The sequence below is a fragment of the Halichoerus grypus genome, chromosome 1, assembly GCF_964656455.1.
Source record: "Halichoerus grypus chromosome 1, mHalGry1.hap1.1, whole genome shotgun sequence".
Classification (NCBI taxonomy): Eukaryota; Metazoa; Chordata; class Mammalia; order Carnivora; family Phocidae; genus Halichoerus; species Halichoerus grypus.
The window spans coordinates 28007470-28079558 of record NC_135712.1 but is presented as its reverse complement, the minus strand read 5'-3'; the positions used below and the strand labels follow the sequence as shown (position 1 = coordinate 28079558).

At 38.4% G+C, this 72089-nt stretch overlaps 1 long non-coding RNA gene across 1 annotated transcript; it reads right to left on the bottom strand.

Annotated features, from left to right (window-relative positions):
• Nucleotides 1-15718: 15718 nt before the first annotated feature.
• Nucleotides 15719-51284, bottom strand: LOC144379717 (uncharacterized). The gene is made up of 3 exons (XR_013443063.1): nucleotides 51108-51284; nucleotides 21327-21599; nucleotides 15719-15976 (listed from the first exon to the last, which is right to left on the bottom strand). It is a non-coding gene; the product is annotated as an uncharacterized LOC144379717 (long non-coding RNA).
• Between the last annotated feature and the right edge of the window lie 20805 nt (nucleotides 51285-72089).

Sequence of the window (72089 nt, the reverse complement as noted above, 5' to 3'; positions counted from 1 at the left end):
CCAGGCTTTTACCTGTGTGTTACCTGCATGCACATGATAGTGTAACCACAAAGCAGAATAAAATCAACCAGTAGAAGCATGAGCTGCAAGCCAAAATCAAACTGAAAAGGAACCTCAGGAAACAGAGCCTTCAGAAGTTAAGAACCTGTTCTATGAGAATAACCCAAAGTTGAGAAGGGAATTCTCTGCAAGGCCAACCAGCACAAAGAAACTGAGTTAAAGAAGGACATACCAACTAGCTAAGAGAATTTCAAATACACGCATGCATGGGCACACACACACACACACACACACACACACAATCTCTTCTAAAAATATGCAACCCAAAAATGCATCTCTCAATTATAGGGACAGGAGAGGAAGGAGATACCGGTTTTGTGTATCCTTTTGTCATTTCAAGAAAATGTTGAGAAATGAAGTTGAGAAGTCCAGTTATTTTCTATTATGTAGATATATTCCTTTCTCAAAATCTATACTATGTCATGAAACTTAGGAGAAACCCAGAGCCAGAGGACCCAAGCCATAAGGAAGTGTATGAAAATTGCTAAAATGTCTCAAATAAATTAGTTCATAATTCTTCTGATAGATGTTAAGTCTGACAGATGTTAAGGTGAAGGGTAGCAATGTTAAGAAGGCTTTGATGGAATTCTGGTGAAGAAAACAAGAGTGATTTTACATACCTTCAACCCAGATGAAGTCTCACCTTGAAAAACTAAGAACAGTGAAGGAAATGATTGAGCAGACAGGCCTCCACAAGTGGGAGACTTTCCAAGCCAAATTTCAGTGACAGCCAAAAAGACTAGGCCATTTCCAAAAACCTAACTCACGAATTAATGGTGATTTATTACTCAGGGACCTGACATTAATTAAAGCAAATTTAGCAGTATCCTTATCACTTCAAGTTGATGTTACTGCAGTTGGCTGGTATGAGAATACGAATTACTCAGGCAAGGGCCGCCAGGCAATCGTGTCCTCTTAAAATGCCTTTCTACCCCAGTAGAGAGGTTTCTGGAACTCTAGAACCCCCAAATTAAATTATGTTGGAAGGACCCTAGCCTAACTGTCCTTTTAATCTTGGCCATCTACACTTCTCTCCAAATGCATGACTTAGCTTTTTAGAATATTCCATGAGAAAAATGCATGAGGAAAAGAAAAATAGCCAGAAAAAGGATTTCAGGGTAGAAGTGTATTTGGATTATATAGCTTGACTAACAAGAACACCACAGACTTGATTTAATGCTTACTGAATACTAATTACATGTACACATTTTTAATAGGTAATAATTGAATTAATGCATTAGAGGAAGATGATACTCTGGTAAGTACAATAAATTTATTTTATTTGTTTTTGTGACAAACAATCCTAATTCACAGCTCTTAGATATCCAAAGAGTCCAGAGGACAAAGCTAGCAATAGGGGAAAATACTGAGTTCCTTTTATACATTTTCTAATCATCAGCACTACTGATCCCCGACTTCTGCCTACCTTCAAAATGGGATGCCTATACCTTAAGAGCTTAATGCATCTGCCGGGTTTTACAGTGATACTTTAAGCATTCACGTGCTAAATAGGAACCCGAGCCCTGAATTGCAGCATGTTCTCTTTTTTTTTTCAAGTTTTCTGAATTAATCATCCAGATACTATCAGATTTAACTGGTAGTTACATCAGATGCCACCACCCGAGTGATTCATTCTCAGCTTAGAAAACCCCATTGCCAGTAGCTGTCACTTATATTTCTACACAGGTCCTAGACCAGTGTCAATGAAAGTTAACCTGCATTGAGCTCTTGCTATGTGGTCCTACTATGGATCCATTCACTGTATTGGTTCTCACAATAACCTTGTAAGGGAACCACTACTATTATCCCAGAATTCACAAATATCTAAAACAAGGCACAAAAAGCTGGCGTAACCTACAAACTGACAATCACACTGCTACAAAGGAGTGAAGCTGACATTTAAACCCAGATGTATTAATTATCTATTGCTGCATAAGAAATTATCCTAAAACATAGTGGCTTGCAATTTATTTCACAGTTTCTGTGAGTCAGACTTCCTTGTGGCTTAGCTGGGTCCTCTGGCTCTGTGTTTCTCATAAGGATGAAATGACTGTCGTCTCAACACTCAACTGAAGATGGATCTATTGTCACGCTCATATGGTGGTTTGTAGGCTTCTATTCCTCACTGGGTATTGGTCTGAAGGCCTCAGATCTTTGCAGGTTGTTGCCTGGAGGCTGCCCTTGTGGGCCTCTCTATAGGGCAGCTCCAAACATGGCGGCTGGCTTCCTGAGTGAGCAAAGAAGAAAACCCCAGAAAGAATTTGAGCAAAATGGAAGTCATTGTCTTTTACAACCTGATCTTGGAAGTGACATCCCTTAGAAGCCAGTCATTAGGTCTAGTATACACTCAGGGAAAGGAAATGGAACAAGGTGTGAATACGAGGAAGCAGAGATCATTGGGAACCATCTTAAGAACTGTCTAATATACCAGCTATGCCTTTTAAAAATTATTTTTGAAACTTTATCTTAAGCCTTTTGATGATCTAATTTATAAATCTACATTGCCTCTACCTTAATCCTTCTAAGAGACTGTAAAACCACCATTACCAATCATGTATATATAGCGTTCCAAATATTTTATGTATTTTTGAATAGTTTATAAAGAACAACTCTAAATTACAACTTAGTGTGTAATTCTATTTTTTTTTTAAGATTTTATTTTTATTTATTTGACAGAGAGAGAGAGACAGCGAGAGAGGGAACACAAGCAGGGGGAGAGGGAGAAGCAGGCTTCCCGCCGAGCAGGGAGCCCGATGTGGGGCTCGATCCCAGGACCCTGGGATCATGACCTGAGCCGAAGGCAGACGCTTAACGACTGAGCCACCCAGGCACCCTAGTGTGTAATTTTAATTTGCTACTATGTCTTATGACTTCAAAAGCATCTATCCTTATAGATCATCTATAAAATGTAATAAGTACTATGTCTCCTTTGTAATAAATAAGTAGTTGCTATTAGTTGTTAGTAGTATTTTTGAAATTAGCTATCAAGTCTGCCCTTCTCTCTTCTTATTCATGCCAGCCAAAAGGTTGAGGCATCTTCATGACCATCCTCACTTCTAGACCAACTGCAAGTTTGGGGGTCTCCATGACCATCCTCAGGTTTGATCATTTGCTAGAAGGACTCCCACAATTTAGAAAAGCCATGATATATGATTCTGGATTATTACAGCAAAAGGACACAGGTTAGAGTCAGCAGAGGGAAGAGTCACATAAAGCAGGGCTAGCAGACACCAGGTGCAGAGATCCAGTTGTCCCTGACAGGGGGAGTGGTGTAGATGGTGCCTATTTCTTCTAGCAGTGATGTGGGACAATACACATGGAGTATTGCCAACTGGGGAAGCTCACCCAAGCTGTAGTGTCCTGACTTTTATTGCAGCTTGGTGACATAGACATGATTGATCTTCCACATGGCTAACCTTAGTCTTCAGCCCCGTGTAAGAAAATCCAGGGCCTGACCTGTTTTCCACTCCAACAGACCATGAAGACTTGGCTCCATTTTACTCTTGCCTTTCTTTTCCATGGTGTGGCATTGGGCACACTTTTGAACAAAAACCCCCAGCCCTTCTTGACATCAGCCATTTTTAATTCACTCTCTGGCTGCATGACTATAAAGTTCTCACTTGGGGGGCGCCTGGGTGGCTCAGTCGGTTAAGCGTCTGCCTTCGGCTCGGGTCATGATCCCAGGGTCCTGGGATCGAGCCCTGCATCGGGCTCCCCGCTCGGCGGGAAGCCCGCTTCTCCCTCTCCCACTCCCCCTTGCTTGTGTTTCCTCTCTCGCTGTGTCTCTCTCTGTCAAATAAATAAATAAAATCATTAAAAAAAATAAAAATAAAAAAAATAAAGTTCCCACTTGGAAGCTGGCTGTGGGTCTCTTTCCTGGGCATGTTTTTAGCCATTACATTATCGCCGTGCCTTGAGCTGTTCCAAAAGTAGCACTTGAGCTAAGGACTTACATATGCAGGTGTTCACTTGGTAGATGATTCCAGGAAAACGGGAGTGAAGGACAGAGAAGGGAGAAAATCCAATATGAGTGTATGATTCCAAGATGGCTGCTGGGCAAAATGGCACATTATCCCGCTGGGACCTCCTGGGAAGTCCACAGAATGCCTCTCAGAATTGTCTACTGGAGATGGGCAAGGAATATTGATCCATTGGCCTATATCACCCCATCGGTCAAGCATTAGCCTCTGCTGAAACTCACTCTAACCACAGTCTTTGGTGTTGGAGGGGACCTGGGACGGAGGTGAAAGTCATTGCTGTTAGACAGCTGGAATGCACACTGGAACGCTAGTCTACCTCAGAAGGGCCTGGAGCCAGAAAGGAAACTCCAGTCATGTCTGCTGCAACTTCTTGACCTATACCCGTGGTTCACAAATGTTGAAGATTTTCTGAATCACCTGGAAAGCTAATAAAGAGCAGACAGGCCTAGATTCATAGAAGAGAGATGGAGTGTGGGCCTTTTTGTTACTAAGTTCCCGGGTGAATCTGATATTTACACCAATATTTGAGTCCCAGTTATGGTACTCTCTATGAACCCCAGAGGGGAAAGGCAGCCTGACTAGGAATTTGAAGTTAATTTTGCTACTATTAACCCGAACTCATGCCAGGTATGGAGTATGCTCCAGGCTCCCCCACAACCCCCTACCCCCAGTTGTGTTGTTCAGTCCATGTAATTGTTGCTCCTGCCTCTTCAGCAAATATCTTGACACTCTGTCTAGCTCTTGTCAACTCTCTCCTTCAAAGGAAAGGAAAATTACATTTAATGAACATTTGCTATGAACTTTGATAGATATTTCAGAGACTTCCTTTAATTCTGATGACAGCCTTGCAAAGTAGGTGGTATTCTTCCTGTTTCTCAGATGAAAAAAATTAAAGCTCAAAGAGATGCGAAGTTGTATATTTACTCTGGACAGAATGAGAATACAAGTCTCCTCAACTGTAAAGACCTCTCCAATCCATCATACTCCTTTCATTGTGGAGAACTAGTGACAACAATCTGCATTAGCTGCACCTAGAACCTATGCTCCCTTGAACTCTGAAGAGGAAGACACTAACCCAGTTAGGCAGACATTTGAAGTTGTAGAGGTCAGACCAATCATCCTATGTGAAAAGTGGTACCTAATCACACTTTGACTGGATACGTTTATTTAATAGGAAGGCATGTACTGAGCACCTCCTAAGCCCCAGGCACAGTGTTGAGTGCTTTGTATCCATCTCTTTCCTTTAGTGTCCATTGTAACAGGGCATTGCTGTCTCTTTCCTGATCTCACGTATCACGTATCTTCCCGCCAGAGTCCCAGTAGCTTTATTAATCAGGAACTAGATCTTCACAAAACATTAAAGGTGATTCAGTGTAGCAAAATTTCATTCGGATTTCTTGCTGGTTTTCTCAGATCTGTTTGCATTTCTTTTGGAGACTACAATAAGACAGCACTTATTTTCAAAGTTTGAAAATTAGCACTGAACTTTATTATACCCTTTGAAAGAATTTTTAATTACAAAGTGAAATGCATTTTAAAGTGTTTAATAGGAAGTTAAAATATATCTTACTATGCAATGGCAGTTTGGACCATATCTTCTAATGTTTATTTTCATTCTCTGTATTCTAATTGGTCCTTTCTCATTTCCCATTAGCTCCTATTAGCAGAGGACAGCATAATATAGCATGTCTACATTTAGGCTGTCTCAAAAACAGCAATTCCATTCACTCCAGCACTCACATGTCCATGGGAAATTGTTAACTCTTTTTCAGAGCTGCTCCAGACATTCTTCAAAGCAAATGTATTTGGTTTATTACTTTGTATTCCTTGAACAGACAGCAACATAGTTTTTGACAGCTTATTTTCAACAGCTAAGCATGAAGTCATTGTAAAACAGTCTAAAGGCATTTAGACTGGTGTTAATGATCTGTTTTGACTCTTTCTTGTCTAGAGTCTGATGTTTCTGTTTCAACTTCTGCTGCTAAAGATAAGATGACATTTGATAGTTGGGTTCATCCCATGAAAAGTTTAATTTAATTACAGAAGGGGCCGATTTGCTAGATTAAAAGGTCAAGTATTGTAAAATTCATTTTGGGGGACAGAGATTTGAGAGGCCTGCCCCGTGCAAAGTTCATTATAGTCAGAAGAGAGAGCAAGGCACTGAGGGGATGAGGCAAAGTGAAAGCCACTCAAAGGCTATTTTCATTCAAGGAGACACATTCAAATATATACAAAGGGTTGCACATAATAGTTACAATCCTTTACCATCAGTACTAATTTTTAGGTTTTGAAGAGTTTTGCATTAGGGTGATTGGCAAAAAAAAAAAAAAAAAAAAAAAGACTAAAATAAAAAATAAATAAAGGCAGATTTAGAGAGTGAGGCTAGAACCGTCTTTGTTTTAAAATAGCACAAGGCTGAAGAACTGTTGAAAGGAAAGGCTCCTAGCCCCGGCCAGAGCTGCGTGGTTTCTCCCGCTGCCCACCCCTCTCCCTCGAACACACACACACACACACACACACACACACACGCACACACACACACACACAATCCGCTGCATCTTTATTGCGATTACATGTCTTAAGGCTTAAAATACAGCAGTGACTTCCAGAGGGCTCTGTTTGCTCTCCACGCGCCGGAGCAGATGAGGGGACAACAAGAGCCAACCCTTCTAAACAACTTCGTTTAAGGACGTGACATGCCTGAGTAATGAGGCCCGTGTCCACCGCCCCAGGGGCGGCCTGACCAGCGGAGGTTAAACCAATCTGGAACAGCCCGGCGACTCCCTCATCCCAAAGAATCAAGGAGGTGCAGCCGGTGAGAAAGGAGTTCGGGGCTGCGGGGGCCTTAACCACGGAGGCCAGGAAGGCGAGAGAGTCGGGTGGACGCTTGCAATTTGGCTTCGTTCCCTCGATCAAATGTTGATCAAAGGATAAAAGAGGATCAGAAATGACTCAAAGACTCCTGGCTGGAGCTGCTGAAAGAGAGGCCGCTTCATTAGACAATATGGTGTGAGGCATGTGAGCAGCCGCTGGTATTTCAGGTCCATTAAAAAATCCTCCAGCTTACTGTGGGTATTAAACTTGCTCCCGCGTCAGTACACGCCCGCATGAATTCCCACCCTGCCCCCCCCCCCCCCCCCCCCCCCCCCCGCTCCCAACCCCGTGCTGGCAGGCAGCTCAGGGGCCTCTCGCCAGGCCTGGGGGGAAACTTAATCTCCTCCCCCCCACCCCCACCCCCACCCCTCCACCTCCTCCCCCACTTTTAAAATAATCTAATTACAAAATGACTGGATGAAGGGAACGTGTAGATGTAATATGCCTGGACCATTGTAATCCATTTGATGCGGTGCCTTGCAAAATCTGACTTGAAAAATGAATACTAATTGATTTGGACAGAAGTGTTGTCGAATGGGTTGGAAACTGGCTCAAAGACTGTAAACAAAGGATAATGACAAATGGCATTGCAATCAAGGAGGAGGAGGCGAGTTTTCCAGAAGAGGAGGGTGTCCAGGGGGCCTCCGGGAGTCAGGAGGAGGGTGTATTTTTGGTCGTGCAGATATTATCTGCAAAGAAAGGGAGAGCGTCTGAAGGAAATCGTGGCTGACTCTCAATAGGAAGGAGGGTAAACATTAATAAAAGGAGAATCACACTGGGTCAAAGGGAATGCTGGAACCATAGAAGGGAAAGATCAACGAAAAAAATCACTATAGATATGAAAAAATGACAGGGAGACATTCTTTCCAAACCCCAAAATTTGGAGCATACATTAGATAAATTCAAACGATCTAGTTTACCTGATGTTTTATCACCTCTCAAGTTTACTGTGGATGCTTTAGTATACTTATTTGAGCAAAATAATGTTAGATTTCAGGGCAACAAATATTCTGCAATTTAGAAAGCTTTATAAAACACTTATCTCCAGCCCCACTGCTTTCAGAACCTGGATCTTTGGGTGTAGGTTCATTTGCATGCTGACTGATCCTCTGAAAAGTCAGAAAGAGTAAAAACTTGAAAGCATTTGTAGTCAGTCAACCAAAATGAAACCGAAAGAGAAAAAAATGATAATGCAAATGCAGCTTGTATTATTTGCGCCTGGAGCTTGTAACAATTGGTTTACCTTTTAATGTGAAGAATACAATTTCCTGCCAATAAGAAATAAATTAATTGATTACCCATTGATTGAACTTCTATTATGCTTTCAGTCCTTTACTAAAAGGTTTTTGTTTTTATAAGAAAAGAGTTATTCCAAAGTAAAATTAGAAAAACAAGGAGAGCGCATTTCTTTATCTGAAGAAGTTTTACTCCTAAGTAGAGCCTTAGAATTTCAGTGCTGAAAAGAACCTAAATGTTCATAGGTTCTGATTCCCTTCATTTGGGGCAAGAACTGGGACTCACAGGGACCTCAGACTCCCCTGCTTGTGGTGATGTGGCCTGGTTGAGGACCTGTGGACGTGTCTACCCAGATGCTTCCACACAACTGTGCATCTATGAGACCCAGTGGAATCTTTCACTTCCCATACACATTCATCGTGTCTGAGATCTCACTTCCACACTGTCCTTCCAGCCGAGCTGAGCCAAGCTCAACAGAGGTACAACGTACTCTCCCCAGGCATTGGTTCTGGAACCCTGACCAAACCTGCTGACTGGGCCAGGCCACAGACCGTAGCACCCGTCAGTGCCTTTCTTTGTGCCAGGGTGGATAGCATGTAAGCCAGAATCTTTCCGAACCTTGGGACCACTTCATCCCACAGTGCTTTGCATTCTTGCCAACCTTGGCCTCCACCCAAAATGCAGGCTCCAGCAGTGGCCTGTCCTGCACATCCTAATCCTCACCCTTCTCTCTGTTTCCTCCCCTATGAGTCATCTACCATTCTCACTTCATTTTCCTGTCAATTTCCTGGCCTTTGCTCACATCGTTCCCTATGCCTGTCCTGCCTTTCCCTACATATTCTACCTAGGGAACACCCCCTCTCCTTTCCAGGCTAATCTCAATCATCATCCCCTTCTCTGCAAAGGAGAATCACCACCTGCCTCCTCTTAGCTGCTTTGGCCCATAGAATAACAACTTCCTGTTTTTCTTCCCTTATAGGGCTTAACAGAAGCAAAAATGGAAGAAATTGTCAGTTCTGTGGGGCAAGGCAGTTACCATAACTCTTTAAGTGGTTAAAGAATTTCTTTGTTTGCATGTCTGCCTACACTGGATATAATCTCTCTGAGGGCCTTGACCTTGTTTTGTACCTCCTAGTGTACCCTTAGTGCCCAGAACAGTGTCTCCCAGCACATAGTAGGCTCTGACTAAATATCTAACTAAATGAGTATCTCTGCTGGACCATTAGCTTCTTGGAGGCAGAAACAGTGTCTTCTTTTTCTACCGCCTCGCAGTTCCTAGCACATATGGCTAGATAATCATATTAAATTCTTTCCACAGTGCCATCTGGAAGCCTTCTTCTACTGTAAATAAATTCCCCTTTCACTCAAGCTCTTTACTCAGCTCTCCCTCAATTTACTTACTCTATCTTAAACCTGGTTCTCCTTTAAGGTGCGATTTCTCTCTTTGTCGTCTTGAAAAGAGGCTACTCATCCACACAGCCTCTTTTACCTAGGCCCTGAGGTCGGCCTACTCCCTAAATTCCCATTCCAACTCACTAACTATCCTCATAAACAAAATTATTGAAAGAGTAGTCAATACCCCTATGGCAATCCCCCTCCAGTCCCCATCTTCACTGAAATGGCTCTTAATAAAGTCATATTTTGTCATGGACGATTCTTAAGCCTATTTCTGGCTACTTCAATTCTCAGTTCATATGTTTTTCAACTTCTGTATAATATATGACACTTGCTACACCTGCTTCTTTTTCTCCTACCTCTCTGTTCTAACTTTTTCAGTGTTTTAAAGGCTCTTTGTCTTCTGTCTTATTCTTTATCTAGCATTTTGCCCTCTGGCCTCTCAGTCTTATTCTCTGGTTAAACTATCACCTTTGCAGTGATGACTCTCAAATGCATTCTTCTTCTTAAGGCACAGTCTCATTTATCCATCTGTCTCTGGAGAGCTCCTCTTGGGTAGCCTAAAACACTTCAAAATCAACCTTCAGAGAGCTGGATTTATTATGTATCCTTCAACTCTTCTCCTCCTGTGGCGTCCTCTTAACTAGTCAAAAGTACCCCCCAATTATCCAGTCTTCCCAGCTAGAAACATGGAGAGTATTTCTAGACAACCTCCACTCTCTCCCTTTCAGCAGCCAATTGCTTTCGTTCTATTTCCAGTATTATTTTCACATCCATCCTTTCCTCTCTATCCCTATGAGCACCATGTGAAAATAAACACATAGTGTCTCTAAACACAGTTCTCCTGTTTAACAAAGATAAACATGATTTATGTACGAGTATTTGCAGTGTATCCTCCTCCCCTTTGCAAGAAACACTTAAGAATCATTTGTGACGCCCATAGTGATAATGGGTCAAAAGAATTGAAAATTGAAAATAACCAGAAATAGGACGAAGGGAAAGACAGCTAGTGGGGAGAAAGAACACATTCAGGAAAGCAGGGAGAGGAGTGGGGAAAAAAATCCTGGAGCCCACATCTGAAATGAGAATGGATGAAATTTTTAGGTAGAGTTCTAGGGTTTGAAGGAGATAGAAAAATGGAAGGGGGGAGGGGAGATTTTTATAACACTATTCCTGAAATTCTAATAAAGTCTTATATTGCATTTATTCTTGGCTCTAAAATGTGTGTTTATTTGTGACATCACAAAGGGACTGGACGACCTGAATACCGAGGTTTAAATGATCTACACGTAGATTATTGTAGTAGCTCTATATAATGTCCTGAATGTTCCCTTCAAACCTCCATCTGGATGCAGGAGTGACATTTAAAAGATGAAAACTTGATTATGACAGTGCCTTGTTTAAAAATTTTCAGTGATTTGGGGCACCTAGCCAAGCTTCCTACTCTTGATTTCGACTCAGGTCATGATCTCAGGGTTGTGAGATCAAGCCCTGTGTTGGGATCTGTGCTAGTCTTGGAGCCTGCTTAAGATTCTCTCCCTCCCTCTCCCTCTCCCCTTCCCCCGCTACTAAAAAAAGGGGAAAATATTCAATGATTTATCCAAATGGTCACAAAAGTTCAAGCTACTGATTTAGGCATGATTGGCCCTCATACTGTGACTTTGGCCCAAACATTCAACCAAAGCTTCAGACATTCCCCGGTGCTAAAACCTTCCTGAATAGTTAGCACTCCCCTGAAGGTATCACCTTGCATGTGATTTGTTTCTTCTACTTCAAATGATCTCCTTTCCTTCTTCACATCACTAGTTTGTATATGTCTCCAAATTCGGTACAAATGACTGCTCCTAAAATGCCTTTCCTGGCATCTGAATCTGAGTCAGATGATTGCCCCCATCATCTCTGTAATCATGACCCATGCATTCTATATAACCCATCATCCCTTCCTTCTCCTTGAGATAGCCAACATTACCAGATTGATGTTTGCCTCCAAGATCTTTTTTTCAGAGCATTTATAAACACCACATGCAATGTGTACCTGAAATACATATGTATATTTTATAAAATTGGATTGTATGTGTTATAAAATTAATCAAGAATATAAATAGGACAATTGGGATTCTTTTGAGCAAAAAGATGAAGACCTGCTATAACAAATAGTGAAATACACTATCTCAAAATGTAAACTGAATCTTGTGGACATATATGAAGTTTCATACAGGCCAGCAAAGCTGTGTAGAGTCCATGAAGGATACAGGGAGTTAGACATACTCTAAACTCAGTATTTAAAATCAGTGGATAAGAATGAGGTCTTCAGGGTGCCTGGGTGGCTCAGTCAGTTAAGCATCTGCCTTCGGCCCAGGTCATGATCCCAGGGTCCTGGGATCGAGTCCCACATTGGGCTCCCTGCTCAGCAAGGGGTCTGCTTCTCCCTCTGCCCCTCCCCCTGCTTGTACACACTCACTCTCTCTCTCTCTCTCGCAAAAATAAATGAATAAAATCTTTAAAAAATTAAAAAAAAAGAATGAGGTATTCAATAAAGGGATAAGAAAAACTAGCTAAATACTTGAAAAAGAAGAGGTTCTACCTCAAATGAAATAAAATAAATCTCATATGGATTAAACACTAGAAAGCAAAAACAAGTCCATATAGAAGTACTTGAAAAAATATAGGAAATTACACTTATTATTATAGAGTAAAAAAGAAAAATCCCATCTTAGTATAACCTGAAGATTACATTCCTTAAAGGAAAAGACTAGTTTGTTTGTAAAACTATTTTTCCATGGTAGTTGTTTCTTTTAAATTTTGTGAAATACGGTTTTTCTGCTTTGCCTCTAGGCTTTTCTCAGTAAAAATGACACTAGAACTATTGTTTCAATCATACAATTCAAGGAAATCTCTATAGGTCATCAATATCATCCCCAGATTTTAAGCTCCAATATCTCCCCAAGTACCCCCAAGATATTGAGATCTATCTTGTTTATAGAATTTTTCCACCTTGAAATTTTGTGATTCTTAGTAAATTTTTTTCTTACTGTTTTATCCCACTCCTCATATTTACCAAGTTGTTTTTTTTTTTTTTCCCACATCTATCTCTCTGTGGATATGCAAAACTGATTGCCCTTCTCCAGATGGAGAAAAGTAATGGGATTTCAAAATTTAGCAGCCTTAATTTTCTATGCCCCCTCTCCCCTTCAGACTAAGTCATTCCAGCTCCAGTAATGTCCTCCAATGTCCTGTTAAATATATCAAAATGCTAGCTAAGTCCTTTCTTACTCACTGTCTCTTCTTTGATCAGGCCACAGAACAGGAAGGGCAGCCTGAGACCAGAATCTAAGAATGAGAAGTTGGAAACCATTCCTGAAGTTTAAGGACTGAGAATCAAGTCCAATGGCCAGAATCTTGGCACCCAGAAACAGAGGGCAAAGTAGCTAAGAGCATCATAGAATGCATCGAGGCCAAAGCAGTGAACTAGGATACCCAACCATAATCTAAAGAAAGATCAATTTAGGAAAGAAAGTAAAGTCAGAGGTCATGATGGAAAGGTAGACATTTCTGTTAACAGTAAGACCTCTAGAAAGACTTAGGTGTCTCAGGCACTTAGTGAAGAGGATGTCCAAGAGGATGGGGGTGGGGGAGGGGGACACAGGAACAGGAGTATGGTCAGCCTGAGCAGCTCATGGGGGCCAACAGTTCCTTCTATTTTTTTCCCAGCTCATGTGGGTCAATTCATACTAACTACTCCCACCCACAAAACTCTGAAATTTCTCCATGTTCTCTCTCCCTCTTAAATAATAGAAGTGAATGTGGAAGTCAACTTCAGTGTCATGAAATATAAGGAGCTGCCCCAATTTCTTATTTGTCTAGAAGTGGGGTCAGCAAATTTTTTTTTTCGGTAAAGGGTCCGAGAGCACATATTTTAAGTTTGCAGGCCATGCGGTTTCCATCACAGTTATTCAATTGCACGAAGGCAGCTACGGACAGTTCACAAAAGAATGGACACGGGTAGGTTCCAAAAAACTCTTATTTATAAGAAGAGGCAAGTAATTGGCTAGCTCCTAGTCTAGAATTTGGTTGTAGTAGATGTTGTTGCTCATAGTTGTTAAATCCTAAGCTAGGTTTGGGAAATATTTTTATTACATGCAAATTTTCATCATAAAGATATTTTACAAAGGACCTGATCTATGTTTTCATAATGTTTTACCTATAATACTAAGGGCAAAGAAATTTAGTTTTGATTTTCCTAATCCAGGCTCTCAATTAAAAATGAGATACCTAGTGTGCCTTTTCTATTTCAAATCTGTGGTTTGATATTAGTGATGATGTGAACAGCAACAGAAAGGATGAGTTGAAAAGCATTTTTCCCCTAAGACAATGAAGATCAGTGAAGTATATTTTTAAAAAGTGATGTTGGAAAGTGCCTTTTGCTGGTCATCTGTTTCATCTTGCACTGTAGCAAAAATAAGAAGCATTTACTCATGTTATTTATTTTTTATGGTTTTCAGTAAGAAATCATTCTCTAATTCCATCATCCCACTCAGGATGCTAAGTTAACCTGTAGAGACACAGTCCATGAAGGAGTTCACGAGGCCAGATGATCAATTATTTGCCAAAGAAGCAGAATATTGCTTACTTGCCTACAATCCTTTAAAGAAAACGAGAAAAATTAACAAGGGAAGAACAGTAAAGAAATTGAAAAGGTCTCAGAGTGTGTCAAGCATCCACAAAACAATTTAATTTTCTCAGTCAAGATGCTGTAAATGGTAATGAATAAATCATGTCGCTATTTGTTATTATGCGCCATCAGTTTACTTGTTCTGAGGGAACACAAGGACTCTCCGCTAGATAAGTGTTTTCATTTATTCAATAGCTACAAATTTTTAGCATTTCTACTTATTTATCATTAATACTTTGTTACCACTTTTCATATTTCAAGAGCTAGAAGGGCAACTCAATTCCAGTGAGTTCACGATTCAATTCAATAAATATTGAGTGCCTACTATGTGCCTGATAAAATCTAGGTGATTGAGTTTTCAAAAGTGAACAAAGCAGAGACCTCTTTCCTCATGGAGTTTATTCTCTAGTGGTGACAGATAAACCATAAATGTAACAAGTAACAAGTCAATTATTGAGTAGATTAGAAGATGATAAACAATGGTGAATTCTGAAGACTGGGGCGGGGTAGACAGTTACAATATATGGTAGAGGTCAAAGTAGGTCTCTTTGAGAAGGTGAAATTGTGAGCAAAGACTTCAAGGATGTAATATGTTAGCCAAGAGCATATCCGGGCGAAGAAGATTTAAAGCAGAGGAAAGAACTAGAGCAATAGCCCCAAGGTAGGAGTGTTCCTAGAAAATGGGAACAAAGCAAACATGGTGTGGCTAGAGTGAGGTGGAGGGGCTCATGGTATAGATAAGGAGCTCATGGATTACCAGGTTAAAGGTTGGGGCTAGGGCACACTTTGGGACATTCTAATGTCTTCTACTCTGAGTGAAATAAGGAGCGATTTAAGCATTTTGACATGAGCTGACCTGTGGTTTAACAGGATCATTCTGCCTTCTGTGTTGAGAACAGACTGAAGCAAAGTAAGGGTAGAAGGACGAAGATCAATTTGGAGGCTATTGGTCTAATCCTAGTGAGCAATGATAGTGATTCTGGTTGGTGATGAGAAATAGTCAGATTCTGAATAGGAACCAAAGGTTTAATCTTGCCCTGATTGATGCATTTGAAAACCCAGCCACCAAATGGAACTGTTCCTATTAACTACACCATGTACTCAAGCACACTCATAGCTCATAAATATGTACATTTTCTCCTGATATTCCTAAAAATTTGGAGGAAGATTGGGAAAAAAAATATGTTCTAATTCAGATTGAGAAGAAAAAAAGAACATTGAAAAGACAGTAGATAATGCTAGAATAATGTGTCAATCAGATCAGGCTGGACATGTGTGATCCAAACATTAGAAGTTAGATCAACCTAATAGTATAGGATTTGGGACAAGAGAGAACAGAAACCATGGCAAAAAAATCCTAGTATGTAGCTTTACATACAAATGAATGAAAATTATATGTAAAATATTACCTTTAAAAGTTTATTATATTTGATACATTTGGTTATGTATTATCTATCACTGCGTAACAAATTATAGCAAAACTTAACAGCTTTAAACAAGAGACATTTATTATAGCTTATGTGAATCAGGAATCCAAGCACAGCTTAGCTGGGTGTCTCTGAGTCTGGTGTCTCACAAGGTTGCAATCAAGGTATTGGCTGAAGCTACAGTCATCTCAGCTCTGGGAAGATTTACTTTTGAACTCATTCATGTGGCTTTTGGCAGCCTCGGATCTTCATTTGTTCTTATCTTCAGATATCTCTTCCTTTTTGTGTGGTATTTACCATAGCGCTATTCACAACACTATAGCTTGTTTCCCCTGAGAAAGGGCAGAGAGAGTCAGAGAGAAGGAAAGAGAAACAGAGACAAAGAGACAGAAAAAGAAAGCACCCAAAATGGAAACCACAGTCTTCTTATAACCAAATCTAACAAGCAATATCCCATTACAACTGCTGTATTCTGCTCATTAGAAGCTCACACTTAAGGGAAGGAGGTTATACATGGACATGAGTATCAGGAGGCCAAGAACACTGTGGCCATCTTGGAGGTTGCTGACCACAGGGAATTCTATTGCACAAGAAGTAAGATGACAGGCTCCTAAGTAGTTACAGTAGACTAATGCAAATCTTAGATAATTGGTGTTCTGTGACAACTAAGTGAATCTTAAGTTTCACTTTACTTGTATGGCTGACTAATCGGTTCCCATTCATTGTTCTGAGTGCACTCATCCATTCATTGCTAAAGTTTGATTATAATAAAATTGCATAATTCCTAGAACAAAAAGTTGAAGTAAATATGGTTATAATTCTGAGAAATATTATACACAATGCATCTCAAATAATAGTCTATATTTATTTTCTGAATATTCTAATAGAATAGTATCACAGTATTTTCTATCACTTTTAATAGGTACATAGAAGTTTTAATTTTTGTGGTTTTAACTCACATTTCCCTAATGATTAATAATGTTGTGCATCTTTTCAAATACTTGTTGGCCATTTGTATATCTTATTTAGAGAAATGTCTATTCAAGTCCTTTCCCATGTAGAAATCAGGTTGTATTGATAGTGTTGAATTATAGCAGTTATTTATATGTTCTGGATAATCCTCTACTGGATATATGGTTTGCAAATATTTTTTCCCATCCCATAGATTGTCTTTTCACCCTTGTTGCATGTGTCCTTTGATGAACAGAAATTCTTAATTTTGATGTTTTGGAAATATTTTTATTTGTTCTGCCAATTACAAAGCTACAACGTAGAACTTAGTGGTGTAGTAGCATATAAGTTTGAATCTAAATGGTTTTTAAAATCCCTGTGTAAATTTTGATGACCTGGGTGACAGGGTTCCCACAAGTTGGTTTATATCAGAGATTTTGACTTGCTTTATCCTGTGTAGGGTATTATAAGTGGTAGGGGGGGAGGAAGGTAGCATATGGGAAAAATTTATGAGACATCTAGTGGATTCATATAGTCATGTGACACTTTTGAGGATAGCCATGTATGTATCACTTTGAGGGGTGGTGGGTTAAATCATGCACCATCTGTCACCCCTTCGCTCTTGCCACTTGACACAATCCAATTGCCCTGTATACATTTATTAAATAAGTGTTATTTAGTCTTCATTTTATATTTTCTCAATGAAATATTTGTGCTTTGCGTTTGACTGAGTATGGACTTCTAGAGGATAGGGGCCATGCCTAAGTAACCAGCCAAAGCAAACCAGTGGTTCATAAGGAATGCTTAGTGGTAACAACAAAGGTAAAATTTCAAAGAACTATGCACCTGGACACTGAGAGGAGACTCCTTGGAGAAGCAGGCAGACAGATCATGGAGGGACTAAACCAAGTGGAACCAACATGGCCAAGTGCAGACAAGACATATAAAGATGCCAAGGAATCTGCCTTTTTGTCTTGATCTTGTTAAACCTGAGGGCCTGAAGAGGCACCTCTTCTAACTTTTTTTACTCTGATTTCTTAAGTTCCTGAACTTGATTTATGTATTTAGTTTTGATCTCCTAAGTTCCTTGCCTCCGTTGGCTTTATTCTGCCTGCATCTTCCTATTCTTTTCTTCCTACATTCATACACTGAATAATTATTACAGCTTCCAATGTACCAGAGCATTAGAGTCAAAACAAACAATTCTTGCCCTAATGGAGCTGACAGGCTAATGGGGAATAAAAAGTCAAAAATAGAAAAGTACAATTTAAAAAACTACAATAGAATGTGACAAGTATTATGAAAAGTAAAATGAATTGCAGTGGAAGCAAAAAGGAGAATCCCCACACCAGTTCTGGGAGGAAAAAAAGCTTCCCGAAGGAAGTTATGTCTAAGTGAGACTTGAATTGTATGTATAATTTAGCCAGAGGAATCAGGTAGTGAGGTGGGGCAGGGCGGGGGGTGGTGGGTAGTGGAAAACTCAAGACAGAAGAAGAGGCTGTGCAAAGACCTGGAGTCAGGAGAGCAAGAGAGAGAAGTGGGGAGTGGGGTGTGGGGAGGGAGAGAGAGGAGATAGTTAAAAATCTAAATGATTGAAGCATTAAAAGGCAAACAGAAGAATGGTAAGAGCTCAGAAGGAGAAGGATCATGTGAGGCATGTTAATAAATTTGGATTTTCCATGTAATGAAGAACCATCGGACACTTTTAAACACAGTAGTAGCATATGCGTAAGATTTGCATTTTAGAAAAATCCTGGTCCGTGGTGTGGAGAATAAGTTGAAGGGAGATCTGACTAGAGAAACAGAGACTCCTGTTGAGGTGAATGAAAATAAGATGATGGACTGAATTAGGTAAGTAATAGAGGAAATAAAGAAAAAAGCGATGAATTGATCCATAGCTAGGAATTCTAAAGTAAAGGAAAGGGAACAGTCAAGGATGATACTCAGATTTCTAGTTTTAAGTAGGGGGTGGAAGGTGACATAGAGCAGGTTAATAGAAAAGGTGAGCTCAGTTTTGCAACCGTGGGCTCTGATGGGTCCACTGTATCTCCAAGAGACATCTTGTAGGAAGAGGGATTTCCACATCTAAAATTTAGGAGAGAGATTGCCCCTGGAAAGATGAACTTCGGAGTCACCTGCATATAGAAAGAGGGTTGTTAAAGCCACAACAAGAAATGAGGGAGATATTGAAAAATTGAAAGTGTGCAAATTGAAAAGAGAAGAAAACCTAAGACAGAACCCCGAGAAATACAAACATTTCAGGATACCACAAAGGAATCTGAGATTTCAATGTCAGTGAGATGGAATGGAAAGAGTGTGATTTAAGGATCAAAAGGGATGGTCAATAGTGGGAAGAGGATTAGAGAGGTCAAACAAGGAAAGATTTCAGTGATTTAGCAGCAAGAAAGTCAGTCATTGCTGGCTTTGCCAAGAAAGTTTCTACAGGTCGCAAGAGCAGAAGCCAGATTGAAAAGGTGTGAAGAATGTGTGGAGCTGAAAACTAGAGTCAGTGAATGTAGACAACTGTTTCAAAAGATTTAGTTGTGAAGCAGTGGTGATAAAGGACAGTGCCTGGTGGGAGGTGGGAGGCTGAGGGACAAATTTTTAGTATGTGAGAACATGGGATATGTTTATGGACTGATGAATAAAAGAAGGAAAGTAAGACTTAAAGATAAAGAAGAGGGTTATCATCATAGTCAGCTCAGGCTGCTGTAAGAAAATGCCATTGATTGGGTGGCTTAAACAACAGACATTTAATTCTTACAGTTTTGGAGGCTGGGAAGTCAAGATCCAGGTGCCAGCATATTTGGTTCTAGGTGCGGACCTACTTCCTAGCTCACAGACAGCTACCTTCTCTCTGTCTCCTCACGTGGTGGTGATGAAGAAGCTCTAGTGTCTATCCTCTTCTGCTAAGGGCACTAATCTCACCAGGGAGGCTCTCTTCTCTTGACATCATCTAAACTTAATTGCCTTCCAAAGACCCCCACCGCCTAATTCCATCGCATTGGGGGTCAGGATTTCAATGTATGAATCTGAGGAGACACAAATATTCAGCCCATCACAGGTATCCTAGAAAGGCAGGAGATAGGATCATGAATCCAGATGCAGGAATTAATCTTCAACCAGGGAAATAACTTTTCTTTCCTGGGACTTCTGTTTGTAGGCTTGGTGGCAGGAAGTTGGAGCTATATTTTTCCTCTGAACAAGCAGGCAAATTTATTGGTTGAGAGTGAAGAAAACAAATGAAAGATTTAAAGAGAGTGGAGAAAATTCAGTAGGGAAATATACAAAGTATTGAAAACCTAGTTGAGTTTGGGCACCAGGAATTTATAGTGTCATGAACATGTACAGTTGTGTGATCATCTTCAATAACTCAGCTGTCTGGGTTAGATCTACAGAAATAGGGCACCTAGACTGAATATTTGCCATGAGGATGGATAGAAAGGCAATATGACTAGAGTTTCAAAAAACTGGCAAAAAAATGCTTGAAATGAGGGCCCATGACATCAAAGCAAGACAGAGAAGGTAAAGAAGACAAAATAGAACAGAGGAAGGTAGAGGGATCCCAGGCTGCCAGCCGTATGGAGCCAGGGACAGGGTTGGTAAGAGTACTGAGTGGGAAGACTTATGGGAGGGGAGCTGTGGTAAGAATGGGGCATTCAGATTTAATGTGTTGGAAGTGGGACAGTTCCAAGTGATGATAAGATCTGGGTGTGGCCACAGTCTTGAATTATGAAAGAGAGGTGTAGATGAACATGGCTGGAGATGAAATCATCAAGGAATAGAGCAGCTAATAGTGAAGCATCATGTGAAGTAGAGTGTAAAAAATTTAGATGCTAAACCATTGAAGGCATAAGCATGAAACTTAATAGTGGGTGGAAGGCGAGATCGAGCAGGTTGATGAAGGGATGAGCTCAGTTTTGTAACTGTGGGCTCTGATGGGCCCATGTATCTCCAAGAGACATCTTGAAGGAAGAGGGATTTCCAAATCCCAGAAAATAAGTACATGACAATAGCAATCAAGGCCGGGGATGATACAACCTGATGGCATAATCTCAAAGTGGTGGAGATCTTTACCAAAGGCTAATGTGGTAATGCTCTGGAAGCAGCACTGAGGATAGAGGAGGATGATCGACATTCCATATATGTGGAATGTAGGAAGAAGTAACCCCTGAATGCAAGGTCATGTCCTTTCTTATGAAAAAGTTGGGTTTCTGTGAAAGAAAGGGAAAGAGGTTTAATGAAAAGTTTGAGAGTGAAAAGAGGGATTTTTTTTTGTTTGCCTTAGATAGGCACTATAAAAGTGAGCATACACATGGGTAGTTTGGGTCAGGGGAAAAAAAGAGCCAACAATACCAAGAGGGGAAATTAGACTGGAAGGGAAATGACAAAGGCTAACTAACCAAGATGGCAGGCAGGATGCAAGGCTTCCAAAAACATATCCTAGCAGTTCCTGGTGGTCTGCTGCCTGGTCTCTGGAGACTGAGGGTGGTGGCTGGGACAGAAGTGCTGGGGCTTGGGAGTGGATCTGTGGATAGTGAAGGTATCTCAGATTTGATGATAAAATGTATCCATTCCCCCACCTCCTATCACATGACTACGGACTATTGAAATATTCTTTCAGTTCAAATGCCCATATGTCCAACTTCAACTTGATAAAATGGCCTTAGTTCCCAATTATTTGCAGTTGTGTTCTCTTCTTTTGACATGATATTTACTCTCATGACTTACCATACTGAGCGTGTTCCTGCCGTACTCAGTTGATGTTTGTCAGTAACCTAATGTATAACTAACTACTTCACAAAGAGTAAGTACAAAAGGCCTCTGTTTTTTTTATTACCATCTTCATCAACAATCGCTTGTAAATGTTTGATGTTACAGAAGTAAAATGTTCCCCACAGGCTTGGTTTCAATTCTGAACTTTGTAAGGCTGAATTTTTAAAAATTCTTCCAAAATATATGAAGGCATTCCAGACATAAGATATATTTATTTTTTGCTGTACCCTGAAACAAATAATACATTGTATGTTAATAAAAAAAGAATACAATTTAAAATAGCAGAGAAAACATAAACAGATTTTTTTCAGAGATTCTGATTTTATTTTCTTTCTACGTTTATTGAGATATAATTTCATATAAAATTATGTAGGCTCAAGGTATACAATGTGTTCATTTGATACACTTCTATATTATGAAATGATTACCACCCTAGAGTTAATTACCACATCCATCACCACATGTTTACCATTTCTTCTTTGTGGTAAGAAATGTATATAATACAAATAAAATGTATAAAATACAGTATACTTATATAAAATGTATATAATACAGTATTTACTATAATCACCATGCTATACATTAGGTTCCTCAAAACTCCTTCATCCCATAACTGAAAGTTTGCACAATTTGACCAACATTGCCCTATTTTCCCCACCCCTCAGGCCCTAGTAACCACCATTCTACTTTCTGAAGAACCAGCAATTTATGACACTCAAAGTCCTAGATATGCAGGAGTATTCCAAAGAAGTTTGGAAGGATGATGTAAGCACCTGTTTTCAAAGTAGTTCAGTTGAGTAACTATGAAATTATCCATAACAAAAGGTTTACTTCTAATTTCTTATCCATAAGAGACCAGTACTTATGCAAAAAAAAAAAAATCACTTGAAAAAATGCTCAATTCTTTACTTTTAAATTCAATAGACAAAATATTTACTCTGTCAGATTGCTGCAAGAAAATCTAAATGTTTATTCTCAATGCCTGTACTTAGGTTATTGTGATTCAGTAATAGGTCAGGGACAGGCACGGGTTGTGAAGAAAACTTTGAGCAGCACTGTGGCTTCATGGTCTTCAACCAACATATTTTTGAAGTTTGCTCCTAACTCCTATAGAGACTTCTGTTTGGCAGAAGGAAAAAAAAACTAAGATGCTGATGAAAATCAATGCCTCCCTTTTAAAGTAGAAATCTGTTTATATATTAATCTTACCTTTGTATTGTATTATCTATTATAAGGCAATAATTTTTCTGGGTGTCTAGGAAAAGAAAGCACGAGTAATGACAGAATGAAAAAGAAAGGTATCCTAGAGTTACGCCGTGTCATTGATTTATAGTCATGTGTAATATTTTATATATCTCATTTTCTACCTATGTAATCTAAGCGAGCACAATTCTCACTAGTAATCAGCGTGCTGGTAGTCAAATGGCATGATTTTCTGTGGAGCAGGAGTGTTCTTTTTCTACTATTTCAAATGACAGACCATTGATTCTCTAAGGAACATCAAAAACTATTACAGATTTTAAGACTAAACCAATAGTGTGGACAACAAATGTAAGAATATTTTAGTGACTTATTCCAAAATTTGAGATAATCTAATTTTCTTTTGGCAATTAATAGAGGCTGAATTGGCTTAATGTTTTGTCTCACAGCAGAAACCCATGAGATTTTAATACCTTAGGATGGAGTGCCTCTTCGCTGAGGACACCATCACCTCCTTCACTCCTAGTTACTGCAGTCATGCAGCTTACCTGCTCTCTTCCCGGTCCCCAAAGCCTCTCACTTGGGCAGCTGTCCCTCCATGTGTATAGATGTGATGGTCTGGAATCCTTCCCTTTTGTCTCTGAATCACTTATTATCTTCCTAATTAAAGCAGCTCTTTCATTAGCTTATGATGAACTATGTAGCATAATGTAGGGCACTTTGTATTAAAAGGCACATTAATGGCAATCGTATTAACATAAGCAAGACTCTCTCCCACTCTCAGTCTGTATCTTCTGTTCCTCTCTCTCTCTGTCCTATTTCTCCTTTTTTTCTATTCAGGGTCCATTCTTACATGGGGCTGGGGAGTGGCTGCAGTTCTCGGCTTTTCCATATTTGTAGTCAACCTGAACTAGGGAAATGAGGTACAGGAAATAATGAAACCATTAAATTGTTAGTACTTTTCTACACTAGGCTTCATGCAACTGGGACAAAATGAGTTAATCAAGCAAAAATTTTTTCAATCTTATGCTTTTTATCCTATGCTGCATAGCTTTTATTCTCCAACAACAAAGAAAAAAAACAAAGTTAAAAAAAGATGTACAATGTGTGATGAAAATATTCTAATAGAAATATGGGTCATAGATAGATGTTATTGGTTTAAAAATATGTATTGAACACTTCTATGTTCTAAGCTGGAAATACAGCAGTGAATAAAACAGATAAACTTATATTCTAGAGAATTGGTGCGGAAGGTATTATTAAATAATTCAGCAAAATATGCATTGTGTAATAATATAATTTCAGTCACAACATATAAAAGCAAATTGATTTTGTAAAATAACATTAACCTTAGTTGGATACCCAGTTAATTGGAGTGCTTTTGCTTGAAATATAAGAAAATTATGACATTCTGGAGTATGTTAGCTAGCTTCTTATTAGAGAGAAAGTATAATTTGACAATTTTGTGCTTAACATTTTTAGGAATTTATATTCTCTTTAATTCTCTCAATGTGATTCAGAGCATTTAGGACTGCAAATTATATTAAGAAAAAGCCAGAATTTGAACATGGCATGATCGTAATAATTATTTCTAGTCTAAAGGTTTCTGTATTTACAGGACTTATTCCTTGAGTAAGGATTTATTAAAGAAGACTGTAGAGGCCACTTTTAGACAAACAGGTTTGAGGAATGGAAAATAGAGAGGTCCACAGGAACCCCCATCTGGGGACCCACCTCAAAGTATCCATAGACTCTAACTGACCAATGGGTTACTTACAACCAGGCACAGTTACCAGAAAAAAGGGAAAATTCCGTATGTGGCCATACCTCCTCGCCTTCCCTCTTTAAAAACAGCCCCCACCTGCTGCCTCGTGGCAGACAGCCTCTCTTCTGTTGATCTGGCCTCCACTCCCTTGCGGTGTCTTCAAGAAACTTCTATCTCCTTTGTTCTGCCTCTGCTGAATTCTTTCACCTCTCCCGCTACTGTCTTCCACCCTATCGACACCCACATTTGGGGGCCCCCATCCAATCAGGAGAGACACCACAATGACTTCCTCGTAAGGAAAATGCTACCACAGATTCAAATATAATGGTTTTAATTGTGTATGAAGTCATTATACTATGCCTATCAGATAACCACTGTACCATCTTTCACCCACAGAAGTACAAGAACACTATCGGAGGGAGAGTGTTCCTGCTGATCAGTTATGCATGTGAAGCTGCCAACTTTTTCTATCAGGGATTGTATTCTTCTGGCCACCTGAGGAAATAAGCAGCCAGGAAAATCTGGCTTGGGCTGGAAGAAGACGAATGTATTAATATGTATTTATGAAAGCATCATATATTCTGCTCTTCCAGGAATTACTGCAGTCAGGGATTCACTGCAGTGTACCCACGGTGAAAGTAGAAGCTGGAATGTTTACTACATGGAAATGCCACAACCTGCCCCTGAAGAAAGGCTAAAGGTTTTTTTCTTTGATTTAAAAAGGAAAAATGAAAGCCAATTAATTACAATCTCACTACTCTGACAGTTAAGATAGAGGCCTTTTAGTGGGGTAATATGTTGTTCCATAAGCAAATTTCTTAATAGGTTGGAAGACTGTTTGCTGAGGTTTTCTGAAGGTTAATCAAGACTCCAGATAGACATTACAGTAGCAGTCATATCCACTAGAAAGGGAAAGTTTCCAATAGTTTAATTTAACCCTTTTCATCCTCCAAAAGAAGATGATTCATGCAAGTATCGTTGGTGAGCCCATTGTTGTCTGCAAAAGAACTCCAACATTTTCTTTTAGAGCTATGTAATCAAATGGCCCATCGAGTTAATTAATAAGATTTTAATATAGTGCAGAGAGCATGCTAATTAACTTGTCAAGTATGTACACAGAGTCTTCACACAAGTTATTTTTAAAAGTCTTTGCAAGTATGTGTGTATGGTCATAAGCGCATGACATTATCGCTGAAGCAATTACACAAGAGCCTTGGAAGGAACCATGGCTGGCTCCTTGGAGGAAAGAGAAGTTGAAAAGTAGCTAGAGAGCAAGGGATGCAGAAAGAAGACTTTTTTTTTTTTTTTTTTTCAGTTACATACATTTTGTATTTTGAGTTCTGTTCCAGGAGCATACATTAACTATACAAAACAAATTTTTTAAAAATGAAATCTTTGCACAAGCCTTGACAATGGAAAGATAGAAAGAAGGTAAAAGGATGACAAGAAAAGAAGGGGGGTGGAAGAGTTGAGAAGGAAGAATGAGAGAAGGGACGTAGGGAAAGGAAAGCATTCATACTGTCCTATTCCTACAATACTGGGCTGAAACTCCCCCTTTCTTACTATCCTCCCCCCCACCAAAGTCTGGATCCAGTTCAGGTTTTCCTGGTCTCTCGCCTGGTGGACGACCACAGACGCCTTCTGTCTTCCCTGATTCCAATGTTGTCTGCTCAAACCTACCCTCCACCAGCTTGTCTCACCTCAGAACTCTTCAGGGCTCTCTACCACCTTCAGGATGAAGTTCACTGCCTGCCTCTGACTCTCTCTCATTTCCTACCTTGAATTCACAACTCTGGCAACGCTCAGCCATTTGCTTTTTCCTTCAGCAGTATATGCTATTTTTATTCATCATGCTATTTCTCATGTTGTTCACAGCACATAAAAGAAAATGCTATGGCCTCCCCTCCTATTTATGACATTGTTTTATGATTATCTGTTTATGTGACTGGTTTCCTCCCTGGGCTGCACTATGCCTTGTTCATACTAGTATGATCAGGGCCCATTCTTTGACCTGGTGTGTTGAAGATGTTCACTACATACTGACTAACACTGAAAAGGAGAGCACCCTCATCTTAAAAAAAAAAAGTGTGTGTGTGGGAGGGGGGCGCCTGGGTGGCTCAGTCAGTTAAGCGTCTGCCTTTGGCTCAGGTCATGATCCCAGAGTCCTAGGATCGAGCCCACATCAGCCTCCCTGCTCAGGGGGGAGCCTGCTTCTCCCTCTGCCCCTCACCCTTCTCATGCTCTCTTTCTCTCTCTTAAATAAATAAAATCTAAAAAAAAAAGGAAGAAAAGAAAAGGAAAGCACCCTCAACCTAACTCTGTGATCCTAAGAAAGGAATTTTTACCTGCTACCTCTCTATTTACTCAATGTAAGAGCATAATATACCTAAAGAATTTCTCTCTCCTAAGATTTTCCATTAGTGAATGTTTATATTGTACCTAAAACCTACAGGTTCCATACCATAATACCATAATCATCGGTTGCCTCACATTTTTATTATGAAAACTTTAAAACATAATCAAAAGTAGGGAGAATAATTCATTGAATCCCAGGCATCAATACCTTAAAAATTTAATTTCATCTCTCCTCCCTATCACACATGTTGAAGGCAAATTTCAATTACCGTAATGTTTTCCCTGTAAACACTTTATCATGCTCCTCCAACACATTCAGACTTTTTAACATAACATCCATCACAATGATTGGCATTTACTCATGGCATTATAATCTATCTTAGAATTTTTAATAATTATGTGAGAAAATCTATATTCAAAAATCATTTTGGATATGTTTAAATAACCAGGACACCATTCTGCTTTGTGGACATTTCTCTTGATAGTAACTGGCCAGGATGTGGTGAAAGTTAGTCTACATTCTTGCAGAGAGCCAAGGACTGGGTGTTCAGGTCGGGCCCGAAGGGTATTAAAACAACTCAGAGGACGAACTTTCAAACATCCTAGCTACGCCACTCAAACTAATGCTTCTAATTCCCCCACTCTCATATGCACTAAATTCCCATATACATTTTTTTTGGGGGGGAATAATAGTCTTTTTACTTGAATTATCAAAGATAGTGCCAGAGCAATAAAAACTGTTCTGTTTCAAAACTATCATGCTTACTGTGATTGCCACAACAGTGATCCTTTTCAAATATGTAAGTTATTTTAAATGGCTTAGGACACTCAGAGCCAATTTAGTTCAATTCAGGAACTTTTTAAAAAATTTCGGTAAAATCGGTATATAACATTATATCAGTTTCAGGTGTACAATATAATAACTCGATATTTGCATACCCTACAAAGTGATGGCCACAGTAAGTCTAGTTACCATCCCTTACCATACAATTGACACCTTTCACCTTTTTTTGGCCTCCCCTCAACTGCCTTCCTCTCTGGTATCTACCATTCTGTTCTTTATACTTAGGAATTTCGTTGTTTTGTTTTTTAGTTTCCACACATATGTGAAATCATACAGTATTTGTCTTTCTTGGTCTGGCTTATTTCACTTAGCGTAATACCCTCAAGGTTTACCTATGTTGTCACAAATGGCAAGATTTTCTTCTTTTTTATGGTTTAGTGTTCCATTGTGTATCTATGCCACATTTCCTTTATCTATTCATCTATCAGTGAGCACTCAGGTGGTTTCCACGTCTTGGCTTTCATAAGTAATGCTGCAGTAAACATAGGGGTGCATAAATTGTGTTTTCATTTTCTTCAGATAAAGATCCGGAGGTGGGATTGCTGGATCGTAGGGTAGTTCTATTTTTAATTTTTTTGAGGAACCTCCATACTGTTTTCCACAGTGGCTGCACCAGTTTGCATTCCCACCAACAGTGCAAGAGGGTTCCCCTTTCTCCACATCCTCACTGTGAACACCTGTTGTTTCTTGTGTTGTTGATTTTAGCCATTCTGACAGGTGTGAGGTGATATCTCATTGGAGTTTTGATTTGCATTTCCCTGATAATTAGTGCTGCTGAGCATCTTTTCATGTGCCTGTCGGCCATTTGTATATCTTCTTTAGAAAAATATGTCTTCAGATCCTCTGCCCGTTTCTAAATTGGATTGTTTGCCCATTTGTTATTGATATACATCAGTTCTTCATATATTTTGGGTATTAGCCCCTTATTGAATATGTGGTTTGAAAAAATCATCTCACATTTTGAAGATTGCCTTTTTTATTTTGTTAATGGCTCCCTCCACTGTGCAGAAGGTTTTTAGTTTGATGTAGTCTCATTTGTTTATTTTTGCTTTTGTTGCCATTGCTTTTGGAGTCAGAGCCAAAAAAATATTGCCAAGAGCTATGTCAAGGAGCTAACTGCCTATGTTTTCTTCTAGGAGTTTTATGGTTTTGGGTTTTACTCTCAAGTCTTTAATCCATTTTGAGTTGATTTGTGTATATGCTGTAAGATAGTGGTCCAGTTTCATTCCTTTGCATGTGGCTGTCAGTTTTCCCAGCACTTTTTATTGAAGAAACTGTCCTTTCCCCCATTGTATATTCTTGACTCCTTTGTAGTAAATAATTGTCCATACGTGCATTGGTTTATTTCTGGGCTCTCTATTTTGTTCTATTGATCTCTATGTCTGTTGTGTGCCAATACCATATTGTTTGATTACTATAACTTTGTAGTATAGTTTGAAATCATGGAGGGTGATACTTCCAACTTTGTTCTTCTTTCTCAAAATTGTTTTGGCTATTCGGGGTCTTTCGTTGTTCAATACAAATTTTAGAATTATTTGCTCTAGTTCTGTGTAAAATGTCATTGGAATTTTGATGGGGATTGCACTGAATTTGTAGATTGCTTTGGGTAGTATGGACATTTTAAGAAAATTAATTCTTAGAATCCATGGGCAGAAAATATCTTTCCATTTATTTGTGTCTTCTTCAATTACTTTCACCAATGTCTTACAGTTTTCAGTGTACAGATATTTTACCTCCTTGGTTAAGTTTATTCCTAGGTATTTTACTCTTGTTCATGACATTGTAAATGGGATTTTTTTCTTAATTTCTCTTTCTGATGGTTCATTATTAGTATATAGAAATGCAATCAATTTCTGTTTATTAATTGTGTATCCTACAACTTTACTGAATTCATTTATTAATTCTAAGAGTTTTTTGGTAGGGTCTTTAGGGTTTTCTATATTATCATGCCATTTGCAAATAGTGACAGTTTTACTTCTTTCTTTCCTATCTGGATGTCTTTTATTTCTTTTTCTTGCCTATTTACCATGGCTAGGACTTCCAGTACTATATTCAATAAAAGTGGTGAGACTGGGCATCCTTATATTGCTCCTGATCTTAAAGGAAAAGGTTTCAGCTTTTCACCATTGAATGTGATGTTTTCTGTGGGTTTGATCATGGTGTATAATTCTTTTCATGTATTATTGAATTCAGTTTTCTAATATTTTTGAGGATTTACCCATCTCTGTTCATCGGGGACATTGGCTTATAATTTTTTTGTATTGTTCTTGTCTGGTTTTAATATCAGGATAGTGCTGGCCTCATAAAATGAGTTTGGAAGCATTCGTATTTCTTCAAATTTTTGGAAGAGTTTGAGAAGGATCAGGAACTTAAAAAAAAAAAAAAAAAAGGGAAGTTGAAGTCAATAAATCTAATTGTGGACAACCTGCTTCCCAGGATGAGCTGTAGACACAGCAGTTTCACTTTTGGAGTTAGCAGCAACTCCCTGGAGGAATATTTACGACTATCCGAGGAATATCAGCTGAAGCCACCAAATAGGTGTGAAAGCTCTGTTGAGGTTGAAGGGACCATTTTTCTTCAGAGAGATATAATAATAGATCGCAGTAAAGGAAATAAACTCATTTATTAAAAAAATAGCAAGTTTGTATATTGATATATATGAAAGACTGAGTACATGTAAGAAGAAAATGGATGCCAATAATCCAAGTAAATATTTAATCATCAAAAAACTTGTACTTTTTCCTAATGCTTCAAACCCACTGATTTCTTCCAGTTACTCAGATTCTCTTTGGAGAATTTTTTTTAAAAATGTTAATGCTGATAATTAGCCCTGGTTAAAAAAAAACAGAAGCTAAAAAATAAGCATTGTTATAATGCGTAAGTTGCCCCTAAAGAAAAGAGCAACAATTAGTTTGTCTTGCTTTGTTTTGTTTTTACCTTCATTGAGTATGTCAGTATCATTAAACACAGAAATCTACTGCTTGGTTTGTGACCAGTGGATGCTAATCATTTTACATAAGTTAACAATGATGTTTTATCTACACATACAAATGTACATGCAATTTGGCTTGAGAAGAGGAGAGGCAGTAATTAAATATTTTGAACTTCTTACACTCAAGTATAAATGAAACATTAATAAACTATGCCTATGGTAATAATTTTGGCCGCTTTTACATCATTTTCAGTTTTTTTAAAAACAGCTTTGAAAGATTTAATCTGCTGAGGGCTAAGGCATCAGGCTTTGCAGGTTTACATATAATAAGAAAGACAAAGTGTAAGGGAATGATCTCTCGGTTAGGGGAAACCTTTTATAACTATTACTACTACCCAAGGTTTTCTCTTTTCATAGGATTTTATAGTTTTCTAATGACATTTTAACTTTCTTCATTTGATTTCACAATTACCTATTGAGTTAGGAAAAAAAACATTATTGCCCATTATTCTCCAATGTTCAGAGGAATTATAAAATAGGTGATTTTTCTGGGTTGCTGGAAATGTTATACACCTTAATCAGAATTGTAGTTATAGGAATGTATACATATGTAAAGTTCCATCAAGCTATATATACTTACAATTTATGCAAATTATACCTTAAAAACAATATTAGAAAGCAATATGCTCAAAGTGACAAGTTGGGTGAACTAGAGAGGTTTTCAAATACCATGTAATGATGTTTAAGTCCTATTAAGGAGATGGTCAGTAGAAGCTTCTTGCTGAAATAATATGGCTATTCAGTTAGATAAATAAACAAACTTTCACTGAACTGGTAAGAAATTTTTCTTCCTAAACAAAATGCAAAATAATTTCCTACTCTAATAGTCAATGTCCACATCCTTTTTAGGAATAAGATGATGCACAAAGTGATTTCATTGACTTTTTAATGAAATACCCAATTATATAAGTAGCTGCTCAATTAATAAATAGAACCAAGTTAGTCTTTCCTTTTCTTTCTTTGTGATTTGGCCATTCTAATTCTTGCCCCAGTGGACTACAAAGTTGGTCATGAAGCAACACTTAATTGTTTTGCCTACGTAAATTACATGAATTTACAACTCAGTTCTTTAGAATTAACCTGGAGAAATTTGGAGAACATGTTAGCCTCAGTATAATGAGACATCTGCAGGTTTATGGTAGTGGGGGTAGAGAGAAGAGGGTTGACAGACACTTCAACATTTACTTCTCTGTGGCTTTGTAAGGCAGAGGTTATTGAAAACTCAAATCCATTTTCTGGTGCCCGCGTTAACATATTGGCTACAGCTCTATTTTGCAAAACATGACATAAGTAACTTGAGCACACAGACGTATTTTGGAGAGATTACAGAGTTACTGGCTACAGCTGACATAGGTTATCATGTCCAAGTGTAGTCCAACCACACCTAAGATACAGAAGAGTCACATAAAAACATGCCTCATACATTACTAACGCCACTCATACAGATCTGGTAGGACTTTAGCACTGGAACTAATGTATTTTGACCAGGGTTAGCAATCCTCTACACCAAAAAAGTACAACTCTTTATAAATTGCCTCTCTTTATGCATACCATTACTTAGAGAGTATTAGTGCTATATTCAGGCACAATATGGGCTATCTCAAAGAAAATAAAGGAAGAAGGAGCTCACCTTGGGATTCTAAAGGCCAACTTAATTCAGATGACTTCTAGCCCTCTTGAGTAGATAGTAAAAAAATTCATCTCAAGATAGCATGCGTATGGAATTACCTATTGCGTCTTCATTGATATTTCATTAGGAATTTCTCCTAGACGGAAGTGTAATGTCTAGAAGTTATTGAGCTTCCTTGATTTTTTTAATTAATAATTACAAATCCCAACAATCAAAGGACAGAGTAAAATTATGAACTTTTTTATGGTTCACACATACTGTCATTTTGGTGTGTTGGTGTGATTTGAAATAATTTTAGTGAAATGAATCAGGCCTTCCTGCAGTTCTTTTGCTTCTCATAACAACAAAAATAAATGAAAGACACTTAGATTAATTATTCCTTTCTATAACTGATGAGATATTCGTGTACACAGAAGCAGTGTTGTGTAGAGAGAGCAAGCAGGGCAGGATGGCACAGAGCCACAGTCACTGACAGAATCACAGTCACTTGACCAATTTTATTTCAGTTTACTATGTGTGTGTGTATGTGTGTGTGTGTGTTGTGTGTGCATGTACACACAACATGATTTTTGTCTCACGCTGACCCTATCAGGCATCTTCTTTTGAGTCTTCCTCAAAATGTTGACATGTTGAAACATCCATACATTTCAAGGGGATATCAGCTAAATGAGGATTAAATGGCAATCTTAAGTTGAATAAGATAAGGCTTGTATATAGTGCTGGCATCTGAATTAACTCCCTTGGGCATTTTTTGGTTTTTTTTTTTTATGCAATATTGGGACTGTGGCCTCTCTGCTTAGTTTTTCACTTCACATATGCTTATGTAAAGTTTAGCAAGAACAGACAATTATTTCTAACTTAGAACATCAGAATGATAAAAACTGTAATATACAGTTAGAGATATTATTTTCTCCAAGGCAGAAAAACTTACTGGTGTAAACTAAAAAACCACATTTCCTCGGCTTTTGTCTTGAAGTAGAACTGACAGCCATGAGTTAAGGAAATAAGTATGGGAAAGGATGCAGGGGAATATAAACCAAGAGAGAAGAGACATGTAGTACCTATGAATTACAACTTGGTGTGGTCAGCATTTTTATTTGTAGAGATAGTCTGACTATGTATTTTCTGTACATAAATAAATACGGTCACAGTACAGGTAAAATATTTATAAATTACTTGTCAGATGCAAGTACTTATTTATATTTGATTTTTACTGCCTCTAGCAGCACCCCAAGGCACTTGAAGGAAATTAAAAACACAAGTTAGTTCTAGCTGTATCTGTAATAAATTCAACTTCATAAAAATAATTAATCCTGCATCTGAAATGTAATTTTGGTAGGTTGACTTGCTTTTCTAAATAATAAATATAAGTAACCAGTGAAATACTGTTTAGAAACATCCAGGTTAAGGTGGTAGATTACAACTGTATCATTTAATTTCCCTCCCATAGAATCTAACAAAATGAGAAAAGCAAAACAAAACAAAAGCCAATCAAAAATGTTCACCCACAGCCACAAAACAAGAACAAGAGAATAACATCATGCAATCTAATAAACTAGTACAAAGAAAGAAATGTTTCCAGAGGGGAAGGAAAAATGTACAAAAACAAATCAGCTCCCAACCATGCCCTCATCCTTAGAAAGAGCTTGTAAATACTCCTTAATACCATGTAAATGGCATAAAGAAAATTCAATTTTTTCTTTTGATTGAACACTGGTGGAAAGTGCTCCAGAGGAAAAGTGGATGAAGTTGGGAAAAATGAACTACAGGGGACCTCTGATAGAAGTAAAGGCTCCAGGGTTACACAGTGAATGGATCCTACCCTATAGTATCTTCCACTAGGTAGCATGACTCTAGAATAGAGCCGAGGGCAGAAGGCAGAGGAGTTAGAGCCCTGGGTTCTAATAAAGATTACATGCCACTTCATCTGAGCTGTCCCCTGTGCATGACCACCTCCCCTCCTCCCAACCATCTGGCTGCAGAATATTAACCAGAACATGAAATATTCAGCTTTTAGACTCTAGCTTGGAGGAACAAAAGGATGGGTCCAGAAAATACAAGATAGTGTTAGGCACTTGAATTTTTAAGGGAAATTAGGTATTCGAACCCAGCCATTCACATGTAAGCAAGATGAAAAGATAAGATTCCATCTTAAAATAAAATATGAATACATCGCTTAAAAGTGGAAGAAAATTCCTCACAGTTGCTGCGCTCTGTAAAATGACTCATTAAGAACACAAATTCAGTAAATCGGGCACTTAAAGACAAGTTTTTCTTTCAGCTCCAAGACCCACCATTATTCTGAAGGAGGTCAGTGCACCTGCAGATCAGCTCATCTCCAGTCCTCTCCACATTTCTATGCTGAATCAGCACCCACCTTCACAATCTTAAATTCCAATATTCTATTCACATCGCAATAACCCTATCCATCTGGGTTCCCATTATTCTTAGTCTTCCATTTCCTGCCTCTGTCTTTTCTCTAACCTATCATCCCCTTGCTCTAACTTCCTTCCCTAACCGGTACAGATCCTATGGGAACCATGATCTTAATCACCAACGCTATTCTCCTAGAAATACTGTCTCTCTTGGTTTCTGTGAGTCTACCTTTTCTTGGTTTTGCTCTCTAGTGTCTCCTGTACTGGAACATTTTTCCACCATTACTCCTAGAGGTGAGTCTTCCCTGGGATTTCAACTCTGCACGCTTCTTCCCTCTCCATATGTATCAGTTTGCTTTTGTTGCTGTAATAAAATGATTACAAACTTAAGACACAGATTTATTGTTTTATAGTTATGGAGGTCAGAAGTCCAAAACCAGTTTCATTGGGCTACAGTCAAGGTGTTAGCAAGGCTGGTTTCTTCTGTATTTTCTGAGGGAAGAATCCGTATCCTTTCCTTCTCCAGTTTCTAATGGCCACCTGTGTTTCTCAGCTTGTGGCTCCTTCCTCCGTCTTCAAAGAGCAAAACTTCAATCTCTGTTTCCATCATCACACTGCCTTCTCTGACTTTGATTCCTCCTGAGTCTCTTTTATAAGGAGCGTTATGTCAGGCCCACCAGATATCCCAGGATAATCTTAGTTTTATCTTAATCTTAAATCCTAATTTAATCACGTCTGCAAAGTCCCTTTTGCATTTAAGCTAATAGTCACAGATCTCGGGGATTAGGAAGTAGATATATTTGGAGAGGGTACATTATTCAGACTATCATATGATCCATTGTTCCTGAGATTTTAATTCCAAAGTCTTTTAACTATAACTCCTATACTAAAGATTCTCTAAATTAGTTTCTGCTATTGAGCAGAATAGAGCTACGCAAAGTAGCTAAGCAATAGACCAACCTCTCCAATTCCTCCATGTGAGTATTCCAGACACCTCAAATTCAAAGTATCCAAATAGTTACCAGTCTGTCTTTTTTACATCTTATCTTAATACAATTGTCCTTTCCTTTCTCATATATTTAAACTTGTCCTTCAACCTGCACCAGTTTCATTAGGATGTAACCATAATTAAGGGGCCCCATTGTTCCGTTTTCATCTGCTTCCTCAAAAAAGCCTCTCCAATGTCCTCTGACTAGGTGAAACTTCTCTATTTTATGCTATCTATAAACATTATAAGCATTATTAACCAGCCCATCTATAGTACTTAACACATTAGAATTTTACACAGAAATATAATTTTATTTCAATTTCTTAGTCTATTTTACTCATCTGTTTCCTCCACTAAACTATAAGCTCCCTGAAGGAATAAAGCATGACTATTCTTACATAATAGCGTATTTCACTAACTTTACAGAGGTCCTGGGGCTTAGAAGACACTCAGAAAATACTTGTTAAGTGAATGGATGATAAAGTAAATCTGTACTCTGCCAGGAACTGTGGCGGGTGTTTGAGAGAAAATAATAAGCCATCTAAACAGAAGCAGGTCCCACTATTTTTTGAAACCCTTCTTTAGTAGTTTTGGGTTAATTTTGATGAGCATGGAAGTTATTGAAGTTTATTTTTATAGTACCTTTCCCTAAAAAATAAGTGCATAAGCAAGACTGGTTTCTTTTTACTGACATGCAGAAATGGCTTTAGATCGAGTAAGGCAATTTTTGCTCCTGGGCCAACATTTCCATCTTTTGAAAGGGACATGAAAGACAATGCCACTATAGTAAATATTACTTTTTCATAATTTATGGAATCCCTTGTCTCAGTGGTTAAAGTTTCCTAAGAGCTGGAGTTGTGATTAGCAATAAACAGTCTTGCCATTTTTTGATGGTCACCTGACTTTGTGGTAGGGAACTGGGAAGAGAAAGGTGACTTTCATTTTTACCCTACTTTCCAGTAACCCCAAAATTGTGACACAAGGTCTTCTAATTTGATTGTGTGGATAGCATGAGTACAAAGAAAAACAACTGCCCCTAACTTATGTAGCTTTAACTTAAATAATGCTCAAGATCACCACAAAAGAATGCAATCATAGCCTTTTCCTGATAATTAAACTTGCTAAAAATTTTAATTTCCTATCTCCATTCATCCTTCTGAATAATTGGAAAATACAAGCTGAAAATTTCATTTATCATGTTTTTTTATTGAAAATTAGTTAGCAACAGATAAATTAGAGTAGATAGGAAAGAGAACTGCAGACATCAAAGACCTCAAAAAGTCAGAAAGAACTCCTTTCTGGAATCAGATTTCATGATATAGGAAATATCCTACATGGCAAATATGGTTACTTCTAATAATAAATCTGTCAATGGCAGTCAGAAATACCATTTCCACAATATTTGCACAATGTTTATTTGCCTATTTTATACATATGAACTCCTTGAGGTAAGGGTATCCAATTTCCTAAGCGGGAAATTGATCTACTGATTTATAATATGTTTTCTGTTTATGAGTACAATTCAACCTCCACTCCTGTAATGTTTCAAGTACAATTCACAATCTTGAGCAGCTAGTGGCAAGGAACAAATAAGAATCACATCTGAAGGGACGCCTGGGTGGCTCAGTTGGTTAAGCGTCTGCCTTTGGCTCAGGTCATAGTCCCAGGGTCTTGGGATCGAGCCCTGCATCGGGGTCCCTGCTCAGCAGGAAGCCTGCTTCTTCCTCTCCCGTTCCCCCTGCTTGTGTTCCCTCTCTTGCTGTCTCTCTCTCTCTGTCAAATAAATAAATAAAAATCTTAAAAAAAAAAAAAAAAAAGAATTACACCTGAAAATCTCTATGTCCTCTGAATGGGGTCTTGATAGAACTTCTAGCACCCAGCCAACAATGGGGCTTTACAATCTCTAAAGCCTCCTACTCTCCTTCATCATTCAAGATGGTATACTTAAGGGCCTCTACATCATTTCACTACTGCTTGGTATTTGAAGAACACAATCAAGATTTATTTATTGATAATGTGGAACTGCTTGAACTTGACATTAATCTAGTGTTTACTTCCCTCTTCCTACCTACCAGACTAAGAATTCAGCAAATGGCATTCTGTCTTTGTTTCAAAACTAGTAAAACCCTTATTATTCCCTAGTTAGGCAGTAAGATTTTACTGTAAGACCTGCTGCAGCTTCCCATTGATAAATCCTGTTCTTTAAAATGGTGAAACTCACAAGGCTCAGGGGCACCTTTCGTTTTCAGCATCTAACCCATATGAACATTTGAAGAGGTTTGACTAAAGATAATAAGGTGATATTTCTTTTTTTCCTGGCTTTTCAAATTGGAATTAATAAATGATGTCTTTAGTTGATTAAATCTTAAAGCCAATTAATACCAAAGAGTCCTTGTGAAATTAGTCAGATTCCATAATTTGAAAGAAATTTGTACATGTGATAGCACAATTCAATATTTATAAAGGTTTTTCTCTATGACTGAAGAGATACCTGTTAATGGGTTTCTAAATAAGGAGATTCAGTAATTATCACTTAAACAACTCATTATCTATTTCAGAATTATAATAGTCAAGCTCTTTATCATTTTGAATTCAGATTTAGAAGAGAGTGAAGAGAAACTGTGGTCACTCTTCTTTTCATAAAGGTGGCCCACTACTTTATGTCACTCTTCCAAAGGTATGATGGAGTAATCAGGGAGGTTGTTTTTGCTTTTGCAAAAAGGCCTTCATTTAAATTCCCTAAGCCAGTACCGAGTTTTTTTCAACTCTATTTTCATCCTTTTCCCCCTGCTGCCACCTCATTGTTTTACAAGTAATGATAAACGTGATAATGAGTAATGACATCTATTCATGGAAAATGTGAAAGGTCTGAAGTTACAGTACTTTTCATTAGGAAAATGTGTCTCTCGCAGAGTCAGGCACTTTGACTTAATCAGCCCAGCTCCAATTCTGTAAAAGAAATGAATTTTCCTTAAATTTCATAGAGTCCCTGTTTCTTCCTTCCCTCCTACCACCACTTCAGTCCTATTAACTACACAAGATTTTTCATGGTGTTTAAGTGTAAAGAAATATTTCAACTCTTATTTTTATCCATTAAAATGCAAATGATGTAGGGCTTTCTGATTGTTTAATCCCCTGGGAGCTTTTGGATATGCAACATCGAGTACATGTTTTCAAAGTGAATTCTTCTATATCCTTCATCTTCTCCCTTCCAATATGCAGGACACAGTGAATGATTAGTGTTAAGCCAGGAAAGCGAGATGTACGTAGAGATTAAAAATGACCTTGCTTTCTTTGTCTCTTTCTTTGGGACTAGCTGTATGATGCACAGAAGCCATTTTAGAAACTTGAGGTTGCACTCGTTATTTCTATAGCTCTTGCATATCAGAATTTCAAACTATTGATCTCTAAGTTGCTGTATGTTACTTGAACTCCGACTAAAAAACTACCTGTGTAATTAATGTAAGAAAAAAGATCTACCACAAAAGTCTGCGGGTTTAGAAATAGAGAAATAGGGATTTTTGTCAGTTTGACTTGCAAAGAGAAGAAGAGTTGTTAAATATTCAAATAACAAGTATTTACTCCTACAGATATAGCTTATCTATATAATAACAAATATATGTATAATGAAATACATAATACTACCAAAATAAAATGTAAATTTCTACAAAAAGAATGAAATCAATGTATCTGTAGCACAGAGTGGGTAAGAATTTTTAAAAAGATAATATATATCTTTTTTATATTTACCAATCTGTATATCTGATATGTATATTATATATGTACATCCCCGTAGCAAATTTTAGGTGTTTTTTAATATTGCGAAGAAATAGATTAGCCGGTATTACAAAGCCTGTGTGTGCTGGAGTCTACGCTTCTGAGATATGTGATGTGTAGTTTGCTGTATTTATAGCCCCTCCCTTTCCAACCATTGTGTTCTCAACCCATTTCTGTACATGCCCTTTATTTCCAGGTGACATTTTTAGTCATTCAAAATAGAAAATAGGGGCACCTGGGTGGCTCAGTCGGTTAAGCATCTGACTCTTGATTTTGGCTCAGGTCATGATCTCAGGGTCCTGGGATGGAGCCCCATGTCGGGCTCCATGCTCAGCGGGGAATCTGCTTGAGGATTCTCTCTCCCTTTCCCTCTGCCCCCCCAAAATAAATACATACATCTTTAAAAAATAATAAAAAATAAAAATATATCATATATATGTGATATATCATATATAAGTACATATGTATGATTTATTATTATTTAGATGATATAGGTACATATATTATTTTTACTTATGTAAGTATACATATATGTAATAAATAATATATGGACACACACAAAGATATATATATATATATATATATATCTCAGTCAGCTTCTTAACTTTCACTGAGTGATATCAACGTGCCTTTTTAAAATGACCTACCTGTATCCAAATAGCCCCTTCTACAAACTCAAGACCATTCATCTTTAGTACCTTCCCTTTCTCCTCTCTCTTCCAGGAATACTTCCCTCCCAGGCCACACATGTCTTCTAGACTTGGCTTTCCTTGGCTCATTTCATGCTTCATCAAAATGTACCTATTTTGTGTCTCAGATCTTCAGGTTCTCAGTCAGTATTATAAACTAATCTACTTCCCACATTCATATTTGCATATATCTACATATTATTCCATGTACATTATAGAGGGAAGATCTTTAAAACTACAAATCCACTGTCATAGTAAGAAAGTCAGGCAGGCTAGCATATAAGATATTGGTATTTAGTACCTTGATGAGCCCTTTTCTGGCTTCTTGAATTGCCTAATATAATTAGCTTTCAGCACTTTCAGGAAGTAAGATCTACTTTGAATTGCAGATATTCAAGAAACATATTCCCACACCCATGGTGGCCACAGCCAAGCCAACAGGCATATCAATTGTGGCTCTTTGGGGGAAGAATGTATCAAATGTAGGTTCTTGGATCTGACTAAAATATTTCCTTTTCCCTCATCTTGTTTTCATTATAACTATTAGCTGTCAAAAACAAAATAAATTTTCACCTAAATTACTTTTGAGCATAATACTCGTTTTTTGCTCTTAACAAGTAATGCCTGAGTATAACCATTATCAACAAACTCCTCTTTTCTATCTCTGGACCAGATTACAGGAAAGCTTTTCTACTTCAGAACCATGTGACTATCTTGTAGTCACTTTACTTCCCAGACAATAAATAGTAATCTCAGTAAGTGTTTACCTAAATAAGTTTGTGACCATTTGAAGACCCACTATGTAAAGATCTCCACAAATTCTCTGCCTGTCTAAAAATGACACTTCAAAGGAGGCTTTTGGTTCAATTAGCCTCTCAGACCCCAAACATTACTTCTTCTAGCTTTAAAATGCTTCCCTTCTTTTTGGATGGAGAAGATGGTAAGGTAGTTTCATTTATCTTAGTCAAAAGATTTTTGGGGACCACTTGACAAAGGGAACAATGCTGCCTGCTTACCTTCTATCTGAGGAATTTTACAAAAGTATTGGAAAATTAAGTTCTTAATCTATAAAGATTCTTATTCAAATAACTACTTGATTCAATAACGCAAATTTAATTGCTCCTAGAGTTTGAAAAGCATTGTTTTTATAATACGGTAATTACTTTAAACTGGTTCATATTATAAGCCATTCAAAGGCTTTAAGCAAAAACGAAATGGATTATATCTGTAAAAGTAGCAACTGGCCTTGAATGTAAATTTAGTCTTAAATAAATTATATGCTTCAATTTAACAAATATTAAACATTTACATAAAATTACATAGTATATTGTTTTACTTATTCTCTTCCTTATTTAATTTATCAATTCAGATTTTTTTTTAGTACAACAGTTTAACTCTGTGCCTATGTCATTTCAGCATGAAAAGTAGGCTCCATGGAACAAATAAGTAGAACAAATTTCTATTCTTCATAAACAAGTAAGAGCTTTCATAATACATTAGAATCTTCTAGAAACAAATTATGCCTTTCCTATTAATAGGTCCAAAGATGCAAGGATGAAGAGGAAATTAAAGTTTCCTAAAAATTAGCTCTTATACCTCATAAGCCTAGAAATGTGATCCAATGTTCTACAGCAAGAGATTTGTAGAGGATTCATAATAGAGAAAGCCATAGAAAGCAAAGCACTTAAAAAAAAAAATTAACTTGCCAAAATTTCAAAAGCCCTTCTGACACTTACCAGTGCCATAGGAGTGATGCATTTACTGGAACTATGCATTCATAGTCTGAAGAAATATAGTAATACTACATGGATTTCTGATGTATTAAAATCTTCCCCTTTGCTAGAGTTTTGAGGCCAATTAATGCAGATTAGGTTTGCCTGAGCTTGTCACCCTAAAAATCTCCTGTCTACATTTAGTTAGTATTATATTTTTTTAAACTAAAAGCTAAGTTCTTTTGTAATTGTTCACAATTCACTTTACCTCTCAAAAAAAAAAAATATATATATATATATGGGTGTCCCTCGGCTGGAATGGTATCGTTCATGTCTTTGGCACTAGCCGACTGCATTAGAACCATACCGTGAGTGCTCCTGGTGCGGGCAGCGCAGTGGTCATCATGACTAAATCAGGAAACCAAGCCATTAACTGGCTCTGCGACCCTGGGTCACTCATCTCACCTTTTGAGGCTTCTGGTGCTTCTCACATAAAATGAGGTAATTATACTCTTTCTAAGATACATTCCAGGTATAAAATCCCATGGTACTTCATTAAGGAAGCAAGTAGAGGAAGGGAGTACTGTGAACATGAAGGAAGGAGGAGTATCCAATTCAGAGCACAAACTGCCAGATCTTTGGCAACACTATTGATGTGTTTGAAAACCAGAGGGCTGTTCGTGACAAAGCCTGCAGAAACAGAAAGAAAGAAAGATCTCTGAAGATAGGATGGTGTGGATCCAGATTTGTGAGTCTGATGCTTTCCTTTACTGAATGCATCATCCAACCATGGGCAGCCTGGGTGACAAAAAGCCTCGAGTGTCAAAATTAAGTGAAGACACACCTGTCAAAACAGGTGAAAATTAGGAAAATCCCTAGAAATAAGAAGACAACAGAGAGGTGATTCGAATCTCTGAGCAACAAGGGGATAGGCTGAAAAAGCAGCAATGGAAAGATGTAAGAACAGGGTAGATAGATAAGCAGCTGTATGTCTTGGGGGTGGGGAGTGGGACAAATCTGTAGATTGATTCCAGGCAACTAAGCACCATAAATAAAAGAAAACTCCAATCTTTAGAAGCATATGATGAAACTAGAGTTGCTACAATATGTTATCTATAATATGCACATTTTAACCCCAAATTAATCTATATACAAAAAAAAAAACCAGGAATATATGAATTTATACTCAGGAAAAGGAGTCAGTCAATAAAACAGACTGAATGGTCTCAGATATTGGATTAACAGGCAAAGTTTTCAAGGTAGCTATTATAGGTATGTTCAGAATAAATGAATATGGTTAAAGCATTGAAGGAAAATATTGATGAATAAACAGATAATCTAAACAGAAATTATAGAAAATTATAGTTATTAAAATAAAAACTTCCCTGGATGGGCTTGATAACAAAATTGGACATGGCAGAAGAAAGAATTAGTGAACCTGAAAATAAATCAGTATAAACTACCCATTTTGAAGAGTAGAAAGAAAAAAGATTAAAGAAAAATGAACAGTACCTCAGGATATGATCTATCTTGAAGGATGTTCTGTGTGCACCTGAGAAGAACGTGTATTCTGCTGCTGCTGAATGGAATGTTTTGTATATGTTTGTTAGGTCCATTTAGTCTAACATGTGGTTCAAGGGCACTATCTACTTATTTTTCTTGTCTGAATGATCTACCCGTTGTTGAAAGTAGGGTATTGAAGTCCTCACTATTATTTTATTGTTGTATATTTCTCCCTTCATAGCTACTGGTGTTTGTTGAATATATGTAGGTACTCCAGTGTTCATATAGATTTATGATTATTATCCTCTTAATAAATTGATCCCTTTATGATGACCCTCTTCAAGACTTGTTATCATTTTTGGCTTAAAGTCTATTTAGTCTGCTAGGAGTATAGCTGTCCCTGCTCTCCTTGAGTTTCCATTTGCATGGAATATCCTTGGCCATTCTTCACTTTGAGCTTATGTGTGTCCTTAAAGCTTAAGTGAGTTTCTTGTAGGTAGCATAAGGTCAGGTCTTTTTTTAAGTGCATCCAGCCACTCTATGTCTTTTGATTGACTAATTCAATCCATTTACATTTAGCAAATTATTGATAGGTAAGGACTTACTAATGACATCTTATTAATTGCTTTCTGGATGTTTTATAGTTCCCTGTTCCTTTCTTCCTCTCTTGCGGCCTTCCTTTGTGGATTTTCTGCAGGTGTATGCTTTGATTCCCTTCCCTTTATCTTTTGTAAATCTATCATTGGTTTTCCGCTTTGTGGTTTCCATGAGGCTTACATAAAACACCTTATAAATATAGCAGTCTATTTTATGCTGGTAACAACTTGTATTGCATACAAAAACTTTATACTTTTACTCTCCCCTTTTATGTTTTTGATGTCACAATTTACCTTTTATCATATTGTGTATTTATTAACAAATTATTGTAGCTATAGTTCTTTTAATACTCTTGTTCTTTAACCTTTATACTAGAGTTAAGTGTTTAACATTCCACCATATTATAGTATTAGAATATTCTGAATTTGACTCTATACTTACCATTACCAGTGTGTTGTATATCTTCATATTTTTTCATGTTACTAATTTCAGGGGATCCATGGGTGAGGTGTTCCCAGTGGCTCATGGGCGGGCTTCTTGTTGGAGTCCATGATGCAATTAGTAGGATCCATATCCTTTTATGCCCTCCAAGAGTCCTATCCACTGCGCTTCCAGGTTTTTTCCACAACACCCCCCGCATCATGTAGCTCATGATTCAGAATCTAGATGGGGTAAGAGAGAAATCATCCCCTTTGGCAAAATCTAGCACAGCTGGGGAAGCTGAAAGCTCTCTCACATGTTCTCCCTTTTCCCTGTGGGACAAACCATGGGCCAAGAAAATCTCTCTTGGCCCTGAGATGTGTCACCCTGGAGGAAGGGAGGTGTGGGTAAAGTAGAATTATTCTTCTTAACCCACTCCTATGAATATATATATATATATATATTTTGCTCCAACAATGTGCTGGAACTTCTCTGGAAACCTGGACTTCCACAAAGGCCTTCTTGTCCATGGGTGATTGTCTAAGACAGTGTTCTCCAGGGGTTCCTGGACCGCAGCTGAAGGGCAAGAACTAGTTCATAAATCACTACACATTCCGCAGCTAGGAACAATGTCTGTCTGCCTATTGCCCAATGCACAGTTGGGCATGACTCCTGCCCATGTCCCTTGGCATATGGTGCTGAATTCCATAGCTCCCACCAAGGCACTTTGATTATGGATGGATGCTGAATTTTTGTTGTTGAGGTGGGGAACAAAAACAAGGTATGTCTTCTGCTACCATGATGGTGATGCCACTCTGAGTCCAGGGATTTCATTGAGGGCTGGTCACATTGGCACTTTCTCCCTACACAACCAGCCATGATTTCCAAAGTTCCAGACTCCCAGAAGAAAAGCAGGTATTTACTATGAATCACATTGTTTGCACAAATAATTTAGGTAAGCTGGTACAGCGGGGCTTAGTGCCTAAGGCATGCAAAACAGTCTTATTATTTAGTAACAGGGAAAATTCCAAAGTCAAGTTTCCATGTGCCAGCCTCACAAACAAATTCTTCAAAGAGCAACACCAGACCTGCTATCTTAACTCCTTCCTACACAGGCACCCTGGCACCATTTCTACACCCAGCTGAGCTATTTCCTTTCCTCAGCTACAGTTGAATCTGGTTTGGATTTTATTCCCAAAATTTGCAGAAATAGCCTCATTACATCCTCTGCAGAGAAACCAGGCACCAGCCAACTAGGTCCATCTCTTCAGATGTCTGAGTTTCACTTCCACAAATCTCTTCCTTAAAGCTTTTAAATGTTAGTAATTTCAACCTTTTCTTTGTTCATCTAGACCTAGGAGTGATCACTGCTTCCTGCAATTACTATTTCTCTATTTTATGTTTTTAGTGTTTCTTTTTCTTTTTGAGTTACACTGTTAACAATTTGATACTTAGCTTTAAAATATTTATATTCATATTAAGTTATATCTGTTCTGATAACGACTGTGCTTTTTGCTAGACCCTGACTGATACAAAAGCAAAGACCATCTTCCTTTGGCAGAGGTGGTTGACAAGCAAGAACCAACAGGATTTATTGATTCATTACTCATTATTCTCCCTTTTTGGTACCAGATTTGGGCATGAGGCAGCTGCGGCAATAGCCACAGTTTGCAGCCCCTAGCTGCAAATTGACTGACCCCTGATGACACTGGTGGTGGGTGAACTTGAAACAAAATTTGAGTAGCAGCCTCCCCAGATCCCTGTTCTCCAGTTCTTCAGATGATAGTTCAAGTACTTATGAAGCTTCTTCCTCCTTGTAACATCTAGAGTGATTTCTGATTCCTGGGCTAAATTTTGATAGATACATGGGTACACAGGCTATTTATCACAAGACTAGAGAAAACCACATATTCAGTGGTGAAACTTTAGAAAGGTTCCCCATAATATTACGTATGAGATGAGTGTGTTTGCTCTCACCATTTCGCTTCTGCATTGTATTAGAGGTACTAGATCTGAACAAGTAAACAGAACATGATGAGTAGAAACAAAACACACCTGTAATTGTTTGCAATTCATATGAGTATCTACATAAAATCCTCAAATACAGCTTCTATGGAAAATTTAAATGTACCAAAAAGGTTCCTGGAGCCAAACTGCATTTGTCATATTGTACTTGATGCTGCCCTGTGTCTACTTTCATAAGACAAAAATATAAACATTTGAAATACTTTTGTGAGCTTCCCCTCCCCAAACTATATGAAATTATACTCAAAATAATCAATAACTTAGGAAATCTGGTAATGTTTGCCTTTGGATGATTACAGTTGAGTGGATAGGGCCTTGAGCTAATTGCACAAAAGGGATTCTATCTATAAATTGGTCAACTAGCTTGTTTCACTAGAACACAGTTTAAAAAACAACAACAAAACAATTCTCCAATCACCTTGATTTTCAGAACAAGCATCATCTTGGCTTTTGTGGCTTGTTTAATGTAGATGAGCTTTAATGGATAACTTGAAATTGTAGGACCATAAAATTTTATAGACAATGAGGATCAAAAAGGAAGAATCTGTTATGATCACAGTCACTGCTTACAGGGATTTTATCTCAATGCTGTAAATCCTGAAACCTTGCTTTCATCCACAACTTACATATATGGCCATTTCGAAGGTGCATCTCTATGACATTTCCCTGAATTCCCCCAAATAGACATCTCTACAGTTATTCTCTGTAGGTAATTGCAGCTTCCAGAATAACCTCAGGTCACTGAAACAACCTTCCAGAATAACCCCAGTTCAGCAAACAACCTATTATTAGCCAGCTTCCATCATGAAAATCCATCTTGCTACTGCTGTGGAGATGTGACCTTATGACATTGGAGGAGAAAATGCAAAGAGGTATCCGGTGTTTCTCTGTGGTGAAAGCAATGTTGTATGGGCACGTCTTATGAGCCACAGTTATTAAGAATTGGCTTCACCTCTTGCTTTGTTTCATCCTCTTCTGTCTCATGAAACTCTTCTAGGGAGTTACATATATGTTGTGTGACTGTAAATGTATAATATTTGTTCTTAAAATATAAAACTTGGTTTCATCAAATACTTAGTACAAAACTTCCACTGTTCTCCGGTGACCACTGTCTCCATCAGAGTCCGTAAAGAGGTAGGAATCATACCAGTTATAGAACAGAGAAAATTTCACAAGCACTGTCCACTAGGTATAAAGTTGTGAACTAGGTAATCGAAAAACAAAAAAAAGGACACTAACGTACCACAGAGGCAGCAATTGCAGGGAGAAGATACTAACCCTGTGGTTGAAAGAACAAAGGGAAAAGGTTGGAATTATTGAAATTGAGTAACTTAGAAGAAGGTCCTGCACAGCCCAAACTCAGGCCTTTGAGGAGAGGGTAGCGTTCAATACTAGTGTCTCTGAGCTTAGGGAGGAGACCCCAAGGGGCTGGAACCAACACCTCAGAGGACAGGACACTGTTGGCTGATGCTGGTGACTATAGGGTGAAATAATGCGGCATGTTCCACAAGTATTGAAGAACAGCTAACTGAACTTGGCCGCTGCTACACAGGGAAGAACCGTTGCTGCCTATGTTGAAGGAGCATTGCCAAGGTGATGCTCACAGGAACTCCAGACAGACAGGAAGTCAGCAGGGAGTGAGCAGATGGGAAAGTTCCCTTCTCTACAGCTTTCCTGTCTCCCTTTTTGCCCCCTGCTGGCAGAATCTAACCAGGAGGCAGCTGGCCAACAGAAATAAGGGTTTAAAAAATCCCTGCTTCAGCATCCCAAGGTAATTATGCAAGGGTGATTTGGAGCTGAGAGATGATCGCTTAGTCACTGGCACAACCATCCACAGAAGATTCTTCTGAAAGAACTGAAAATGGACTCCTGATTACAGTTACACTGTGGTAAATGGCTCAACGTACGAAGAAGCTTTATGACTCAGCATAGCCTCATGGTTTTAACAGAAGAGAAAGAGATGATAATTCAAATTCTAATCTCTGCTCATTATAAAACACAAGAGGATGCACCATTTATCTCAATGTCTACTTCTGAGTCTTGTTTGAAGAATATTGAACCAGGCAAGAGCAAAAAGTAGTAAAATAAATTTGACATTTATTTAACAGACATAAAAAAGAAATGAAGGAGTTTTGGTTCTCTAAACCAGACCAAATAAAACTAATCTCAAATGATGTTTGTTAAGAATGCACTCACTCTCAGTTCTCTCTCCCCAGGCCAACATACACTAAACAGCTAGAACTTTTTACTTCTGCCTTCACATTTCTGTGCAGGATGGAAGTTTGGCTATATGCATCACAATCCTCTAAAATATGCTTTGTTCTTTAGACAGAAAACTCATTTCTAAAAATTTACTCTAAGGAGATAATCACGTGGCCATGAAATAGATTTAGCCCAAGATCATTCTTATCAGTGTTGTTTAAAATAAAGGAGAGCTGAAAATAAACCTGAAAGTTTATCCATAGGAGCCTGGTTAAGGAAATTATACAAGTAATGAAATACTATGCAATCTATAAACATGACTAGCTAGACAGATCTTTATTAGCATAGAAAGAGTAAGTTACCGAACATTCATTCATTCATTCATTCAAAACCTGAGTACCTGCATTGGCCAATGAACCAAACACTGACAAGGTCCTTGCCCATAAACAACCCTCATTTATGCAAAACTATTATGTAAACTTATATGAATATACATATATATACATACATATATACAAATGTCTGGTGGGATTTCTTCAAAAATATTACAAGTCATTGGCTAAAAATATGGATTTGTCTCTCAGGGATGAGGTTGTAGCTGATTTCTACTTCTGCCTTTGTACTTTTGTATATAGAGCATTAGTATGAAATTATTTTTATAAAAACAATATAGCCACTTTAAAATATGCTACACTTACTCAAAATCTAGGGTACTACATTTTAGCTGAGTTCCCAGTTGAATGTGATTCCTCTTTTGCTCAGAATTACTTTATCATTTGGTTTGTGTCATTCTTGGAAACTTTACATTTTGTTCTAAATGATAATTAGTTTTGGACTTGTCATCTCCCCTTCTAAGATTACAAGTATCTTGAGGACAGTGACACAATCTCATGTAACTCTCCCTTAGAACATTTAAAATAGAGGTTTGATTTTAGTGTATGCTCAGTAAATACTGTGTTGCCTTCCTAATTTCACTCACCATCAAATTGCACTGGGCATTAATCAGAGTAACTGCTTTGCCCATATAGTTTATAGGTAATCATGCGCTACTTATAGCCCATGCTAAGGAGCAGTCTTAGAGAGCTATGTTTTGTAATACATGACTTTAATCCTCCAGACACAGCTGATGGTATTAAGGGTGGACACTTGACCTAAAGGCAACCAGTCCAAAGTGTGGCCACAGACATGAGCTGGAATGAAAATTTGATCAATAGGCTATTCACAAGAGAAAAAAAAAAAATCAAAATGGCTATAAACCTACGAAATAGTTGTTAGCTTCATTAATAATTATGAAAATGCAAGCTAAAACAAAACAGAAACATGCTTTTTTGCCCATTGGATTCTTTTTAAAAAGAAAGTGACAATGTCCCATATTGAAAAGAATAAAGAAAAATGGTCACTTCCATATACCACAGGTGGGGATATAAATGAAGGCTTTTTTCGGATAGCAATTTGACAGCATCTATCAACCCCATTTACATTGTGCTTGTCTTTTGATGTGATGATTCTGCTCCAGGAATACAACTTGCAGAAATATCCCCATGTGCACAGACATGAGGCAGGGATGGCCTTTGTAACGTTCATTAGAGAAACATTTAAAATATTTCTATCATTAGGAAAGAAGGGTTAAGTAAATTATGTTATATCCATACTGTAGAAAGAGAGGCAGGGATTCAATAAAGTTAATAAAATCGAATCCAACATCTTTATCATGACCCACAGTCCTATCTAATCTGACCTCTGCCTCATCTCCTCCCTCTCCCCCCACCACCTAACCTGCTTCAAAGGTCATGGGAATTTGCACTTGCTTATTCCTTTATTTGTATTATTCCTTCTCCAGACATTCTCTTGGCTGGTTCATTCTCTCTAGGATCTCTGCTTAAACATCATCTCAGAATTTTTCCTCACCATCTTGACCTTAACCCCTCTATATCTTATCCCTCCTCATTTTTCTTCATGGGATTGACCAGCTCTCAACATTAAATTTTGAATCACATATTTTTAATTATCCATCTCCTTCATGAGAACCAAATCATCGTGGACAAGGAATTTGTCCTATCTATTGGTTATTACCGAATCCCCAATGCCTAGAATTATATCTTGCAATGAATAACAATGTTAGATTAATTAATTATTTAAAAGGTAAGTGATAGAACTGTATGTTTTAACACGGAGGAATATCTAAGATATATTGATGTTGCTGAAAAAATACAAATGATGTGGCCCTATTTATGTAAAGAACATGTATGTGTATATATGTGTTTGTGAGTGTATGTGATACATGAATGCATATAGATGTCTAGACAAAGAGCTAAAATTATACACATCAAATCGCTATCTGACAAAGAGAGTGTCTATAGGAGGCAAGGAAAAAGAATTTTCACATTTTACTCTTTGTGTATCTACAGTAATTAAATATCTGTATGAGAATAGATTCACAGACTTTTCATAAAAGGAAGCAAAAAAGAAAAAGAAGGGAAAATAATTAGTAACAATAAAAAGAAATAATATTTTTCAGCTCTTGTCTCATAACACAATATTCTAACACTACAGATATGGTAGCTCATTTAATCATCACAACAACCCTGGAGGATCTATTATCATTATTATTATTATTTCCATTAGGAAAAAAGCTTAGGCACAGAAGAATTAAGTAACTTACTCAAGATTTTACAGCCTTGAAGCGGTAGAACTGGGGAAGGAAATGAGGAGGGAAGGAAGGAAAGAAGAGAGGGAGAGTGGGAGAAAGGGAGTAAGGAAGGACTCCTTCATCAGATGATGGATGGAAGATGAAATCTGGCAAAAGAAAAATGGTTGAGGTTGTCAAGACCTGCTATGCAAAACTGCAGGTTATTCAGAAGAGAATGAAAGAGAACGAAGATGTTTAGCTCCTGTCCTGTGATGCTCAGCAATTCCAGAGTTCCCAAGATTCCTTGAGTCAGATTATTCAGCTTTTTCTGAATTTCTACGCATGTGTCTTTACAAAAGCTCTGCAGTACACAACGACTCGAGTAGAGCTCTGTCCTTTGCCTAAATCACATACGTTCCATATAGGAATGTATGTTCTTGACCTACAGAAAGAGGGCCATGTGTCAGAAAATGACCCCCTAGTCTTTTAAAAAAGAGAAATAATCAAATGAAGCTCAATATTGGGCAGCAAAGCATGGACATTTTAGAGATTTTCCAAGAGACCATCAAAATAATCTGTGTGTGTGTGAGTGTGTGTATTCTTAGGTGCTGATCTTTCTGTCTGTCTGTCTTATGCTTATTTGATAGGCCATTTTTTGTTTTTAATCCTGCAGTGTGGTATAATCTAAGTGGGTGTATTTAAGGTAAATTATATGAAAAACACAAAGGAAAAAGAACAATACAAGAGAAAATGTTATAAAAATAGATATGCCTCACATTAAGTTAAAATGCTTCTTCTTAATTTTCTTACTCAACACTTCAATGCATCATGATAGCTTACATTATGCACTGCATTTTATTTTCTTTCGAGCTTCTCCATGTGATGAAGGAGAAATCATGGGTAAGCATTTCAGAGAGCTCTGGTATTGTCTCCTTCTATCTCTTTATCTATTAAAATAATAGTTCACTTATTTCTATTAAACTGATATTGAGTCATTCTTGTAATCCTCCTATCATAAGATTTTATCATCTTTAAGGTTTCATTTGGGATCTGAGTGAGATTGACCACTGTAGTCATCATAATCTTTTAATTAAAAGCCCTGTGTCGCATTTACCCATAAATGAACCCTAACCACGTTCACTCAGTCCACCACTGGTGTTATGTTACAGAGAACTCCACTTTACTGACAATTTTGAGACTACCTTGCGGTTTTTCTGCTTCAGAGCATGAGGTTTATCACTTGTGAATCATGATTAAATCTGAGCGTAAATGATTACAAACGCACGAATGGCAAAGGTTGGCTTTCACAACTCAAAGCGTCTACATATAAAGAACTGCTCTTTTTAGAGCAAACTGAAAACAACAAAAAACAAGGTATCATATCTCATTTGTAGATTTTGTTCCTTCCTCTGAAAGAGACTGAAAGATTAGGTCACACTGTCCTATGAAACCATATTCTCTCTTACACTGAGGCAAGGATATGATTTAAGTGTGCTCATCGCCACAGCTATGCCTTTTATGCTGTGAGCTATTGAAACATGAATACTTCACTAATTCTTTGCAACTACTAGACTGTAAATCAAACATGCCACTTAGTAAATGACCTTCTTCATTTCTGTTTCTTACTGAAGATCCCTAGCTGTTTGTGGGTACTACAAGAAAACATAGAAGGTTTTGAGGAAAATGCTTTAACCTACCGTTCCCCTCAGGCAACTGGTATCGTTTGAAGCTCTCAGTGTAATGAAACAAACAGCTAGTTGAAAGGTGAAAATTTTAGTCAAACAATTTTTATGGGGTTTATATTTTTATTCCTTCCATAGGACACTAAATAATGGATGTGAACAATTTTTTTCCTACTGAATTTGCCCGTTGTTTTGATGGTAGGTCATTAGAAACACAAATTCATTAAGAAATGAAATGGTCATTCAAGCGATCATTTGTAAAGATAACTCTTCTGGGGAAAAAAGCAAATTTAGCAGTAACATTTTAAAAGATTAATTCAGCCTAACCATAATAATAATGACTCCCATTTACTGGATATTTGCTACATTCTGGCCACTCATCAGAATTTATCACCTCTGGCCAGCTCAGAGCCCAGAGCCCATTGGATTAGCAGTAAGCAAGTCATGGTTGTGTTTGCCAAACTGAGTTTCAGAAACAGTTTCAGTGGGGGTGGAAGTTGGGTTTCAATGGATTGAGCAGGAGTGGGAGAGAAGGATGTGGAAGCAGCTACCATGAAAATAAAATTTCTCATGAGGGGGAAAGGAGAGATACCACAGAAGCTGGTTGGAAAGTGGGTTTTAAGAAAAGAAGTTTGTTTTTTAAGACAGGGGAGAACTGAGCTTATGTAAGTGAAACCTGGAACAGTACTTTGAAGGTACAGAAGACAGATGAAATAATCTACTGAGCAAGGCAACTGAAGGATCAGAGCGAGGAGGAGGAATTCAGGAGAAGGCATCCCTTCTGTGTTCTGATCTTGTCAAACCCTACTGGACATCTGGCCTTGGGTATCCCAGGAGCATCTCCACCTCAGCATTTCCACCCCCGTCCCCAAACTTGTTCTTCTGCTTTTGCCGCCTCTCTTAACAAATGGCACCGTTATCCACCCACCTTCCCAAACCAAAAATCTGGACACAATGCTGGATCATGCCTTTTTCTTATCCTCTCAACCCATTGCCAAGTTCTATCCATTTTAACCATTTAAAAACTAGGTATATGATGGGGCATCTGGGTGGCTCAGTCGGTTAAGCATCCAACTCTTGATTTCGACTCAGATCATGATCTCAGGGTCCTGGGATCAAGTACCACATTGGACTCCCCGCTCAGTGGCGACTCTGCTTGTCTCCATCTCCCTTTGCCTCCCCCCCACCGCCCAGCTTGTGATCTCTCTCTCTCTCTCTCTCTCTCTGTCAAATAAATAAATAAAATCTTTAAAAAAAAATAGGTATATGACCTAACTCCTGAGGATCTTTCCCTGAATACCCAAGCCCAAGTTAGGTGTCCTGCTTATCAGTCAAGATCTCATCAGAAAAACAGAAACTACTCTAGATAGTCCAGCAGAGGTGATTTAATACAAGGAATTCATTCCACAGAGGAGGAAAGCATTGAGAAGTTCAGGCAACTGAGCCAATAACAGCCATAGAAAGCCAACTACCACCCTTAGAATTGAAAGACCAACTTAAAGAGATGGTGTTACTAGAACCAGTGGTGTACTGGTTAATGCTTAATATCCAGCTCTGTCAGAGAATAACGAAAAGTGTTTGCCAATTTCTGTGGTGTAGATATCCCACCATGGCTGACTTCAAGCTACCAACTCATCGCCAAATACAGAGTTGGGAAAAGATACACATATTCAGCCCTTGTGAACTGACATACCAGAAACAAGAAGCTGGGCCTGTCAAACAGAATGTCTTTTTTTTTTTAAGATTTATTTATTTATTTGAGAGAGAGTGTGAGAGCAAGGGTGGGGGGAGGGGCAGAGGGAGAGGGAGAGACAGAATCTCAGGCAGACTCCCCACTGAGCATGGAGCCAGCTGCGAGGGCTCCATCTCATAACCCTGAGATCATGACCTGAGCCAAAATCAAGAGTCAGATGCTAACCCACTGAGCCACCCCGGCACCCCCAGAATTTCAAGCAATGGAGGAGAAGCAGCTATTTCCAAAGATGCTGCCTGAGTGGGGTAAGGGGACAAATACCTTGGCTTCTCTAATTCTGCCACCTTCCATTCTCTCTTCAGTGCCTTTCTTTGGCCAAACCCAGCCAAAATCCAGCTGAGCCTGGGAAATGCAGCCCAGAACTTCAGATCTCCTCAGATATAGAGCATAGCTGAGAAGGGCAAGGAATGGATCCAAAAACATTTGAGTAAGAAAGTCCTGGAGCACTTCTACCTCCTTTATAACCGGTCTATGAGCTCTATGAGGACAGAGACCCCTTCACATCTCAGAGTCTGGAGTTCAATAAGCATCACCTATTTTACAGAATAAATGAATGATTTATTAGCAAATGTGATATCTGCATTTAATAAGCAGAATACCTGTGTCTTTATGTATATATGTGACTTGCTGTCAAATCACCACATTTATTGACATGGTGGCACTAGAACTTGGCAAAATAACATAGAAAGTTATCGTACTACTTGACTTCCTAAAATTCTCATTAGGGCCTCAGTCCTTTGAGCCCATCTCATATAACTTGCTGGAAAACTGAAAGCTTTTGTTTGATCTCATGACTGTTGTCATTTAAAAATCTCCAAATTATTTACAAAGCTGGGTTTCCACAATTATCATTAACCTAGTACGTCCTGCAAGTTTCCCACTCCATCTAGCGTAGGCTCATCCTCCAGCAACTCCAAAGCCCTAGTTAAATTCTTCATCTCTTATTGCTAGTTCCAGCCAATGGGCAAACTGTCTCCATTTCCACCAGTCCTCTGCCTGGTCCAACTCCTATCACTATCCGCTTTCAAGAGAGTCAAATCTATTTCATTTGGAGGACTATCTGTAGTAGAATTTTCCTGTGGCTCTTACCCCAGTAGTGCTTCTGCTTCATGTGGCTGCCTTTGATCAAATATGTATTTAGAAAGATTTGTAAGTCTTGTGAAAATAAACAAAACTGAACACTAGTTAAAATGGAAAGGATAGATTTAACAAGTAACATACCATATTGGGGATGTATTATATCACTATATTCAAAACGGTAAAGAGCCCAGTGTGAACTGAACACCACTTCTATTTGTACCGAGGTGACTATTTTAAAGGGAGAATGAAGGAATAGGAAGGGGGGCAGGGGTAGGACAGTGAGCAGGGCCTCAGTAGAATCAGAGAAGTGAAAAATTACAAAAAAGCAGGAAGATGGGGGTTGGTGCATGTGAAACTCATCTGGGTTTGTCAGCTGGTGCCTATACAAGTTAGGTTCTTACCCTCCCACAGAGGCTGGGAGACAGGGGCTCTATCTTCAGGTGTTGGTTGGAACAAACAGTAAAGTCTTTTGGCAGCTTTGAGTTTCCTTGGGCAGGCACTTTGAGAGGAGGGAGGTAGTCTTTAGCTATTAGATTCTATGTTAATGTTTTGGGTGGGTCTTTATAGACTGAGGTTGGGCCTTATCCAGAGGAGGGCTCAGAGGAGCCCGGCTAGAATTGGTCAGGGAGAGAATCAGTCTCAAGCCAATGTACATTCTCAGTGATTCACTCTTACCAGATATCCTCTCCATCGGACAGGCATGAGAAGGCCATTAAATCAGAGACTTAGGTCCCTTTTCCTTACCTACAACTGTCTAAGAGCAGGGACGAAGTATGGTTCCCTGTTGAACTACTCCTCCTGTGAATGGATCCATTTTTCTCCACATTCAGTGTCACCCAGGGGTGGACCAAGTGATGGGTGAGGTCTTCCTTGGGTGGAGGCAATAAAGGGGTGTATCTTATCTATAGAGACTTTGAAAACACATGCTTTTTTATTATTGCCATGTGCTGGCAACTCTCAACAATGTCAGTGATAAAAATACTCCTACTCCCTGAAATTTTTGTTGATCTAAATTCTAAATAATTGCTCTGGCTAATGTTTTTTGCTAATATATATGTAGGCTTCAAATTAACAGAGTTTTATCACTTATTCTTCAATAAATATATTTTTTAAAGGGAAGTTAATTTGGAGAATTTCCAGTTGTATAGTCAGCTTTTAGCACTTGTGGACTCAGCACATGCTTTCATTTTAAAATAACTTTGTAATGGTTCAGAAACCATTTGAACTCACTTTGGGTGCTGCATGTAGCTTTCATTTTTTTCCATTTAAGCAGCAGATTCAAAATATACAATAACAGCACAGTGATTGTAAAGACGAAGAGGGAGAACTTGAGTTACTTTAAGTAATTCAAGTTATTTGTGTTAAAAACATTACAAAGGGAAACGGAGTGTGAACCATGAGGTACAGTATTTCATTTGTTAAGTACAAATTTTAATTCATATGTATTGAATAGTATCTTTAAAATTGAAATGTATTATTCTTTAATTAATAATAGTTTTATTTTTTTTAAGAATTTATTTATTTATTTAAGACTGATGGAGAGAGAGAAAAACAGGAGATGGAGAGAGCGCACATAAGCAGGAGATGGGCAGGGGCAGAGGGAGCGGCAGAAGCAGACTCCCCCCAGAGATCATGACCTGAGTTGAAGTTAGACTCTTAACCGACTGAGCCACCCAAGCACCCCAGTAATAGTTTTAAAATTAAAAATTGAATCAAGAAAAAAAACATTTCATTAGAATGATGACTGAATTATTGCTTAAATGTTGGTTTTAATAAAATTCACTTACTAGTTATCAGAAGATTATTTATATAAGATATTATAATAGAACTATAACTGATTATTGAAGTTCAAACTGTTAAAGAGAAAAAACAATGGAATGAATAGCAGTGTGTTTATCCATTTTGGTGCTGCATGTGCATTTTATCTTTCGATTTTTTTTAATCGGCATGAGACAAAGTTTCAGTGAAAGACATTTCTTTTTTGTCTGTGTTTCTTTTCTAGCCATTATCATTATAAGCTGTTGGTTTCATTTGATTATTTCTGAAAATAGCTTTGTCACAAGAGGAGGACTCAAAACACGGAGACATTGCGGTGTTAAATGCACTAGGAATGCTCCCTCCCTGTCCTCTCCCACAACACCTGCCTGCTGCTTGGGCTCCTCTTCCCACGAAGGCACCCTTATCATCTGTCTCCCATACAGGAATCAGCGTAACCTCTTCAAAATACAGATATGATCATACCCACTCCCTTCTCTTTAAATCCATCCATGGCTTTGAAATGTTCTTAGAGGAAAGATGCATCTCGTTGGCATGGCCCCCGGCAGCCCCACCCTTCCCTGTCTCCCCCCAGGCTCCCGGGGCTTTCTGTCCCCTCCAGTCACACCAGCTCAGCTCTAAGTCCTTTCTACTTCCACATTCCCTCTCCCTCTTCAGTCATTGTTCACTTTGCTAAAAAGGCTAGCTCCCCTGCTTTTTTTCTAGTGCCTTCTTACTCATCCTTCAGAGTTTTGATCAACGTTAGCTCTTCCTTTGAAGAGCCTTCTCCTGGTCCCCTGTGGCTGGATGAAAACACAATTATAGCCTCAAACAGTGTCTTGTATCCCTCCTTCGAGCTCTGTCCGAGTTGCAGTTCTACTGGTGTTGGATACTTATTGATTAATGTTGATGCTGTTTGCTTATCATAATATGTCTAGAACCTGTTTGGCATTGTGCCTTGCACATGAAAGAGAGGGAAAGAGGGAGAGGGAGAGAGAATGGAATTGGAAAACTCAGGGACAGAGGAACAAAGAAAAGTGTAAGAAAGCATTAAAAAAAAAGCCTAGACAATTAAACACAATGTTAACTGTCAGATGTTAGCATGGTATGAGATCATTTGAAACTTGAAATTTTACTGTAAATTTTCCACAAAGTATTTAGGAAAGGTTAATTCACTCTTAATATTTGTTTAGTATGATGTCTCATACAAATCTCTTCTCCAACAATTATTTTGGAAGTTCCTTGTCTTCTAAGATATGGTCCAAAAAAATGCAAGAAAACACCAAAACCAAGTAAATTAACAAACACTGAAAAAAAGTATTTTCAAATTATATCACAGATAAAGTATTAATTTCCCTAATATAAAAGACCTTTTGGGGCACCTGGGTGACTCGGTCAGTTAAGCATCCAGCTCTTGATCTCCGCTCAGGTCCTGATCTCAGGGTCGTGAGTTCAAGCCCCGCATTGGGCTCCACACTGGGTGTGGAGCCTACTTAAAAAAAGAAAAGACCTTTTGAAAACACAAGAAAAAAAAGAATAACTTCCCTTTTATGTAACTTCTATAGATAAACAGACAAAAGATATGAAGAATTCACAAATACCCCCACAAAAACATGCTCAGTCTTGCTCACAATAAGAGAATGCAACTAAAACTGCATGGATGAGATTGGCAGAAATAAAAGCTTGACAACATATTCTGTTGGGGTGGCAACTGGGAAACAGGCTCTGATATTTTGTTGGTGAGAGGGATCTACAAGGATACAGTCCTTATGAAGGGGAACTGCGAATGACTAGCAACATTATATATGTATTAATCTTTTGATCACCTCCCAATAAAAATGTTGTCCAGAAATCTACTTCAAAGGTACTCTGGGGGAAGGGTATATGAGTGAAGAGTTCATGGGGTCCCATTTTATTCCTCTCTACTTTTGTGATTATTTGTAAATATCCATAATGAAAAGGTTTTAACAATTAGTATCTACTGATACTTTCTTTTGATTGTAGTATTCTAATGCCTCGCCTTGGGTTTCCCCCAAAACACAGCCTAAGATAAAAGCTATTGCATGAGTGAACGATTTAGGAACAATGGAGAGGGAAGAAGGGAGAGTCTGTACAAAGTTGCGTGGTTGACTTGGCCACCGCAAGAGGTTGCTCAAATGGAGGGACTTTCTGAGAAGCCAAATGAACTTCTGAAGCAGACCCTCTCAGTCTCAGTGAGACCTCAAGGCAGGAGGTGCGCAGTAACACCCCCGCAGGACCTGAGTCCACATCTGGTGAGGTGACCCCTGTGAGAAGTCGAGCCTACACAGGACTTGCTCCCGAACGTGCGGTTGGACAAAGAGAATTCGAGGCAGCGTGGCAGAGATGTCTGCGACCCTGAAAAGGGATTATTCACCCTTCTAGCTGAATTTTAGAACTTTCCTTTGATTTCTTTTGAGTGAAACGAATAATATGATGACTTTTAGGAAGTTTAGTAATAATCGGCACAAACACCAAAGAGATCATTTTATTATTATTACCCACCTTACCAAGATACGCAGCCTCCTCAGGAAAGAAGAACACGGTACATATTAAAGCTAGAAAAGTATACTGTAGGCCAGTTGTAAATGGTTCTTAGTGAAGCAGGCCGAAATATTTAGCATATTTAGCATATGAAATACGCTAATGCTGTGGGAGAAGTATCTTAAATATATACTATATATACTATATATAATATAATATACAATATAATAAATATAACATGTATATATATATTGGGTTTGAAAGCTCAATAATAAAAAGAGAGGGAAAGTAAGCTGGCATATCGTTTGCTCCATAAGCAGTTACTGAGGCGGTGATAGAACAGCCAAGTGCTCATTCTGAAATGCTGATTATTTCTGTGTGCCAGACAGAAGTGGGAATCAAAATGATTTACTCTAAGAATTTTGACTGTATTACTGTGAAATCATTTACACACTGTTAAATGATTTGAATACTCACAAAAAATCTGTAAGTCCCCAAAAACATGTTCCTTTGCATTTCCCTGCCTTTCCTCCACCAAAGTCAGATATTATGTGAAGTAATGAGTCTGGATTTCAGAAGCAGATAACATTTCTATGGGCTTCAATCATGTGGGCTCGCAAAAAGGTTGCCATCTTCTCAAAATGGCCTTCCCATCTGTATTAGCTTCCAACTGCTGTTGTAACACATGACTACAACCTTCGTGGCTTCAAACAACAGAAATTTGTGTTCTCACTGTTCTGGAAGCCAGAAGTCCAAAATCGAGCTGGCAGCGGCGCTGTGCTTCTTCCTGAGGCTCTTGGGGAGAATCTACTCCTTGCCTCTTCTAGTTTCTGGTGGCTGCTGACATCCCTTGGTGTTCCTTGGCCTGTGGGTTGTATCGCTCCAATGTCTACCTTTGTCTTCACACTGCCTTCGAATCTCCCTCTATTTCTCTCTTATGAGGACTCCTGTGAGGCCATTTAGGGCCCATCAGGGTAACCCAGGGTTGTCTCTTCATCTCAAGAGCCTTAACTTATTCACATCTGCAAAGACTCTTTGTTTTCCAATAAGTAACTCTTCCAGGTTCCAGGGATTAGAACCTGCTATCTCTGAGGCCACCATTCAACCCATGATACACCAACCATGAGTTAATCTACTGAGATTCTAATTTCTGTCTGACTTATTGCTGCTATAGAAGAACAGTTGGAAAAGGAAATTAAGTTGCTCTCATACTTATCCATATACCCACCCTAAGATTAGCCATAACTTTGTTTCTAAGGTCAGCGTGCTTTTTCTGCAAAGGGCCAGATGGTAGATATTTAATATGGTCTCTGTCAGAACTATTTAACTCTGCCATTATAGTGAGAAAGCAGCCACAAGCAATACATAAATGAATGTGTCCCAATAAAACTTTATTTTCAAAAGCAGGAAATGGGCCAGATTTGGCTTGTAGACAGGTTTGCTGACTCTTATAATAAGGTTTAGGCTTTTCTTGGGGAAAATGAAAATATTTGTGTATTTCAGGGTTTGTACTACAGAAACATCCCTATATTTCTGTAGTTACTGCACAGAAGGGAAGGTTGGATATTCTGGAGTTGAGATAGATGGAAGGCAAACTGTGTCAGAAACACAGATATGGAGTGAGGCATCCCATGTCTAAGGGAAAGAGCTGTGGCAGCTCCAGGAGCAGATCAGTTTCCTACTGCTACTATAACAAATTAACACAAACTTATAGTTTAAAACAACACAAATTTATTATCTTATAGTTTTGTAGGTTAGTAGTGCAACAGAGGTCTCAGTGGGGCCAGAAACCCAAAGTCCAAAAATCAAGATGTCAGCAGGGCTCTTTCTAGAGGCTCTAGAGGAAAGTCTTTTTCCTGGTCTTCACTAGCTTCTAGAAGCTGCCCTCATTCCTGGGCTCCTGGTCCTCTTCCTCCATCTTGAAGGCCAGCAGCAGCAGGTTGAGTCCTTCTCACATTGCTACACTTCGACCTTTTCTTCTGCTAAACTCTTAGACATTCAAGGACCATTATTACTACATTGGTCCCACCCAGATAATCCAGGAAAATATCCTTATGTTAGGTCAGTTGATTAGCAACCTTAATTGTTCCCCCAACTTTAGGTCCCCTTTTCCGTATAACATAACATATTCACAAGTTCTGGAACTAGGATGTAACATCTTGGGGAGACCATTATTCTGCCTACTACAAGGAACATACAGGACCTGTATGTTGCTCCAAGCAAAGCTCAGGAGGCGGTGGAACTTCCAAAGGGTGATGAAGATAGGGATCCAAACATCCTGAAAACAAAACATCCTGACCTTGAGAACAGCTATGAGTTTCTTGTGGCAAAGAGATCCATGTGAAACATGTCTCTGGACCTCAACAAGATAAGCTTTGCAGCTCTCAACAGACCTACCCAGCAAGAAAATGAACAAGAAAAAAATGGTGGGTGTCATGAACTAAGGACTAGGGACCTACTCCATTTTCATGCAATTATTCACACCCTAGCTTCTTAGATGAAAGTAAAGATTGAGTCCCAATAATGACTGATACTAGATGTCCTGCCAGTCAGATCATTGGGAACTCAGAGACAGGTTAAATATGATTTAGAAAAAAACAAAAGAATATGACAACCCCATTATCCCTGGGGTAACACAGAATTTATTCTTACTCACTATATAATTTTTCAAAGTATAAGTGTTCAGCAAGTATGTTTTCTTTCTGTCCTCCTCTGATCTCCTAATATTACAACCCTGCTACTCAAAAGCCATTGATGTTTCAGCAATTCTAAGACTGGCATTAAGATTTCCCCCCCCCACCACCACCACAAAGATCTGATCCAATCCTACCTTTGCAAATTCATACCAGATATTAACTTTTACATACTGATGATTTCCAGCCTACTTACAATATTTTTCCTGTTAATGAGTATTTTTTATAGTGCTTTACTCCCTTGAAAGTCTTTTTCTACCCTATCTTTGCACCTCTAAATCCTACTCATATTCAAGGTCATTTGCAAATGCTAATTTCAATCATAAATCCTTCTCTGATCTTCCCAACTGAATTATTGGAGAACCCCATTCTATTTCTTTAGCCCTTCAACTGCTATAGTCTCCTACCAGTGTATCAGTCAGATGCCATCAGAAAACAGAAACCACAATATTTCCACAAAAATAATTTAGTATAGAATTAGTGTAGAGGCTGGTTATACAGGTATTTGAGGGTTGAAAGAGCAATAGAGAACATTAAAGATTACCCAGAGATAACAAGCGGCTACCACCCATAGAGCTGGAAGAATAAAAAGGAAGAGTTTAGATTACTAGGATTTAGGGTCTCAGAGTAGGGGCCTTGCAGAATTGGGACTCAGACCTCTAAGGAGTCCCAGTGCCTGGCTGCTGCTGGTCCTTAGGCAGAGGAGCAATTAACTAGTTTTGTTCAAAGAAGCTGGCAGCTGAAATCAACTGTCACTATTAAGACAAACTGTTCCCACAGGGGTGAAATGTCACTGCCAAGGTGATGCCAGTAAGAATAGCAAACAGGAATAACGAAGCCCCTCCCTCCTTCTTGTGTTCGCGTCACTCCAGTGCTCCTTGGCAGGACCTAACAGGAAGTGAGTAGGCAAATGAGTCCAGAAAATACAGTTTGCTGGGTCTTAGCCCCAGGAAGGTAAGGCAATATATAAAGGTGGAATTGAAATCAGACAGGGCAGGCATTCTGGAAGACCGATGAAGGAAATGCTTTGAGGAAGCAGTTCCTTTAGTACCTTTAAATTGTAACATATATAACTTGACCATGTGGCCACCACATAAGGCTGGTCCAAGTCCCAGTGGTAACTCTTACTTTTCCACCAACAAGCTTCCTTTTACAATTAAACATTTCCATTGACAGCACCAAGAGGATCTCCAGACACTAAAACCAAAAATCTTGTAATCCACAGATTGGTTGGCTACAAATTACCCAGTCAGTCTTACTTCTTCCAATCTTGACAGTCTTTGTCGAGCAAGTACTACGTAAAACAACATGGTAGTCACAGAAATAATTATGTTGGAGAGATAATGCTAACATATACTTTATATACTATATATATATATATATATATATATATATATATATATTTAAATTATACAAGTCATGATATAATACTTCCAGTGAATATTTTGGCAATCATAAACAAGAGGAAGCAATGAGACTAGAGGTATCAAAGCCAGATAAGAGATAAACATTGAGGAATAATACAAATTGCTTAGACAAAAGGGACAGGAAAAAAGGGAAGAAGCCACTCCAGATTGAAGGACAACATAAGGAAGAGTGAGAGGCAAAAATGATCAGATTGACTATTTTTGGAACCAAGGAGATAAGACTAATCATACCTCAGGATGCATCTGGGAAGTAGCAGAAGGTCCTTGTTAGGATGGCAGCTGCTTTGTAGATGGATACAAATGAGCTGTTGAAGACCCACGTCCACGTTACTCCAGAAATACCAGTAAATAGAAGTGTAACTGCCATTTCAAAGCGTCTAGCCATTGTTTTGAACACTCTTCCTGCCTCTGAGATCACACACTGATAGCATTAGCTTCCCAGCGTTCAAACAATTTTGTTGACTTTTATTTACTCCAGTTTGCTTTGCACTTTATTAAAACACTAAGTACTTGTATATCAACTTTGCTTAAGTCATATCTTTTCTCATTTTGTATAGGATTTTTCTTCTATAAAATAAATTGATCACCTGGGTCTCAGTCAAGATACTTTTGTCAGCAAGGAAGAGAAGACGTGAAAGACGTAAAAGGACGTAAAGGACGTAAAGGACAGCTGGTACAAATAGGGAGACACACTCTGCATGACAAGACCTAAGGAGGCATCTCTATGCTTAGTTCTTTCTGGTCCTGAACTATGTCACCAAGACTGGATGGGCTTCTCTAGTAACGACTCTGAATGATGGCAGCAGCTCTGGGCATCCCATGCTTAACAACAATATCTAAAGTCCAGAAGAGAGGAGAGGGCACCTCCCTTCCACGTGTCTCTTTTTTAAAACAGAGAAACATTTTCAGCCATTCCCCAGACAAGGCTTTCCCCTCCTGTCTCTTGGGCCAAAATGATGTCATGTGCCCATCCTTAAACAAATCCTTTAAAAGTGAATAGAATAGCTGGGATAAGTTTAAAGTAATCAGGACTCAACTCTTGGGGTACAGGAAAGTTACATTCACTCTTGAAACCAAAAACCACCCAATACTTGAAAAACATCAGGGTTCTGTCACTGCAAAGCAGGGGTTGAGGAGGGCTGGAGGATTGCTGTTGAGCAGGCAATAATAGTCCTCACTCCATCTTCCCTCCTTAATCATAGTTGTTTTACCCCTTCCAAGCTTTCTTTTTTTAACTTTCCAAATTGGACTTTATTTTCCTGATAGAACATTCAATGTATTTTTTTAAGATTTCATTTATTTATTTATTTATTTATTTATTTTTTGAGAGAGAGAGCATGAGTGAGGGGAGGGGCAGAACGAGAGCGAGAGAGAAGCAGACTCCCCTCTGAGCAGGGAGCCCCACTCAGGGCTCCATCCCAGGCAGACGCTTAACTGACTGAGCCACGCAGGAGCCCCATAGTCAATGTATTTTTAAAAGTTTGATTATATACATAAAAATGAGTGTTGATTTGCTCTCATCTGTCATCCTTTTTCTTTTATTATGTTACATTAATCACCAAACATTACATCATTAGTTTTTGATGTAGTGCTCCATGATTCATTGTTTGCGTATAACACCTAGCGCTCCATTCAGTACGTGCCCTCTTTAATACCCATCACCAGGCTAACCCATCCCCCCACACCCCTCCTCTCTAGAACCCTCAGTTTGTTTCTCAGAGTCCATAGTCTCTCATGGTTCGTCTCCCACACCGATTTCCCACCCCTTCATTTTTCCTTTCCTGCTATCTTCTTTTTTTTTTTTAACATATATTATATTATTTGTTGTAGAGATACAGGTCTGTGATTCAACAGTCTTACACAATTCACAGCCCTCACCATAGCAAATACTCTCCCCAATATCTATCACCCAGGGACCCCATCTCTCCTACCCCCCACCACTCCAGCAAACCTTAGTTTGTTTCCTGAGATTAAGAATTCCTCATATCAGTGAGATCATATGATACATGTCGTTCTCTGATTGATTTATTTCGCTCAGCATAAGACCCTCCAGGTCCATCCACGTTGTTGCAAATGGCAAGATTTCATTCCTTTTGATGGCTGCATAATATTCCATTATATATATATATATATATATATATATATATATATATATATATATATACCACATCTTCTTTATCCATTCATCTGTTGATGGACATCTTGGCTCTTTCCACAGTTTGGCTATCGTGGACATTGCTGCTATAAACATCAGGGTGCACGTACCCCTTCGGATCCCTACATTTGTATCTTTGGGGTAAATACCCAGTAGTGCAATTGCTGGGTCGTATGGTAGCTCTATTTTCAACTTTTTGAGGAACCTCCATACTGTTTTCCAGAGTGGCTGCACCAGCTTGCATTCCCACCAACAGTGTAGGAGGGTTCCCCTTTCTCCGCATCCCCGCCAATATCTGTCGTTTCCTGACTTGTTAATTTTAGCCATTCTGACTGGTGTGAGGTGGTATCTCACTGAGGTTTTGATTTGGATTTCCCTGATGCCGAGCAATGTTAAGCACTTTTTCATGTGTCTGTTGGCCATTTGGATGTCTTCTTTGGAAAAATGTCTGTTCACGTCTTCTGCCCATTTCTTGATTGGATCATTTGTTCTTTGGGTGTTGAGTTTGATAAGTTCTTTATAGATTTTGGATACTAGCCCTTTATCTGATATGTCATTTGCAAATATCTTCTCCCATTCTATCAGTTGTCTTTTGGTTTTGTTGACTGTTTCTTTGGCCGTGCAAAAGCTTTTTATCTTGATGAAGTCCCAATAGTTCATTTTTGCCCTTGCTTCCCTTGCCTTTGGCGATGTTTCTAGGAAGAAGTTGCTGCGGCTGAGGTCAAAGAGGTTGCTGCCTGTGTTCTCCTTTAGGTTTTTGATGGAGTCCTGTCTCACATTTAGGTCTTTCAACTATTTTGAGTCTATTTTTGTGTGTGGTGTAAGGGATGGTCCAGTTTCATTCTTCTGCATGTGGTTGTCCAGTTTTCCCAACACAGTTTGTTGAAGAGACTGTGTTTTTTCCATTGGACATTCTTTCCTGCTTTGTCAAAGATTACTTGACCATAGAGTTGAGGGTCCATTTCTGGGCTCTCTATTCTGTTCCATTGATCTATGTGTCTGTTTTTGTGCCAGTACCATACTGTCTTGATGATGACAGCTTTGTAGTAGAGCTTGAAGTCCGGAATTGTGATGCCACCAGCTTTGCTTTTCTTTTTCAACATTTCTCTGGCTATTCAGGGTCTTTTCTGGTTCCATACAAATTTTAGGATTATTTGTTCCATTTCTTTGAAAAAAGTGGATGGTATTTTGATAGGGATTGCATTAAATGTGTAGATTGCTCTAGGTAGCATTGACATGTTCACAATATTTGTTCTTCCAATCCATGAGCATGGAACGTTTTTCCATTTCTTTGTGTCTTCCTCAATTTCTTTCATGAGTATTTTATAGTTTTCTGAGTACAGATCCTTTGCCTCTTTGGTTAGATTTATTCCTAGGTATCTTATGGTTTGGGGTGCAATTGTAAATGGGATCGACTCCTTAATTTCTCTTTCTTCTGTCTTGTTGTTGGGATATAGAAATGCCACTGATTTCTGTGCATTGATTTTATATCCTGCCACTTTACTGAATTCCTGTACAAGTTCTAGCAGTTTTGGGGTGGAGTCTTTTGGGTTTTCCACATAAAGTATCATATCCTCTGCAAAGAGTGAGAGTTTGACTTCTTCTTTGCTGATTCTGATGCCTTTTATTTCTTTTTGTTGTCTGATTGCTGTGGCTAGGACTTCTAATACTATTCTGAATAGCAGTGGTGATAGTGGACATCCCTGCCGTGTTCCTGACCTTAGCGGGAAAGCTCTCAGTTTTTCCCCATTGAGAATGATATTCGCTGTAGGTTTTTCATAGATGGCTTTTATGATATTGAGGTATGTACCCTCTATCCCTATACTCTGAAGAGTTTTGATCAAGAAAGGATGCTGTACTTTGTCAAATGCTTTTTCTGCATCTATTGAGAGGGTCATATGGTTCTTGTTCTTTCTTTTATTAATGTATTGTATCACATTGATTGATTTGCAGATGTTGAACCACCTTGCAGCCCAGGGATAAATCCCACTTGGTCGTGGTGAATAATCTTTTTAATGTACTGTTGGATCCTATTGGCTAGTATTTTGGTGAGAACTTTTGCATCCATGTTCATCAAGGATATTGGTCTGTAATTCTCCTTTTTGATTGGGTCTTTGGTTTTGGGATCAAGGTAATGGTGGCCTCATAAAACGAGTTTGGAAGTTTTCCTTCCATTTCTATTTTTTGGAACAGTTTCAGAAGAATAGGTATTAATTTTCTTTAAATGTTTGGTAGAATCCCCCTGGGAAGCCATTTGGCCCTGGGCTTTTGTTTGTTGGGAGATTTTTGATGACTGCTTCAATTTCCTTAGTGGTTATAGGTCTGTTCAGGTTTTCTATTTCTTCCTGGTTCAGTTTTGGTAGTTGATACATCTCTAGGAATGCATCCATTTCTTCCAGATTATCTAATTTGCTGGCATATAGTTGCTCATAATATGTTCTTATAACTGTATTTCTTTGGTTTTGGTTGTGATCTCTCCTCTTTCATTCATGATTTTATTTATGTGGGTCCTTTCTCTTTTCTTTTTGATAAGTCTGGCCGGGGGTTTATCAATCTTATTAATTCTTTCAAAGAACCAACCCCTAGTTTCGTTGATTTGTTCTACTGTTCTTCTGATTTCTATTTCATTGATTTCTGCTCTGATCTTTATTATTTCTCTTCTTTTGCTGGGTTTAGGCTTTATTTGCTGTTCTTTCTCCAGCTCCTTTAGGTGTAGGGTTAGGTTGTGTATTTGAGACCTTTCTTTTTTCTTGAGGAAGGTTTGTATTGCTATATACTTTCCTCTTAGGACTGCCTTTGCTGCATCCCAAAGATTTTGAACAGTTGTGTTTTCATTTTCATTTGTTTCCCTGAATTTTTTTAATTCTTCTTCAATTTCCTGTTTGACCCATTCATTCTTTAGTAGGATGCTCTTTAGCCTCCATGTATTTGAGTTCTTCCCAACTTTCCTCTTGTGACTGAATTCTAGTTTCCAAGCATTGTGGTCTGAAAATACGCAGGGAATGATCCCAATCTTTTGGTACAGGTTGAGACCTGATTTGTGACCTAGGATGTGATCTATTCTGGAGAATGTTCCATGGGCACTAGAGAAGAATCTGTGTTCTGTTGCTTTGGGATGGAATAGTCTGAATATATTTGTGAAGTCCATTTGGTCCAGTGCATCATTTAAAGTCTTTATTTCCTTGTTGATCTTTTGCTTAGACGATCTGTCCATTTCAGTGAGGGGGGTGTTAAAGTCCTCTACTATTATTGTATTGTTGTCGATGTGTTTCTTTGCATTTGTTATTAATTGGCTTATATAATTGTCTGCTCCCATGTTAGGGGCATAGATATTAACAATTGTTAGATCTTCTTGTTGGACAGACCCTTTAAGTAGGATATAGTGTCCTTCCTCATCTCTTAGTATAGTCTTTGGTTTAAAATCTAATTTGTCTGATATAAGGATTGCCACCCCAGTTTTCTTTTGGTGTCCATTAGCATGGTAAATAGTTTTCCAACCTCTCAGTTTCAATCTGGGAGTGTCTTTGGGTCGAAAATGAGTCTCTTGCAGATAGCATATCAATAGGTCTTGTTTTTTTGTTGTTGTTTTTAAAGATTTTATTTATTTATTTGACAGAGAGAGACACAGTGAGAGAGGGAACACAAGCAGGGGGAGTGGGAGAGAGAGAAGCAGGCTTCCTGCTGAGCAGGGAACCAATGTGGGGCTGTATCCCAGGACCCTGGGAGCATGACCTGAGCCGAAGGCAGACGCTTAATGACTGAGCCACCCAGACACCCCGATGGGTCTTGTTTTTTAATCCAATCTGATACCTTGTGTCTTTTGATTGGGGCATTTGGCCCATTTACATTCAGGGTAACTACTGAAAGATATGAATTTAGTGCCACTGTATTGCCTATAAGGTGACTCTTAGTGTATATTGTCTGTGTTCCTTTCTGGTCTTTGTTACTTTTAGGCTCTATCTTTGCTTAGAGGACCCCTTTCAATATTTCTTATAGAGCTGGTTTCGTTTTGCAAATTCCTTTAGTTTTTGTTTGTCCTGGAAGCTTTTTATCTCTCCTTCCATTTTCAATGACAGCCTAGCTGGATATAGTATTCTTGGCTGCATATTTTTCTCATTTAGTGCTCTGAATATATCATGCCAGTCCTTTCTGGCCTGCCAGGTCTCTGTGGATAGGTCTGTTGCCATTCTAATGTTTCTACCATTGTAGGTTACATATCTCTTCTCCCGAGCTGCTTTCAGGATTTTCTCTTTGTCTCTGAGACTTGTAAGTTTTACTATTAGATGTCAGGGTGTTGACCTATTTATATTGATTTTGAGAGGGGTTCTCTGTGCCTCCTGGATTTTGATGCCTGTTTCCCTCCCCAAATTAGGGAAGTTTTCTGCTATAATTTGCTCCAATATACCTTCTGCCTCTCTCTCTCTTTCTTCTTCTTCTGGGATCCCAATTATTCTAATGTTTTGTCTTATGGTATCGCTTATCTCTCGAATTCTGCCCTCGTGATCCAGTAGTTGTTTATCTCTCTTTTTCTCAGCTTCTTTATTTTCCATCATTTGGTCTTCTATATCACTGATTCTTTCTTCTGCCTCATTTATCCTAGCAGTTAGAGCCTCCATTTTTTATTGCACCTCATTAATAGCCTTTTTGATTTCGACTTGGTTAGATTTTAGTTCTTTTATTTCTCCAGAAAGGGTTTCCCTAATATCTTCCATGCTTTTTTCAAGCCCAGCTAGTATCTTTAAAATCGTCATTCTGAACTCTAGGTCCAACATCTTACTAATGTCCGTATTGATTAGGTCCCTGGCAGTCGGTACTGCCTCTTGTTCTTTTTTTTGAGGTGATTTTTTCTGTCTTGTCATTTTGTCCAGAGGAGAATAGATGAATGAGAGAATAAAATGCTAACAGGGTAACAATGACCCCAGAAAAATATACGCTAAACAAATCAGAAGAGACCTGAAACCGGGGGAAAAGAAAGGGAAAGGAAGAAAAAAGAAAAAAGAAAAAAAAAGATAAAAAAACAACTTACAAACAAACAAACAAAAAACAGAACATGATCAAATATGATCAGGCTGGTGCATAGATCAGTGCCACACACTAGATTTTGGGCGTATTTTGGTCTGTTAGAAGAAATGCCTCCCAAAATTTTAAAGAAAGAAAAGCTTATATATGTACAAAAATAAGGGTAAATACGATGAAGGGATGGAATATGACTGAGAGATGAAAATTATAAAAGATTTTATAAAAGGAATTGATAAGAAGTTGGTTGAAAAAAGAAAGAAGAGGATTAAAAAAAAAAAAAGGAGAGAAGGTGATCAGGCAGGAGACTAGAACAAAGCCATACACTAGAGATTTAGGGTATATTTTGGTCTGCTAGAAGAAACTGTGTCCCAAAATTTTAAAGAGAGAACAACATATATATATATATACACACACACACCAAAAATAAGGTTAAGTACTATGAAGGGATAGAATATGCCTCTAAAAATGAAAAATAAAAAAGAGTTTTTAAAAAAGGGATTGATAAGATGTTGGTTGAAAAAAGGAAAAAGAAAAATTCAAAAAAAAAAAAGAAAATGAAAAAATTAACTTTGAAAGACTAAAGAATCATGGGAAAAAAGCCATGAATTCTATGTGCAGTATTCCCCTAGTGCTGGCGTTCTGCCCTTCTCATTGGTCAGTAAACTTGGTCTTGGCTGGCTGTTCTCGCTGATCTTCTGGGGGAGGGGCCTGTCACAGTGGTTCCCAAATGTCTTTCCCGGAGGCGGAATTGCCCGGTCCTTGCCAGGGGCCGGGCTAAGTAATCTGCTCGGGTTTGCTCTCGGGAGTTTTGTTCCCTGCAAGCTTTCCATACAGCTTTGGAGGACGAGAGTGAAAATGGCAGCCTCTCAATCTCCACCCCAGAGAGCCGAGAACTTGGGGCCCCACTCCTCAGTGAGCCCCCAGAGAAAAGCAGTCAGTCACTCCCGTC